Here is a 72,089-nt window from a genome sequence, read left to right as displayed (position 1 = left end):
ACTAACCTTGCTTTGTTTCGGACAACAATCCCACGGTCGTCCTTCTTGCACTTAAACACCCAACGAGTTCCGATCTTCTTGTAGTGGTCGGGCCTATCAACCAATTTCCATACGCCCAACTTCTCGAACTGCTGAAGTTCTTCTTGCATGGCTTCCACCCAGGAATCATCTTTCAATGCCTCCTTCCAAGATCTAGGCTCTTCTTGGCTAACATAGCAGGCGAAAGACCAATCATTTTGTTGTCCCGATTCTCGTATCTCAGCATACAAGCCAGCATTTTCGTTATTTCTGATTTGATTCCTTGTCCTTACACCACTGAGAACATCACCTATAATATTCTGCTGAGGATGAATGTTATGAATTCGGGTTTCAGGAACTAGAGGAATTTCAACATTGGTCCTCAAGTTATTGATATTTAAATTCCCGATATCATTCTGAAGCTGTTGAGTTGTAGAAGATGATGCATTTTCTTCTTGGACAATTGGCGCAGACACTGGATCCGTTGCTTCTGAAGTACCTTGAACCGGACGCAGTGTTTCACCATCATTTACATCAACATACTCCTCATCTTCCGATGACAAATTGTAATCGACAGCATCATTAAACACCTCATTTGAAACGAGATTGTTGACAGAAGAAGCTGCTTGAGAGTCAACAATGATTGGGCGAACTAACTGAGAGCCAGTCGCATTCTCGCTTTCAGACAACATTTGAGCAATTGCATTGTTATCATCAAATGTCGGCAGATTGAATGAGTCGAAAAGACCATCATAATCGAACATCCATGGATCTCCAGAAGGCTTCGGTGGATTAGAATATCTTTGAACTTTTACTTCACCCCACTCTTCAATCTTCTTGGTAGTCAGGTTCCATACTCGCAGATTAGGAGTAGCATACCCAAGGAAGTAACCTTCGATAGCTTTGGCACCAAACTTCCCGTCAGGCTCAATCATGGTACATGGTGCACCAAAAGGTTCTAGATATTCCAAGTCAGGAGTCTTCTTGTGTAGGAGTTCAAAGCACGTTTTGCCATGTCTTTTCACTGTGAGAACCCTGTTTAACATGTAGCAAGCCTAGGCAACAGCTTCAGTCCAGAATCGAACTGGAAGCTGAGACTCAACCAACATGGTTCTTGCAGTCTCAATTAAGGTTCTGTTCTTTCTTTCAGCGACTCCGTTTTGCTGTGGCGTGTACCGAGAGCTGTATTCATGAAGGATTCCTTTTGCAGTGCAAAATTCATCCATAACCCTGTTTTTGAACTCGGTTCCGTTGTCGCTTCGAATTCGCCTCACCTTTAGATTATAAAGATTTTCCAACAAGGTGATCAAATTCTTTAGAATTTCTGGAGTCTCGCTCTTGTGGACCATGAAAGCAACCCATGAAAATCTTGAATAGTCATCAGTGACTACTAAGCAGAAAACTTCCCCGTGCACACTCTTGTGTTTGACTGGGCCGAAAAGGTCCATATGCAGACGTTCGAGTGGCATGTTTACAGTGTTAACCTCTTTCAATGGATGTGATTTCTTGATCTGCTTCCCTTTCTAACACGGCACACAGACATCTTGAAGTTGAAAATTCTTCACATTGACACCTCTCACCAGATTGTTTTTGACAAGGTGATTCATTTTTCTGAGGTGAATATGACCCATCCGTCTGTGCCAAGAGATCGTCTCCTTTTCAGTGGCTTTTGAAATAAAGCAAGTAACTTGTTTGGACTTAGTTATTGCTTGGCTCATATCGAGGACATACAAATCATTAACTCTTGTGCTGATAAGAGAATCCATTCTTCGGGAATCTTGAATCCTGGCTTCAGCACATAACAACCGGCATCATCAAAATGCACGGTGAACTTCTTGTCGCAGATCTGAGAAACACTCAGGAGATTGTGATCCAACTGTTGCACATAATTGATTTTGTCGAAACTCACAACTCCATTTGAGATCATTCCCTCGCCGGTGATATACCCTCCTTTGTCTCCAGCAAACGCGACATAACCTCCTCTTATACTTCGCACATCGAAAAGAAGACGATAGTCGCCCGTCATGTGCCTGGAAGCCCCACTATCAACAATCCAATGACTATTAATAGTTCCTCCTGGAGCCGCCTGCACATGCAACTAACTTATCAGTTTGAGAGGGGGACCCAAGCCTTTGTGGACTTGGGGCGTCCTTGATCATCAAGGAAAGTGATTTCAATCACTTGATGATTAGGAAAAAGAACCTGTGGTGCTCCCCCTGATTGAATTACCTGCTTTTGCTTCCAAGCTGTTTGTCTTTTACCAGTATTTGAATTTATTGTTTTAGCATTTACTGGTTTTACAGTTTCAGGTTTTGCTTGTACAGGTTTTTCTTCATTGACCTCTGATTTTAAGGCCTTTTCAATTACCTTTTGATTCTTTTGCTTTAACTTCTTTTCCCTTTCTATCAAGACACGTGGGTCTTGTTTCGGGGAAACTGGTCGTTTTTGGTAATCGATTTCTTGGAGAGCACTCGTTTTTGACTTCAGCTTTTGCACGTGTGGGCAATATCTTACAATATGCCCAACTATGCCACATTCAAAACATGTTCTCCGCTCTACAAACTTCAGAGAAACATGTTGATGACCAGACGGAGAACCAGACAATGAACTTTGTGATCTAGACGTGCTTGGACCTAAATCACATCCGTTGGTGTGTTGGGTGTAATTTTTCTGATCATTTCGTTTTAAAATTCTAACTTGTTTTACAAAATCAACGTTAGATTTATCCTGAAATGTTTCAAGTTTGTCTGAACCCGTGGATCCAACAAAGTTCATTTTATGTTCTCGTTTCTTAACAGGAGCTCTTTTGTTTTGCTCCTTTTGTTGTTGAACCTTAGGTTGCTCAACCTTTGATTGTTGAATTTTAGGTTGTGCAGCCTTAGGTTGAGTAGCCTTTGACTGTTCAACTTTAGGTTGTTGAACCTTTGGTTGTTCAGTCTTAGGCTGCTGAACTTTAGGTGCTTGAACATTCTTGTTCTGAGCCTTCTTTCCCTGTACCTTACCCTTTCCGGAGTTGACTTGTTGTTTTCGCTCAATTGGTAGTTTTTGGTTTCCGTATTGTTTTCTAATTTGTTCACACGGAATTGGATCACATTGAGTGACGGTAACTTTGCCACTTTTGTTCCCCAAAAACTTATCAGTGCATCCTTCAAAAATTTGCTCAATTAAATCTTGATTTACATTTTTAATTGGAAAATCTTTGTTAGAGTAGATTTTGCTATCTCCTTTGAGCGTATACAACAAGTTATTCCCTTCAAGGCTAGATACAATGGACTCCATTGCTTTTGACATTTCAGTCTTACTCGGTTTCACTGGTGGATCACACAGGATGTGATTCTCGATTGGAATATCTGTTGTAACCGAGTTAGACTGTTGTTTCACAATTTCTTCAGATTCATCGTCCGAAGAATCAGCATCCTCAACAATGGGAGGACTCTGTTCCTTAACACACGATGAATCTGTCACATTCTCAGATTCTGATTGACCCGAGGATGATGTACCAGTTGTGAACCCGAGGCCTGCTGCAAAGTCATCTAGACCGAGTGGCACAGTAGGTTCAAAACGGGGCATATCCTCGTCATCAGGCAATTTGGAGTAATTGTGATTCATTGGGGGAGGACATGAGTTGAATCCAATACATTTTGTATCCCCCTTTTTCTTTTGAACGTCAATAATGTGATCCAATACATAGCGGGAATTGGAATAGGTTTCCAGTTTCTGCTTAATTGTCTCACATTCACATCGAGCTGTTGCTAACTCTACCATTTGCTTTTCAATTGTGTCAATAAGATTATTGTTAGCATGTTGTTTTCGCAAAACATCCTTTTGTAATTCTGAAACATCATGTCTTAATGACGCAATTGTTGCTTTAAATTCCTTTTCATTTCTGGTTAAAAACAAGTTAGCTTCGGTTGCTTTAGAAAGATCTACAATCAATTCTTGATTGTGTTTGTGTGTGATTTCAAACTGACTTTCCTTTTCTGCATATTTTAAACACTTTGCACATTCAATAGGAACAGAAATAGAGTCAGAATTAGTATCACATACCTGAGAAGTCTGACCTTCTACGTGCGCCATAAAGGCTGTATGAAAAGAAAAAGATCCATCTTCAGAGAAGAACTGAGCAAGCTTCTCGGAAGTTCCAGCAGATTTCTGGCAGAGAATAGATCTCCTCTTGCATAATGCTTCAGCTTCAGCCAAAAGCTCATCAACCTCCAAATCTAAAGCATCACTTGATAAATCACCAGCATCAAGTGATTCCCCATCCATGCTCCCACTATAACCCGAACTATCTTCATCTTCTGAAGATTCACCAGCAGACACGGGTTCTACTACCTTCTCAACCACTTTAGCATAACATGTTGTTCCACCATTTCCTCCTTCTCCAAGCTGAAGGTTCCAGTTTGTTGGTGCACTTGTGTCTGTACTTTGTCTGTATTTTGTTATGTATAAAACGATGTCTTTTGTTTGTCGTGTTTACGTCATTTGGTGTATTGTTTAAGTGTTGAGATGTAATGTTTGACCAAGTCAACCATCCTCCTGGTTTGACTTGGCCAAACAGTCAACACCTTTGTGTTTATTATGTATGCTTCGAAGGATGTCATCGAAGGATGGATTGTATCCTTCGATGACCTCGAAAGATGATCCTTCGTGGGATACTTATGGACCTCGAAGGATATATCATCCTTCAAGGTACATATGGATCCTTCGATATCTTTCAATGGATATTCTGGTCGATAGATGATCCTTCGACCAGAATGCCTTATCCTTCGTGCATGTAAACTGTTATGGGTATATATATCCCATGTGGGTTTCACTTCACAGAGAGTTGTTTGAAGTTCTTGGCAGACACTTAGAAAGATATTGAGAGCATTTGTGAGTGAACCCAAGGTCTTGCAAGAGAGCATTTCAGTTTGGTCAAGGTCTGTAACCGTGTCCACTGAAATACAAGAGAAAACTTTGATACTTTGCTTGTCTACTCTTTCTCTTTGTAATCTTTGCTTTCATCTAAACTACGGTTTGCACTCTAGCTTGGATTCCGCACTTGCTAGAGTGTTGAACATAACAAGGAATAGGTTTATCCTCAACCTCCGAGGGACCTACAAGTGGTATCAGAGCCGTGGCTCTTTTCCTTGTTAAAACCGGGTTTGTGCAAGACTTTGGTTGTGTTTGGACAAAAAATTTCTTGGTTTAGCACCCGTTTTTAGTGTGTTTCTTGCCTTTCTAACCATAAAAACGTGTTCTAAACTAACCGGGTGTGTTACGGGAAGGTTTGGGTAACTTAAAAATCTTGTTCAAAGAGGTTTGCTATTTTCCGGCCAAAATTCCGGCTAAACTCCGGTTGCTTGGTTGTGGATAAGAAACTTCCTTTTTGGGCTTATTTTTGAAAGTCAAATCTGCCTTGGTGAAAAGTTGGTGCAGAAACATCCCTTCTGCCGAAAGTTGGTTCACCAACCACATCACCTTTTCACCAACCAGTCGTCCTTTCTGTCAGTGTGTCAGACCAGTCGAAAGATACCTTTCGAGCTCGAAAGATCATCCTTCGATCAAGGAGATTCGATAGATAACCATCCTTCGAACATCTTTCGAAGTCAGTGTGTTGTCTTTCGAGTCAAGGAATCTTTTCCAAAGATACATCCTTCGAGTTACTGTTTCCCTTCGAAAGATAAGGATCCTTCGTGTAGGAGAATCTTTCGAAGTGATTGTTCGAAACTCAACAGTGATCCTTCGAACACTGTTGATCCTTCGAACAAGTGTCATCTTTCGAGCATCTTTCGAGTCTTATCTGTTTAGACTTAACAGTTTGTGATTTTCAGGTCCTTCGATCCTAGATCCTTCGACAGTTTGTTATCCTTCAATTTTTAACATAGTTTGTGAAAATCAATTTTTCTAAATTAATTTTCACCTAATATATTAAATATAAAATGGGAACAAACGGTCAATGGGATCCATCTGCGTGGACTACAACAACTTTGACTCCACAGTCATCATCTACGCAATCATCAACCACGCAATCTGCGCCAGAGTTCAACAAAACTGCATGGATGCAGGCTGTTGCCCCAACTCAAGCTGCAATGATAACTGCAAATCAATGGGCACTGGTCACAAATCAAAGCAGCAGCATTCAAGCAATGATGCAGAACGATAGTGAAACTGGTACAAGCACAAAACCGCCAAAACTAAATCACATCAATGATTGGGGATGGTGGAAAGAAAGGCTGAGAACTTATGTTCAGGGGCAAGGTCAAGATCTATGGATGTGTTTCTTTACTCCATTTGAAAACGAGTTGGAAGTTGCAGGATCAAATCCAGAAACTTACAGCACAATGTCTGATGATGATAAGAAGAAATTTGAGTTGGAAAAGAAAGCATTCATGATTCTCACGCAAGCTCTTCACAGAGATATATACCACCAGTTTGTTTACTGTACAACAACTAAAAGCTTGTGGGATATGCTTACATTGAGATGTGAAGGAAATGCTCAATCAAGGAAGATCAAGCAGGAGCTGCTAAAGAAAGAGTTTGAAGGTTTTACCTGCATGGAGAATGAAGGTCTAGCAGAGTTGTCTACAAGATTTCACCATCTGTTGAGTGAAATGTTTGCCTTCAGAGTCACTGCCACTCCACAAGAAATGGTGAAGAGATTTGCTGATGGCTTACCAGCAAAGTGGAGCAGTTATCTTGAGATTCTCAAGGAAAACGGTGTTCTGGATACAATTACCGTTTATGAGCTAATTCAGAAGTTGGAAAACAAAGATGTTGAAGAAAAGCTCAAGGCGAAAAGAACAATCACTCCTCAGAATCCAGAGATGTATTTTGGGATTGCAGGTGGTATTACTAGAGAAAAGCCAGCTTCTCAGCATGCTAAGCTTCAAACAACATTCATCTCCAACACCGGACCTTCAACAGATAATCAGTTTGATCCTTCAGCATACACAATGATGTATTCAAGACCAGATTCTTCTTCTCAACAACAACAACAACAGACAGCTCAACAATTCACGCCACCGCCTTTCCTGGATCCTAACAGAGCTCAACAGCAACAACCACAACAGCAGGGATTTTATGGAAGTTCTTCAAGCTTTCAAGCTACTTCCAATCCGAACACTGTCCGATTGGATACTTCCAATTTTTCAAAAGTCAGTGTTGAGATAGCCAAGGAACATATGGAGATGTTGAACACCTTGGTTAGCGCCTACTGTGGGTTAGTTGCGGGTCAGATTGGAAATATCAACCTAACCAACGAAGATTATCAGCAGGTTGATAAAGAAGAGTTTGAGATGATGGACATAAAGTGGGCTCTTTCTAGTGCTATCCGTAGAGCTAAAGAGTTTATGGAGAGAACGGGGAGAACCAACTTGGAAAGCAACAACAACACCAAGTATGGTTTTGATAAGAATGCTGTCACCTGCTTTAACTGTGGTGAAAAGGGTCATTTCAAGCGGGAATGTCAGAAGCCACCCAAGCAAGGCAATCAGAATCCTTTCAGGAATCAAAGACAGCCTCAGCAACAACAGAACAATTCTGACAGACAAATAGTTCCCGTGGGAGGAAATACATCTGGAACCACAAACTCTAATCCCCACAGAGGATTAGTTGTTCAAGCTGATGAGATTTGCAACTGGAATCTTCAGCTTGGTGAAGGAGGAAATGGTGGAACAGCATGTTATGCTAAGGTGGTTGAAAAGGTTGAAGAACCCGTGTCTGCTGGTGAATCTTCAGAAGATGAAGATAGCTCGGGTTACAGTGGAAGTATGGATGGGGAATCACTTGATGCTGGTGATTTATCAAGTGAGGCTTTAGATCTGGAGGTTGATGAGCTATTGGCTGATGCTGAAGCTTTATGCAAGAGGAGATCTATTCTTTGCCAGAAAGCTGCTGGAACTTCTGAGAAGCTTTCTCAATTTTTCTCTGAAGATGGATCTTTTTCTTTTCATACAGCCTTCATGGCTCATGTTGAAGGACAAACCTCTCAGGTATGTGATTCTAAACCTGACTCTATTTCTGCTGCTGTTGAATGTGCTAAATGTCTTGAATATGCAGAAAAGGAAAGTCTTTTTGAAATCACACACAAACACAATCAAGAATTGATTGTTGATCTTTCTAAAGCAACTGAGGTTAACTTGTTTTTAACAAGAAATGAAAAAGAGTTTAAAGCAACAATTGCGTCATTAAAACATGATGTTTCTGAACTTCAAAAGGCTGTTTTGAGAAAACAACATGCTAATAATAATTTGATTGACACAATTGAAAAACAAATGGTAGAATTAGCTACAGCTAGATGTGAATGTGAAACAATCAAGCAGAAATTGGAAAGCTATTCCAATTCCCGCTATGTTTTGGATCACATTATTGATGTCCAAAGGAAAAAGGGGGATGCAAAATGTATTGGTTACAAATCATGCCCTCCCCCGATGAATCACAATTATTCCAAATTGCCTAATGACGAGGATATGCCCCGTTTTAAACCTACTGTGCCACTCGGTCTAGATGACTTTGCAGCAGGCCTCGGGTTCACAACTGGTACATCATCCTCGGGGCAATCTGAATCTGAGAATGTGAAAAATTCATCGTCTGTTAAGGAACAGAGTTCTCCGATTATTGAGGATGCTGATTCTTCGGACGATGAATCTGAAGAAAATGAGAAACCACAGTCTAACTCGGTTACACCTGACATTCCAATTGAGAATCACATCCTGTGTGATCCACCAGTGAAACCGAGTAAGGCTGAAACACCAAAGGAAATGAAGCCCAGTGTACCTAGCATTGAAAAGAATAACTTGTTGTATACGCTCAAGGGAGACAGCAAAATTTATTCTGACAGAGATTTTCCAATCAAAAACGTAAATCAAGATTTAATTGAGAAAATTTTTGAAGGACGAACTGATAAGTTTTTGGGAAACAAAGGTAACAAAGTGACGGTCACTCAATGTGAACCAATTCCGTGTGAGCTAATTAGAAAACAATACGGAAACCAAAAACTGCCAGTTGAGCGAAAACAACAAGTGAATTCTGGAAAGGGTAAGGGCCAGGTACAGGAAAAGAGGGCTCAAAACAAGAATGCTCAAGCACCAAAGGCTCAGCAGCCTAAGACTGAACAACCAAGGGTTCAACAACCTAAAGTTGAGCAGTCTAAGGCTCCTCAACCTAAGGCTGCACAACCTAAAATTCAACAATCTAAGGTTGAGCAACCTAAGGTTCAAAGGGTGCAAAACAAAAGAGCTCCAGCTAAGAAAAGAGAACAGAAAGTGAACTTTGTTGGATCAAAGGGTACGGACAAACTTGAAACATTTCAAAATAAATCTAACATTGATTTTGTAAAACAAGTTAGAATTCTAAAGAGAAATGATGAGAACAATTATACCCAACACACCAATGGATGTGACTTAGGTCCAAGCACATCTAGATCACAAAGTTCAGTATCTGGTTTTTCGTCTGGTCATCAACACGTTTCTCCGAGGTTTGTAGAGCAGAGAATGTGTTTTGAATGTGGAACAGTTGGGCACATTGTAAGATATTGCCCATACTTGCAAAAATTGAAGGGAAAAACAAGTGCTCCCCAAGAAACCAATTACCAAAAACAACCGGTTTCCCCGAAACAAGACCCACGTGTCTTGAAAGAAAGGGAAAAGAAGGTAAAACAAAAGAACAAAAAGGTAATTGAGAAGGCCTTAAAATCAGAGGTCAAGGATGAAAAACCTGTACAAGCCAAACCTACAAGTGTAAAACCAGTAAATGCAAAAACAATTAAATCAAATACTGGTAAGGGACAACAAGCTTGGAAACAAAAACAGGTAATTCAGTCAGGGGGAGCACCAGAGGTTTTATTTCCTAATCATCAAGTGATTGAGATCACTTTCCTTGATGATCAAGGACGACCCAAGTCAACAAAGGCTTGGGTCCCCCTCTCAAACTGATGTGTTAATTGCATGTGCAGGCGGCTCCAGGAGGAACTATTAATAGTCTTTGGATTGTTGATAGTGGGGCTTCCAGGCACATGACTGGCGACTATCGTCTTCTTTTCGATGTGCGAAGTATAAGAGGAGGATATGTTGCGTTTGCTGGAGACAAAGGAGGGTATATCACCGGCGAGGGAATGATCTCAAATGGAATTGTGAGTTTCGACAAAATCAATTATGTGCAACAGTTGGATCACAATCTCCTGAGTGTTTCTCAAATCTGCGACAAGAAGTTCACCGTACATTTTGATGATGCCGGTTGTTATGTGCTGAAGCCAGGATTCAAGATTCCCGCAGAATGGATTCTCTTATCAGCACCAAGAGTTAATGATTTGTATGTCCTTGATATGAGCCAAGCAATAACTCAGTCAAAACAAGTTACTTGCTTTATTTCAAAAGCCACTGAAAAGGAGACGATCTCTTGGCACAGACGAATGGGTCATATTCACCTCAGAAAAATGAATCACCTAGTCAAAAACAATCTGGTGAGAGGTGTTAATGTGAAAAATTTTCAACTTCAAGATGTCTGTGTGCCATGTCAGAAGGGGAAGCAGACCAAGAAATCTCATCCATTGAAGAAGGTTAACACTGTCAACATGCCACTCGAGCGTTTGCATATGGATCTTTTCGGCCCAGTCAAACACAAGAGTGTGCACGGAGAAGTTTTCTGCTTGGTAGTTACTGATGACTACTCAAGATTTTCATGGGTTGACTTCATGGTCCACAAGAGCGAGACTCCAGAAATTCTGAAGAATTTGATCACCTTGTTGGAAAATCTGTATAATCTAAAGGTGAGGCGAATTCGAAGCGACAACGGTACCGAGTTCAAAAACAGGGTTATGGATGAGTTTTGCACTGCAAAAGGAATCCTTCATGAATACAGCTCTCGGTACACGCCACAACAAAATGGAGTCGCTGAAAGAAAGAACAGAACCTTAATTGAGACTGCAAGAACCATGTTGGTTGAGTCTCAGCTTCCAGTTCGATTCTGGACTGAAGCTGTTGCCTCGGCTTGCTACACGTTAAACAGGGTTCTAACAGTGAAAAGACATGGAAAAACGTGCTTCGAACTCCTACACAAGAAGACTCCTGACTTGGAATATCTAGAACCTTTTGGTGCACCATGTACCATGATTGAGCCTGACGGGAAGTTTGGTGCCAAAGCTATCGAAGGTTACTTTCTTGGGTATGCTACTCCTAATCTGCGAGTATGGAACCTGACTACCAAAAGGATTGAAGAATGGGGTGAAGTAAGAGTTCAAAGATATTCTAATCCTCCGAAGCCTTCTGGAGATCCATGGATGTTTGATTATGATGGTCTTTTCGACTCATTTAATCTGCCGACATTTGATGATGACAATGCAATTGCTCAAATGTTGTCTGAAAGTGAGAATGCGACTGGCTCTCAGTTAGCTCGTCCAATCATTGTTGACTCACAAGCATCTTCTTCTGTCAACAATCTCGCTTCAAATGAGGTGTTTAATGATGCTGTCGATTACAATTTGTCATCGGAAGATGAGGAGTATGTTGATGCAAATGATGGTGAAGCACTGCGTCCGGTTCAAGGTACTTCAGAAGCAACGGATCCAGTGTCTGCGCCAATTATCCAAGAAGAAAATGCATCATCTTCTACAACTCACCAGCTTCAGAATGATATCGGGAATTTAAATATCAATAACTTGAGGTCAAATGTTGAAGTTCCTCCAGTTACTGAAACCCGAATTCATAATATTCATCCTCAGCAGAATATTATAGGTGATGTTCTCAGTGGTGTAAGGACAAGGAATCAAATCAGAAATAACGAAAATGATGGCTTGTATGCTGAGATACGAGAATCGGGACAACAAAATGATTGGTCTTTCGCCTGCTATGTTAGCCAAGAAGAGCCTAAATCTTGGAAGGAGGCATTGAAAGATGATTCCTGGGTGGAAGCCATGCAAGAAGAACTTCAGCAGTTTGAGAAGTTGGGCGTATGGAAATTGGTTGATAGGCCCGACAACTACAAGAAGATCGGAACTCGCTGGGTGTTTAAGTGCAAAAAGGACGACCGTGGGATTGTTGTCCGAAACAAAGCAAGGTTAGTGGTACAAGGTTTCAATCAGATTGAAGGTATTGACTACAATGAAGTGTATGCACCTGTTGCTCGTCTGGAGGCTATTAGAATCTTTCTAGCCTACGCATCCTTCAAGAAATTCAAGGTGTACCAGATGGATGTTAAAAGTGCTTTTCTACACGGAGTAGTCGAAGAGGAAGTATATGTCGAGCAACCACCGGGGTTTGAAGATCCATTACATCCTGACAGGGTTTTACTACTTAACAAGGCATTATATGGTCTTCATCAAGCACCTCGGGCTTGGTATGAAACGTTGTCTACCTATCTGCTCAGCAATGGTTTTCGACGAGGTTTGATCGACTGTACCCTCTTCATCAAAGAAAAAGGTGAAGATCTTCTGTTGGTACAAGTGTATGTCGATGATATTATCTTTGGTTCTACCGATGATAAGTTATGCAAGGAATTTGAAAAGGTGATGCAAGATCGATTCGAGATGAGTGCGATGGGTGAAATGACGTTCTTCTTGGGTTTGCAAGTTAATCAGTCCGAATCTGGAATTTTTATTCATCAAACCAAGTACGTCGGAGACATCTTGAGCCGGTTCCAGATGTCCGATACGAAGCCAATTTCTACTCCTCTTCCGCAGAATCACGGGATTACTCCGGATGAAGAAGGGGATGCTGTGGATTCTTCACTTTATCGTGCTATGATTGGATCCTTAATGTATCTCACCGCATCAAGACCCGACATTATGTATCCAACTTGTCTTCTCGCTAGGTATCAAGCGAATCCGAAGGTCTCTCACTATGCTGCTGTCAAGAGGATTTTTCGTTATCTGAAGAGTTACCCTGACACCGGGTTATGGTACCCTAAGGATGATAACTTTGATCTCAAAGCTTTCAGTGATTCTGATTTCGGCGGCTGCAAGAAAGATGGAAAATCAACTACAGCAGGATGTCAGTTCTTAGGCAATCGCCTAGTCACTTGGCAATGCAAGAAGCAGACATGTGTGGCTACGTCTACATGTGAAGCAGAATACATTGTTGCGTCTAGTTGCTGCTCCCAGGTTCTATGGATCCAACAACAGATGCGGGACTACGGTTTTGAATTCCTAACTACTCCTATTTATGTTGATAATGAGGCTGCCTTACAGATCACTAGAAATCCTGTACAGCACTCGAAAACGAAGCACATCGATATTAAATATCACTTCATACGTGATTGCTTTGAAAAGAGACTTATCGATGTGGTTCATATTCATACCGACCACCAACGTGCCGACCTTTTTACCAAAGCATTTGATAAATCAAGATTTGATTATTTACTTTTGGTAAACGGCATTAAGGTGAAGCAAGAGTAACCGACATTAGGAAATCGTTTTTGTAAATATTTTTCTAAAAAAAAAACCAAAAATCCAAAAATATTTTTCATTTTCTTTATTTTTGAATTTTAGGGGGAGAAAGTTTCAAGAAAAATATAAAAACATTGAAAAACCACAAAAATACAAAAATATGTCTTTAATTTATTTACTTTCTGCATTTAAGGGGGAGAAAATTCAGAAAAACACAAAAACAATAGAAAAACAAAAATGAGTTTCTTGGTAATATAAGAGAAAGTGATATTACATCAGAGGTCGGTTGAAACATGCTTCTAGAAATCAAAAGAAAAAGAAAATGATAAGTAGCTCTACTAATGATGTACCGGTAGACTCACGATCATTTTAAAGTATACAGGAGATATAAACATAACAAGACTGAAAACCGCGTGGGAACCGTTCATTGGCATATGGTCTTGGTACCGAAATTTCGTTTGATAGATTGCCGAGGTTCTGAGATATTCGGGGTTTATGATGTTTATCATCTGGGTATCATGGTTGTTTCTATAAAAATACAAAGTCTAAGTTCTTCCATGATACCATACATACGTGTACATATCTCATACTGCATTCGACCTCAATAAGTGATAAACAATCACATGTCCTTCAAAATAAGTGATAAAATATCACATCTATCCGGGAGTCAAGTTCGTCTCTCTGCTGTACGGAAGTACTGACCTGTTCACGGACTTGCTCCTGTGCCCTCATGCATCGAAAATCAAGTTCCTCATCAATAAGTGATTCTATCACATAGGGCTTGTTTTCAAACTCAAATAAGTGACTTGTTCACATTGTATATATATATACGTTAAAAAAAACGGATGATAAATGGTATACTCCCCAGTAAGATGAACTCTCGTGCATACCTTGATACGGGAATGTGTCGTGAGTGGATGAACACCGGTCGGTAAGTATAAATCATACCTTAAACGTATCTCATTGTATTATGATTACACTTGATTGTTGAGTTTAAGTGGATAACGATATCGGTAATTGTGGTAGAATACTTATCAACTTCTGTAAAAGAATTTTAAAAGGAAGTGTGTTTTTGACAAAAGACCGCAAGCTGATATGATTCTCTTCGCCAGAAACTCGCAAAAATATTGTTGTGTTTGTATATATCTATTTACTGCTTTATTTTTAAACAGTTTTTGTCGTTTGGTGCATATCAGCACGACATTAGCGGTGATGTCGTTTGATAACATTCAAAGGATTTTAAAATTGTTGCCTTTTATTTTATCAAACCACAAAATCCAAAAAGATTTTCAATTTAACATTATTTTTGATTAACTGATGTTGGTGCTCGATCCGATACCTGACAAGCCGAGATACTTCTTAAAACTAACCTTTGCAGAACTTCATAACGGACAACTTTTCAAAATGGTCACTTCTGAAAACCTCCAAAATTTGAAGTGTGTGAATTGGAAATTCCCAAAATCCAAAGTGTTGGTGGGAAATCTGATCCTTCGAGGAAGCAATGGCCCTCGAAAGATCAGATGGTCAAGAAAGTCAATGAAAGTCAACTGTTTCAGTCGAAAGATACTTTGGTCAACGAAGGATTTGACCAATTGATCCTTCGAGTTGACCCGACTCTTTGAAAGATGGTTTAGATCGAAAGATACCTTTCGAAGGATGTCAAAAATATCTGGTATCCTTCGATCCAGATCTTTCAAATATCTGGATCCTTCGAGCCAAATAGGGATCCTTCGAGATCAAGATCATCCTTCGAGACAAATGTTCATCTTTCGAATGGTCTTGAGTCCTTCGAGTCTCTCGAGACGGTTAGACTTTCGAGGTCAGGGTATATAAGGCATCTTCTTCTTCATTCATCACTAATCAGTTTCAAAAATCTCTCAAAAACCTCTCACCCTCTCGAACCTCTGCCGAAATTTTTAAAATCAGTTAAAAGTATCAGGATTCAATAACAACACTCGGTAGGATAATCATCATCGTCTTAACATACAATGGCTTAATAATCAACATGATCATGTGTTTCCTTTTTCTCAAATTTCTGATATGATAAATATGAAACATTAATATGTTGTAAATGAATCAATGTTTAGTTTTAGATGATCATTTGATGTTCTGTTATGTGTTTGTTCGTGTTCAGAATGCTTGGTTTTGAATCTTAAATACAGGGGTGTTTGGGTTGGGTTAAACAAGGAAGTGTCTAGGGCTTTGGATTGAATAATCAGAGCATGGTTGATTTTGGGGTGTAGTTCTTATCCGGGTTGGTTTAATGATCAGATTGATCTAAAATGTTGAGGTTCAAATGGTTTAGTGTTGTTGTTGTCTTTATTGTTCAAAACATTCATGAAAAACCTCTTAAAACATCACCGAAAACACTAGAACCCCACCGGAAAAACTCGCCGTTGAACAGTTCCGGAGCGAAGGATGATGATGACTCATCACCTCGATAGATGTGCTGAACAACATCCTTCGAGGTGATTCTCGAAAGATGTTAGATTTCACGAAGGATCATCCTTCGATTTGATCAACCTTCGAAGGATCAAGACATCTTTCAAATTTCTTGATTCTTCGAAAGATGATCTTTCGATATGGTTGTTATCCTTCGGGGAAAGTGACATCCTTCGAACCATCTGTCATCTTTCAAACAGATTGCCATCTTTCGTGCTTTGATTAAATCCTTCGATGGATATTTGGATCCTTCGAAGAGTTCAACACTTAGAATTTTTCAAGAAATTGAAAATTTTCTAAGTGTGGAATTCCAATGTTGACTGTTTGACCTTTTTCTTATTACGTGTCAATGTGATGTGCAGAAATGGCACCGAAAGTGAAAAAGGAGCGGGCAAAGCCAACAAAGAAGGAGAAATCGGAAGTTGAGGCTATGTCTGAATCTAGACATAATATGGCTGCATATTTACAACCGGAAGGCAGTATCAGTCCGGAGTTTGCTGGCATCATGGAGTACCTTCACCGCTCGCGCATCAATTATGCTATCACAACGCAATACATTGCCTATCAGTCGCACATCAAGGCATTCTGGAGTTCTGCTGGGATTGAAACGGTAGATAATAAGGAAGTGATCAGGGCTACTGTTGCTGAAAAACCTGTGGTTATTACTGAAAACACTATCAGAGAACGTCTACAACTTGGAGATCAACCGGAAGATCCTACTTCTATAGATCTACAATGTCAACGGGGGTTACTGATGAGGATTAAGTACAGCGAAAATGTTTTGGCTAATCAAATCAACAAGAAGTATATGCCACTTCGGTATAAGTTCTTGCTACATATTCTGATTCATTGCCTGAGCAACAAGCGTTCTGGGTATGACTTGTCACCGATCGATTTGACTGGATTGTTTACGGCGTTGATCCTGAACAAGCCGTTAACATATCTCGCTATATCTTCGACAACCTAAAGGAAAACGCTCGAAGGCCACTTCCGTCTGCAACACAGCGAACATCCACCAAGTTCTGGTTATATCCCAGGTTTCTGCAGATGATGATAGATGATCAGATTCCTGATCTTGCTAAAGCCGAGGCAGATGTTCTTCCTGTGAATCCGATGATCGAACGCACTCTGCTGATATTCAAGTCTATGGCCGCCTATAAGGAATCGGACCCAATTAGGAAACTGATTGGTCATCTTAATATTCCTAACTATGAGGCACCGCAGCACCACAAATGGCGACATGACGCAAGTGATTCTGACGATGAAGAACCAAGGTTGATTGCTTTGGCTGACACTCAGCTTGGAGCTAAACATGGAATCAAGGCAACTAGAAGGTCTGCTGGTAGTTCTAGTGCTGCAGCACAAGTTGAGGTTGACGTAAATGTTGCTGCTGAAGAGGTTCAGGAAATGTCTGTAGTTCCTGATGTTCGTGTTAGTACTGGTGGTGATGGTGGTGCTGTAGTTGTTGAAACGGGTGGTAGTGCTGGTGGTGCTGGTGGTGTTGCTGGTCAGTCTGGTACTGTTGCGACTGACAAGGGTAAAGGCAAGATAGATGAGGCGAGGAAGATAGTTGATGAAAGCAGTTCATCTTCTGAAGAGGAAGGAGGTTCTGATGATGGTGGTTCTTCGTCTGAGGATGATAATCCTCCTCCTCCAGGGATGATGAAAGTCTTTGATAAACGCGGGAACCCTCGATTTGTGCGTATCAAGAAGACGGGTGATACTGGAGACTCTGACAGGGATGAGGATTATGTCCTTACTTCTCCGGGTTTTATCAGAAAGAGGAAAGCTAAACGACAAGGTACTCGTGCGTCAAAGAAAGCTGCTGGTGATTCCTCTGTTCCTGTCTCTGTCCAGCCTTCATCTGCTCCTGAGCAGCAGGTTCCTTCCTCTGGTGATCATTTTACTGAAAAAGAGACGCTGGAGTTAATGTCTTCTCCTCAGAGGTCTTCTGGGACACGACAGGTGACTGTTGATCAACAGCCACCTGAAACTCCCACCTCAGGTACACATGCTCGACCCCCTCTCACTATTACTGGTCCTACAGGTGCTTCGGGTCAGGCTGGTCAGTCTGGTTCTTCAAGACCTGAGCCTTCAAGGCCAACTCTGGCAGAAACCTTGTCTGGATTTTCTGAAGCTGACAAGATACAATTCCTGATTGAACAAGTCAGTGAATTGGGTGATAAAGTTGGTCGACACACAAGAACAATTGAAGAATATCGTGTCCTGCGAAAACAAGATGCAAGGGCACACAACCAGCTGTGTAAAATTGTTGAAGCTCAGAATATTAAGATCAAGGAACAGGCTGAGGAAATTGAAAGGTTAAAAGAGGCAAACAGGGCATGAGATAGGGAGGTGGAAATTATGAAGAGGCATAGTACTAACTTGGAGACTCAGGCGAAGGCGTTAAGGGAAAAGGTTAGTAGTCGTGATGATAGACTGATGGAAGCCTTCAAACCCATGTATACAAACTTCAATAAGGTTCATTCGATGGTTGGTACATTGTGGAATGAAAGGTGCAAAACCTTAGGGATAGTTCCCTCAAGGCGTGAGGATGATCAAGATGATGATGCAGCTAATCCAGATCAAACAACTGCCTCAGGCTCCGGTGCAACTGCATCCGGTGCTGCAGGTGGATCTGGTACAGCTCAGGATACTCCTTCTGCTCCTCCGACAGCTACCACTGGCCCAACAGAACAGACAGAGACACTGGAAACATCTACAGGGCCTGAACATATTAGTATTGAAGCAGAAACGTTTACAGATCTCCCTGAATCCTCAGGTGCTCAGAAGTTTCATCCAGTTACGGGTGAAATGTTAGAAGAGGGAGAATATATTTCTGAAATGTCGGATGAACAGATACTGGCTCTGAAGGAATTGGATGATATTGCAGTAAGCATGATTGATAACACTCCGTTAGTTCAGGATCAAACCGATTTCTCTTCAATAGATGAAATCTTCATCGGTTCGGATTCTGATCGTCCTGTATATGTTGGAAAGGACAATGCGGAGGTGAATGCCCTTGATGATGATTTTGTGGCTGAAAAGACTGCAGAGTTCGCCAATCTTTCTTCTGATTCGCCATCAGCTCAAGAAAACCGTGAGAAAACCGTGAATGAATGGCGAGCGGATTTCCTTGCTAGGAATCCTCCTCCGCTCGCTCCTTTGGAACAGGTTAACTATATGATGCTGGAGAAGAATCGGGCTCGGGGTCGCATTATTAGTTGGATGTTTGTCAAAGATCTTCACTGCATGGTCGTGAAAAGAGAAACGGGTCTTCAGTACTTCAGAACTCTCCTCAGTATTCTCACACTTCCATATTATGATGTTGCAGTGTTAGCCCAACTAGATGTCATCAATCGGAGCGAAGAAAAGATGGTGGATCTGTTCGCTAAGAAAATCAGGTTGGAAAGGAGATTGGGTTGGAAGGATCCTCTGTACAAGCCACAGTTTCCGAGATACGAGCAGATCAGGTTTACACTTGATCCAGAGACTAACACAGCTCGTTATCGTCTGGTATATGATCCTCCCAAAGTGATGAAGAAGATACCGTTGCTAAAGATGAAGACCGACTTTCTTGGAAACTTCCGCTGCTGGGTCTATGACGCGGATACTGGTGAAGCCGTGATCCTATTCAGAGATAATCAGGAGAACTTCAGGATAATAGATCCGATGTGGATTACAAATATGTCCAGATCGGATATTATTGTTCTGACGGATCATGAGATAAACTACTTAGTTCAGGATCGAGATCAAGCTATGAAGTTTCAAAGGATGGCCCGATACTGCTTCAATCTGCTGGTCAACGTAGGAAGTGCATGGTCATCACATCATCTGACAGTGGAAAGGACGTCCGAGACTTAAGACACGAAGACCGAGACAAAGCTACAGCCAAGGGGGAGTTTGTTGGTGCACTTGTGTCTGTACTTTGTCTGTATTTTGTTATGTATAAAACGATGTCTTTTGTTTGTCGTGTTTACGTCATTTGGTGTATTGTTTAAGTGTTGAGATGTAATGTTTGACCAAGTCAACCATCCTCCTGGTTTGACTTGGCCAAACAGTCAACACCTTTGTGTTTATTATGTATGCTTCGAAGGATGTCATCGAAGGATGGATTGTATCCTTCGATGACCTCGAAAGATGATCCTTCGTGGGATACTTATGGACCTCGAAGGATATATCATCCTTCGAGGTACATATGGATCCTTCGATATCTTTCGATGGATATTCTGGTCGATAGATGATCCTTCGACCAGAATGCCTTATCCTTCGTGCATGTAAACTGTTATGGGTATATATATCCCATGTGGGTTTCACTTCACAGAGAGTTGTTTGAAGTTCTTGGCAGACACTTAGAAAGATATTGAGAGCATTTGTGAGTGAACCCAAGGTCTTGCAAGAGAGCATTTCAGTTTGGTCAAGGTCTGTAACCGTGTCCACTGAAATACAAGAGAAAACTTTGATACTTTGCTTGTCTACTCTTTCTCTTTGTAATCTTTGCTTTCATCTAAACTACGGTTTGCACTCTAGCTTGGATTCCGCACTTGCTAGAGTGTTGAACATAACAAGGAATTGGTTTATCCTCAACCTCCGAGGGACCTACACAGTTGCAGATTTCATCAGCTTGAACAACCAATCCTCTGTAAGGATTAGTGTTTGTGGATCCAGATGCATTTCCTCCAACGGGAACTATTGATCTGACAGAATTGTTATTCGGTTGTTGTTGTGGCTGTCCTTGATTCCTGAAGGGATTCTGATTTCCTTGCTTAGGTGGCTTCTGACACTCCCGCTTGAAGTGACCCTTTTCACCACAATTGAAGCAAGTGACAGCATTCTTATCAAAACCATATTTAGTGTTGTTGTTGCTTTCCAAGTTGGTTCTCCTCGTCCTTTCCATAAACTCCTTTGCTCTTCGAATTGCACTAGCAAGAGCCCATTTGATATCCATCATTTCAAACTCTTCTCTATCCACTTGCTGATAATCTTCATTGGTTAGATTGATATTCCCAATCTGACCTGCGATCAATCCACAATAAGAACTAACCAAGGTGTTCAACATCTCCATATGCTCCTTGGCTATTTCGACACTGACTTTGGAAAAGTTGGAAGTGTCTAATCTGACTGTGTTCGGATTGGAAATGGCTTGAAAGTTTGAAGAGCTTCCATAAAACCCTTGCTGTTGCGGTTGTTGTTGCTGAGCTCTGCTTGGGTCTAAGAAAGGCGGTGGTGTGAATTACTGAGCTGTCGGTTGCACATACTGTTGTTGAGAAGAAGAATCTGGTCTTGAATACATCTTCGTGTATGCTGAAGGATCAAACTGATTTGTTGTGGAAAGTCCGGTGTTTGAGATGAAAGCTGTTTGAAGCTTCGCGTGTTGAGAGGCTGGTGTTTCTCCACTGATACCTCCTGCAATCCCATAGTACATCTCTGGATTTTGAGGAGTTAGTGTTCTTTTTGCCTTAAGCTTTTCTTCTACATCCTTGTTCTCCAATTTTTGAATTAACTCATAAACGGTGATTGTGTCTAGAACACCATTTTGTCTGAGAATTTCAAGAAAACTGCTCCACTTTGCTGGTAAGCTATCAGCGAATCTCTGCACCATTTCTTGTGGAGTGGTAGTGACTCTAAAGGCAAACATCTCGCTCAACAAGTGATGGAACCTTGTAGATAACTCTGCCAAAGTCTCATTCTCCATGCACGTGAATCCTTCAAACTCTTTCTTCAGTAAATCTTGCTTGATCTTTCTAGATTGAGCATTTCCTTCACATCGTAACGTGAGCATATCCCACAAGCTTTTAGTAGTAGTGCAGTAAACAAACTGGTGGTAAATGTCTCTGTGAAGAGCTTGTGTGAGAATCATGAATGCTCTCTTTTCTAACTCATATTTCTTCTTATCATCATCCGACATAGTGCTGTAAGTTGTTGGATTAGATCCTGCAACTTCCAAATCATTGTCAAATGCGGTGAAGAAGCACATCCATAGATCTTGACCTTGCCCCTGAACATAAGTTCTCAGCCTTTCTTTCCACCATCCCCAATCATTGATGTGATTTAGCTTTGGCGGTTTAGTGCTTGTACCAGTTTCACTGTCGTTCTGCATCATTGCTTGAATGCTGCTGCTTTAATTTGTGACCAATGCCCATTGATTTGCAGTTATCATAGCAGCTTGAGGTGGGGCAATAGCCCGCATCCATGCAGTTTTGTCAAAATCTGACGCAGATTGCGTAGCTGATGATTGTGGAGTCAAAGTTGTTGTAGTCCACGCGGTTGGATCCCACTGACCGTTTGTTCCCATTTTATAAAAATTAATATATTAAGTGAAAATTGATTTAAAATTTGAAAAACAAGTTTTCCCCTTTTAAAAATTTAATTTTCACAAACTATGTTAATATCTCGAATGAAAACAACCAGCCGAAGGATCCCTGATCGAAAGACCTGAAAAACACAAACTTGTTAAACTTAAACAGACTAGGATCGAAGGATCAATACTTGTTCGAAGGATCAACAGTGTTCGAAAGATCACTGTTGAATTTCGAGCAATGATTTCGAAAGATTCTCCAATCGAAGGATCCTTATCTTTCGAATAAGAACTGTAGATCGAAAGATATATCCTTCGAAAAGATTCCTTGGATCGAAGGATAAGTCACAAACTTCGAAGGATGTTCGAAGGATGATTATCTATCGAACCTCCTTTGATCGAAAGATGATCTTTCGACTTCGAAGGATATCCTTCGATCTGTACTGACACAGTTGACAAAAAGGTGACAGGTTGGTGAAAAGGTGATTGGTTGGTAGAAACTTTCGGCAGAAGGTATGTTCAAACCATACCTTTTACCAAACCAGGATTTGACCAATAAAATATTACTTAAAATGGAAGATCCTTATCCAGAAACTGGTCACCGGAGTAAGCCGGAATTTGGCCGGAAATTACCAAACTTCTTAAAAACAAATTTTTAAATTACCCAACCCGTCCTTTAACACACCCGGTTAGTTTAGAACACGTTTTTACGTCTAGAAATGCGAGAAAAACACTAAAAACGGGTGCTAAACCATGTGAGTTTTGTCCAAACACTCCAAAGTCTTGTATAAACTCGGTTTTTAACAAGGAAAAGAGCCACGGCTCTGATACCACTTGTAGGTCCCTCGGAGGTTGAGGTTAAACCTTATCCTTGTTATGTTTAACACACTAGCAAGTGCGGAATCCAAGCTAGAATGTAAACCGGTAGTTTATATGAGAACACAAGCTACAAAGAGAAAGGTAGACACACAAGATATCAAAGTTTTCTCTTGTATTTCAGTGGACACGGTTACAGCCCTTGACCAAACTGAAAATACGCTCTCTACAAGACTAAGTTCACTCACATTAAGAAGTGAACACATTACATGACTATATATACCCATAACAGTTAGTCTGGTCGAAGGATTAGATAGACTGATCGAAACATCATCTATCGATCAGACACCTACCGAAGGATCCACATATACCTCGAAGGATGTATCCTTCGAGGTCCATATATATCCATCGAAAGTTTATCTTTCGAGCTCATCGAAGGATCTAAACAATCCTTCGATGACTCATCCTTCGACACAAAACATGTTACAAAATGTTCTAACTGTTTGGCCAAGTCAAACCAGGAGGATGGTTGACTTGGTCAAACTTACATCAAACATACCTATTAACAAACATAAGACGTAACCCAGACTAACAAAAGACATCGTTTTGTATCATGACATAATACAGACAAAGTACAGACACAAGTGCACCAACAGGTTCTTACTTGCTTCACCGGTTCGGACAGGAATCACCCAAGTCCGGCCGGTGAACTTTTCGGAACGGTAGTTCGGTGTTTAACCCGAAATCGGTGAACCTCGTAGGTAGACTCCGAATCTTGAACCATCTTGACTATTAGAATGAATAGTTAGTTGGTTCGAGCTCCGTTTCTTTCGGTTTTAAGGTTTTGAGTGTAAAAGAGTTGAAAGAAAGTTGGAAATCCTTCTTTCAATCCTTTTTACCATGAAAATGTTAAGACTTTTACAAATCTTAGTTTGTTTATGTGGAAATCGGTCACATCTAAGCTATTCACGGTTGAATGAGGCCAAAGTATGATGTTCTTCAAGAACGCCATGATGACATCACCCAAGAACACTTAGATCTTGATGATTTCACGGTTAGAAATCAAGTTTTGAAAGATAGAAAGGTGTAGAATCATGTAATGATAAAAAACGTACAAGAATTAGAGTGAAAACTTACCGGAGTTGAGAGAAATCTGAAAAAAGGTGAAGAACAAGGCTGGTTCGGTCAGAGCTTTCCAAAAGTGGAAAGAGTGACAATGACAGGGCTATTTATAGGCCTCCCAAAGAGGAAAGTGTCAACCGATCGGCCAGGATCTCCGATCGAATGGCCTGCTCGATCGGCCAGGAAAGTGCTAGCCGATCGGCTGGCCTGTTCGATCAGGATGCTTCCTGTTCGATCAGCAACTCTTTTCGAATGTTTTGCGACGATTTTCGATATTTCGATAGACGATGATACGAATACGATAGAGTTCCTAGTCAAATTACTTTCAGTCCCAACTACTATATCTAACATACAATCACCTATAAGTCACGTTCCGATGTCGATTTCGATTGAGTTTGATTGCCTTTCGAGTTTTGATTCGAGTTTCGATTGAATACCACACAGAACATAAAGTAAACATGCACAAGTAACACATAAGGCACACACACACGTAAGTATTACCACACCAGTTCCGCATAGTTCAAGTCTCGAGTTCGATTGATTGATTTGATTAACTTGATTATTGATTGATTAGCTTTATCGCATTGTTACTTCCTATTATTCACAGTCGTAAATCGGTCGCATTGATTAAACATTCGATCATTTTATTTAGACAACACTTACTCCACATAATACAAACAGCAAAAAGAAACGTTAACAGTCAAAGGGGTCAAAGTTGACTTGGACTTTGACTTTGACTTTGACATTCGAAAACACGGGGTGTTAGAGTTTTGTTTATTGATGAAATGGGGAAAAGGCTGCCCCGCTTCAGGTTTAACGAGGGGCCAAAGCGCTGCGCTATGGCCTAAGCGGGGCGCTTCGGGGCCAAAGATACTTATGCGCTTTTGGAAAAACTTGTTCACACGCGTTCATTAGCGCAAAATCCCTGTTTGTTAAAATCACGCGCGGTTCCATACATCCTACCAGCATAGACTTGATCCTCTGCAACACCCATAGGTAGTTCTCTGACTTCTCAGCGGAAATTACCGCACAAGCAGCCGTAAACGATTTGTTTGTCGACGTCATGCCTACGACCTGAACAAATGGCAGGTTGCACATGTTTGTTTTGTAGGTGGCGTCAATCATTAGCACATGCGGGAAGGCACACCACCTAGTGAATGATTTTTCGTGAACAAAGAAGACATCTTCAACTTCATTCGATATCTCATTCGTGCGCATGTAATAAGTGTAATCTTTTTCGAGAAGAATGTTTTCAAGTTTTTGCATCGGAGACTTACCGACATTTTTTTCGGCGTTGATCTTCTGAACAGCGTTGTGTATATCTTTCGGAATAAGCTTTCTAGCCGGATTGTTTTTTGTCAGCGTTCGCCAGATACTTTGGTTGGGAATATCTTGCTCTGCCAGCTCCTTAACCAGTTTTTTATCCTCCGAAGAAAGCCTTCTTGCATACGCGTGACCCTCTAAGTTTTCAATAGGAGTGTGGTTATGCTTCGCCTTCGTCACCTCGATCCTCCAAACACTTCCGGATGATTTCGAAAACCCGATCATCTTGAACGGGCAGCCTATTTTCTTGCTACCCGTTTTCCTCTGTGTAGCTATACTCTTATGCTCCCCACCAAAAGTACATTGAAACCAAATCTTGTAATTCTCTCCTCTTTTATTCGACCTCTTAATCACAATGAGGTAACCATTGTCTTTTGCCGTGTCTTGTACCCAACGCACCAACTCTTTACGTGACGAAAAGGTCTGCGTTGTATCAAACGAAAATGTAACCGGGTAACAGCCTTCCTCGTCAACAGACACATCCTCCGGCTCACCATCGTCACCGAGGTTCGAATAGACTTGATGTTCAAATCTCTGTTCACAACCGTAACTGTGGTTTGGATAACACTCCTGCTGTACAAAGCTTTGCTTGCCACCGTAACCGAAATTCGAATAACCTTGTAAGCTCTGTTGACAACCGTAACTATCGTTTGGAAAACACTCCTGCTGTACAAAGCTGTACTCGCCACCGTAACCGAAATTCGAATAACCTTGTTGTGCGTAAGGGTCCTCCACAGAGGTATTCAAATCCAGCTTCACCGTGTTATCACGATAACGAATGCTAGATACAACCTCTGCCTCCCTCAAGTTGGACGAGACCGGTTTCTCATACGAGTCAGAAATAGCGGTCCCCTCGTAAGAATCAGGAACAATTGACTCGTCAGAATATTGACCGAAAAGATAGTTGCTTAACCACGACATCGTTTTTTCAAGACATGTAACTAATAGAGCAAAGAAAATCGACAAACAACAAAATCACCGAATGGTGAATGTTGTGTCTAAGCAGGTTTATAAAGTGAAAATTTGGGGTCGAAGCGCCGCGCTTTGGCCATAGCGTGGCGCTTAGGGTTCACGAGACACCTGCAACCTCGTATCACCTTTATGTCTCTGCAACTTATGTCAGTCAAACTATCAAATCACCTTTTGTCGACCTAAGCGCCCCGCTATGGCCATAGCGCGGCGCTTAGGGGTGTGAAAATAATTTTCTGCGTGTGGGATTAGCATGACCCTTTAAAAGTTTACAACATCACTGGAAATTTGGTAAATGTCGACTTCGGTGATTTGACAGAGTAGACTTTGTTCCTAAACTTTATAGATATCTGAATATCAAAATATAGTGACATCGGTAAAATAAATTCTTAGGTTTTTTACTTTAAATTTCGGTTATTGTATATTTGAATATCAAAATATATTTTGCTTTAAATTTAATTACGTAGGGTAATCTATATATATTAATAAATAAGATGATGTGAGCTATGTGTCATTGAATGGTGAAGCCATTTTGATGATGTGGCAACCATTGGTTTAGTGGAGTTTGATTTTGGGAGGGAATTGATGTAATTCTCTAAAACCAAAACAAGTTTCACAAAACACAAACCAAAAAACCAAAGATACACGGGATCCGGATTTGAATGGGCCGGTTTTCGGGTTATCCAAATAACCCATATTGAATTTGGATCCTTTAAATTGATTTCACTCAATTATTTTGCATAACATTCTTCTTGAATCATCTTCTTTCTCTCTCTGTTCTCTCTCTTCTACCTACCATATTCGATTACAAACCCTAAATCAACATATCATCTCCGATCATCAAAATACTATAGCCGATCATCATCTTAGGTGACGAATCTTTCAAGAATTACAGGTAAATTTATTTCATCAAACCTATCAGTTCCACAAAACTCACATACCGACAATCATCTTCTATCACTTTAACCTAATGGTGTTCTTGATTCTTTGAAACATTCGACAGAGATCCAAGGTTGCAACTGTTTTTATATGTTATTTAGATGTTTCTGAATCTTTTTTTTATTCACTACTAATTATTTTGTTTTTAACTTCATCTACGATTATTTTCTTTCAGATCCGAACATAAAAATTGCAGGTATGTTGTTTATTCAGATGAGAGTACAAGATGTTGATTATTTTCTTAATCAAAACGAGATTTGTTCTATTACTCTTCATTCATTCTATTTCCTTTTTTCAAACAGAACCCTAATCTACCGCCACCATAGCCATCATCAACATGGTATTCTCCATTGTTCATTGATCCAGAATTCACCATCAATGGGTACGAATTAACTCTTTTAGTTTTGGTTTTTTGATTGTTAAAGTTTTGTAGGTGATAACGGAATCCTTTTTTTATTTCGATTCAATCTCATTTGGGAGGATTTTTTTGTTTCCTCGATTATACAAGGTATTACAGTTTTGATTGTTCTTTGTTTTAGATTTTAACTCGGTTTCTGTAATTAGACATTGTTTCTATAAACAGATTACGTTTTTTTTGTTAGTAATAAATTTTGTATTGTATTAATTACCAATCCATTAAAGATTTTGTTTATTTTATTTTATTATGGTCTGATATGTTTTTCCAGAATATTGATTTTGTTTCTATAAATAAATTGTTTCTATATTAGATTGTTATGTATTGTAAGTGTTTAATCCCGATTTTTGAAGATTTCTCTGTATTTTTTGTGTTGTTCTTTATGATATACATTATCCGATTTAATCACTGTTTTTTGCAAACAATATCAAGATCGAAGGTTTGTTATCATCATCTACATTCTCTGATTTATGTAATATCTATGAACGTTAATCATTTCTTGGGCATTTATCAAACTTACTGATTTTGGTTTATTTTGATTTTCATGTGAATCCCTAAATCTTGGATAACAATCGGACAAACGATCATTGAACAAACAACAGAGGTTAGTTGAATGTTATAGTTGTTTTCTCTTTTTTAAGTTTGTAATATTTGATTTTATCCTTCTTGTTCGGTTTTTTTTTTTCAAAAATTAATAATATATGTTCTGAATGATTTATGGTTTGTTTTTCTCATGGTGAACCCTCCATCTTTTGTGACAATCGAACTCTCGGAGTGTTCGTCAACCAAAACAAGTTAGTTCAATTTTCTTGGTGTTGTTTGTTTATTGATATCTATAGTCTTTGGTTTTAAGTTTTGTCTTTATGCTTTATTTTGAAGGTTTATGTGATTATGTTTTGAAGTTCATATGGTTTGTTTTATCAATTATATTTTTTTCTATTTAGTTAGTTGTTAATTCTTTAAGAATACCTTTAATTTATTTTTAAAGTTTTTTTTGTTTCTATAAACAAATTACTGTTTTAAGTTTAATTTTTTGTATTCGGAATTATTATTCGGTTTCTGTAAATAGACATTCTTTCTATAAATAGATTACCGTTATATTTTTTAAAAACATTGATTACTTCCTTTGTAGTTATGGATCCTAAAAACAACTCTTCTTCGTTGTTAAAGTTGATTGATACGATCTTATTAGTTGAACTTTATTTAACATTGTTACTAATGTGGACTTTTTATCTGTAGTCGAAACACAAGGAGAAGCCACAGACTACCGAAAGTCATGTTGAAGAAGGAGTTGTTGGGGATAGTGTTGGTCACTTTCAACTTCCAAATTTTGAGTCTTTTTTAATGTATGTAACTATGTTTTAATATATATTAACAAACTTTAACAGCCAGTACATTGTTGTATTCTTATATTTTTATATTTATAATGTCATTTTTTAGGATACTGACGACTACAAGTTTGATCGACATATAGCTGCTCTAATTGGGATGGAAGATGCTAAGAAGCTGGTAAGTGTATAGGTTCAAATTATTAACAGATCTTAGTTATATGATTAGTTAATTTTGTGAAGTCAACCCTTTTTATTTGATGAATATGATTAGTTATATGATTATACAGTTTCTCTTTTTATAAATTTGTATTTAGGTTAATTTGTTTTATCTAATTAAAAACTATACAGTTTCCTTAATTATGGTATTTTTAAAAACGATTTTTTGTGATTTGAATTTTTCATCATATATTACTAAAAATATTATCTTTTCTAATTTTATATAAAAAGATCATTTATTCTTCAATCATTATTCCATTTAAAAAAAACAACCTCTCTTTGGTTAATGTACATTGGATAGGTAAACTCTGTTTGTTTTTAAAGTCATATTATTTTGTTTTCCACAGTCTATTATTTTTTTTGTTGTCTTCATAGCTACAATTGAAAACCAAGGTGACATCACCTTGCTGAATGATATCGATGCTTTTAGTACAAACTACACTATCAAGGTGAAGATTGTTAGTTTGTGGAGAAAGAAGATGAGAGGTAATGAAAGAGAGACGTATCGTATTGATATGATACTGATGGATGAAATGGTAATTTTTTGATTTATTTCGTTTTGTTATTTGTATTATGTTTGTTACATATTTACAATACCATAAATCTTTTTTCATTTAATTATACTGATTGTGAGTTCATTTTAACATTTCCTTTGCGTGTTATTATTTATTTACCCTTAGGGTACCAAGATTCAAGCTTTTTGCTTACATAAGCTATTTCCAAAGTTTGAGAGACATTTAAATGTCGATGAATGCCTTATCATAAAACGGCCATCTCTTGCTGCGAACACTGCATCGTTCAAGATTGTTCCTAACAATCAGAAGCTATCTTTTTACTATCACACGTTTGTGGAAAAGTGTAGTAAATGGGAAGGTCCGCAGTACATTTTCAATTTTGTTGATTTCGATGATGTTGTTTCATAGAGAATCAAAGATGGTGCGACAGTAGGTGTGTTCATTTATATTTACAAAATTTATATACCACAATATTTTTTGACGTTTTATTTAGTTGTTTTTATGTTATTATATATGCTGACATCTTTTTTCTTTTATTCTTAGATTTCATTGGTTACGTTGTTGTTTGTTATAAGCTTGAGGACACTAACAAAAAGGATGGTAGTAAAGGGAAACGTCTCAATCTTAAGCTTCAAGATCTCGAGTAATATAGTTTTAAAATTTTAGTTTATTTGTTTTTGTCCATATTATGCTATATTTTTTTATAAAATTTTGTTAAACTTATGTTTTTTTTTTCTTATATGCTATTGTAGAGATGTTCAGATCGATTTAACTCTTTGAGATGATTACGCTATGGACATGTATTCTTACATGGTTAGTAAAAATCGTGAAGCACATGTTGTCGTTGCTATCCATTTTGGTGCTGTTAAGACATACAAAGGTATTTTATCAATTACACAATTTATACCATACAATATAGATAGATGTTCTTCCTTTATATATATCTGATTGATTGTTTAATATATTTTTACCTAAAAATAGGTAAATGGGGGATTTCTAATAATTTTGATGGTTCACGGCTTTTCATTAACGAGAATTTTGATGAGATGCTATCGTTCAAGGAAAAGTGAGTCTGGTTATTTATTTATATTTTTATAATTGTATCAACTTTACGTTTTGTTTGTATTTTTTTGTTAGTTACACATTTTGGTTTCTTCAAAAATTTTTATAGGTTTCTTTCAAAACTTGCTGCTTCAACCGAGTCAAGTAGCCATGCTGGGTCATATATGATGTGTTCTGTGGAAGATGAATTTTTAAACAATGATGTTTTTTCACCAATTGCTTATCTTGGCTCAATCATAGAGGTTTTACTTAACATTTGATGCTTTATATTTCAACTATTTTCAAAATTTTAATGAACTTTTATTTCTTTAATTCTTTAAACAGCCAAAGAAAGTGGTTATTGTTGGAACTATCGTAGCAATCGTTTCTGATAAGATGTGGTATTATGATGGGTGTAACCATTGCAAGTCCAAACTTGAGCAAAAGTTTGAAACTTATGATAAGGAAGATGGAACAAGTGATGTTAGAGATGAGAAGGTGTATCAATGTTCCAACAAGGATTCTCAAGGAAAAGAATTTTTCCCGCTGTCCAGGTAAAGTGTTTGTTATTCATAATTCTATTATTGTTGATTCAACAATATACGTCGTTTATATTATCTATTCGTCTATGTTTTTTAATTATTTAAATACGCTTTTAAGGTTTAAAATACCAATTCGGGTTCAAGATTCAACCGGTACGGTGACACTTACATTGTTGACCATGAGGCATTGAAGTTTGTTGGGAAAACTGCAAAGGAACTTATAGAAATTCAGGACGAGGTTCTATTTAGTTCTACTTTATATTTAATTCAATTAGATTTTTATATATACATTCTAACCACACATGAGATTTTTTTAATATAGTTACTCACGACAAATGAGCTTCCAAGAAAATACCCTGTTGAATTTGAAACGTTGGTTAACCTAAAGTGTGCTTTCGTGATCAAAGTAACAGACTTTAATATTATCAATGGTGTGGAGAATTATGGAATATCAGTTGTTACCACTGATGTTGACATCTTGGATGAGCTCAATAAAAAATGGAAAATTGACCAGGTAAGCGATTGTTTTATTAATATATTTGCACTTACAAAACCGTTTAAAAGATGTTTAAACAATTTGTCTGTTGCTTTCTATTTTTTTACAGCTTGATGTCTCTGATTCGTTTGGTATGAGTCTGTCTGAGTTCCAATATGCTGGTGGTGAATGCTCTAAGGTTTAACTTTGAAAATATACTGATATATACTTTTAATAGTTGTGTTATTATAAATTGTTTATTTTTTTAGGATAGTGATTCTTACGCTGGGGATAACTCCACACCTGTTTCAAAGGATTACGTGGGTGACTTGAAGCAATCATCTTCTGATTTGAAGCGTAACCTTGGTGATGTTTATGTGATTGAAGAGGGATTGGGGTCGGCAGCAAGTAAGCCTCGCATATGTGTTGAGAATAATGATCTTGACGAAGATTTAGGCAAGAATTGATAAACGAGATTTTGCAAATGGTGGTTACAATAAAAACAATTTATTTGTTATTGGACTATTGGAATTTTGTTTTGTGGTTTTTAATTTTTGATGTTTGAATACATTTTTATGGTTTTTCTATATATTATGATATTTTGACTTATTCTTTACTATTTTTGGTTGGAAATCATGTTTGGTTATGTTCCTTATTTTATAAGACTACATTTATTATTTATTGTAATCATCCGATTATATAAAAATAAGAAAATGAAAAATTACATTTTACTTTTGTCCTTAATGAATTACTTTTCATGAAATGAACATTAATCATTTGTTTAAATATTTATACAATTCAGTTACATTTCTATAGTTATTTTAAGAAATATCGTAATTATAGCAACTCGATTTTAGTGTTGACACATTCTCTTTAATTTCTCAAACTTATAAATATAATGTTGTTTCCATATTTCAGACCATTAATTTGATTGCAACTGATTTTAGTAATCTTTATTATTAATTACATAAATAAGTTATAGTTTATGTCTATAAATACAGATACTTTACACACTTTCAAACATCTTCAAGGTTCTTTGAATAGATATTGAACACTCACGGACAAGTATATGTGACGCTTTCAAGATTCAAAAGTATGGATGGCTTAAAGATGTTAATATTTAGACAGTGATGGGAACATTACTAATAAAATTACCAATGTAGTCTACAAAGAGATATTCTTAAATTTATACTTTCAGTATTTTAATAGTAATTTCCAACTTTTATTTTTCTTCATTGATTTTTTTATGGAATTCATCTTTACTGTTTACTTCAACATTTAAGGTTACATTAAATTGTTAGTAAATATGAGTTAGAACTTATATAATAAATGCAAATCACATATAAACAACCACATCTTAATTTGTAAATATATATATTTGAACATCGATAATCAACAAGCATTTATAGTCGATACCATTGTTAGCTATATTCAAAAATATGGTACCTGTCATGATAATATACCACTAATTGTTTTCAAGCTTAAACTACCAACGACGAAAATTGAACATGATAAGAAGAGAACGTGCATGTCCAAAAAAAGATACATAAAATCAGTAGCACAAAAGACTCATGATTTCGTCTTCACAAACACCTTCAACATTAGCTTATAAGATTACCTGTTAACCTGCATTAAATGCATCCACGTGTGATAAGATCAGGAGATTTCCTGAACTTACAAATGTGAAATGCATTGTGTCACCCGCACAAAGGCCATTCTCCTTCATGAACATCGACCAACCTTCGATTGCATACCTTACACCATCTCCATTCTTCTGACGCCTAAGATTCATATCGATGGTTTTTCCATTCATGTTCTTCACTTTCAACTCATGCACTTTATTTTTGAATCCGGCAATTCATACAACATCAACAGGCATTCTCTGCATGTATACGAGAATTAACAGCTAAATCAGGCTTATGATTGTTATACTTTTACTCTTAATGAATGATTAGTGTAAAAAAGCATACCATGCGGTATTTTCCATTCTTTTTGAATTCATAATTATCAGTTTTTTCAACATTATTTGTCCTTGCAACACGTTTTGGTTCAACATCCAATATCTTCAATGCATTAGCATATCTCTTTCCATTTTCGTTAACCTTATTATTACAGATACACATTATATTTAGAGTAGTATATTTTATCCATTAATGTATAACAAATATTTATAAGTAAATGTTGTTAACTTTTTCTATACATACCAACCGACTGCGAGTTCTCCGTCTAAATGTTGAGACGTTTGGCATTTCCACTTCTGTTCCGCATATCAACCGCTTATTATCGTCTGGATTACAATATGCCGCAATCTGTTTCCCTTTCTTTTTAAACTGGTAATACAATGATTAAAGTTAAATAACATTAACCCACAATCATTAACTAAATATGTCTACATATATGAATGAAATTACTGATCTATTATTATGTTTGAAATATTACATTTTCTTTTCTTGGGTTGTTTCTCTCTTCCATCATCAAACTCTTTCTTCCTATTATATGTAACATTTTATTGTTAGATATATATATGTATACCATTTAGTTGACAAGTATAACAAAATAAATATTGAATCAAACATGTTAGTATACTTACTATTATCTTTACAACTCCGTAACGGTTTACTGTCACAAATGATTAATCACTTATGTTTTCTACGAAACAATCGATTTCAATATTTTTATCTTCGATTATCCTTAACAGCAAGAACATCCTCTTTGTCAACTCAAGATCCCTTACGACATTATCCCATCCGTCAGTGATAACGGATTCCCCGCTTACACTTCTCAACGATACTTGCCAACTTTTTTGACTTTGATGATGTATCATTACTTTTGTCCTTTGCCAATAATCTCCATATACATTCTTCACAAAGTCAAGTGGCAGCACCTGCAGTTATTTTTATTTGTTACATGTTCTCTAATATAAGATATATATAATTTTTTAAGCATTATAGCATACCAGTTTTAACGATGATGGCTCTTCTAACACACAGAGACATGATGGACTCATTTTTTTATACCTGTAATATACCAACATTTGTTATTAACATGTACTATTGAACTTGAATGAATACATATATGTTCATAATGATAAAAAAAATATGTGTTAAGGACCATTAGACGAACACCTTTTGTGAATATGCCTTTATCATTCTTATATTTTGAAAACTTATACTGATATAATGTCGATATTATTTCCATTATTCCTAATCCTAATTCATAATCTACATCAAATATGTTGTATACATACTTTCAATAACACAACAGGCAACATCCATATATACAATACTAAATGAACCGTTTTCATATCATCTTATTTGAGTACAACTAAAAAAAATTCGTTTTAATCATTGAATTTATAATAACATATATGTTTTCCTTCCTTTATGATTCATTACAAAATCCGAATATACCGTTTTCATTAAATATATAATCCACAATGTAAATCACACGAAATATCTACATTAGATGACAAACATACCAAATTTATCAAAGCTTCAAGATGATTAAACCCTAAAATTCAATTTCATGTCTAACACCGATTTAGTCTCATATAAAACACTGTATCTTCTGCATATACTAACTAAAACATGTTTAGTTGCTGAATTTCACAAAAAAAAAAAAAAAGAATCGACCTTTAGCTAATCGGATTTTGGAAGGAAATTTACCGGAATCCAAACGACGGTGAAGGGAGACTTTTTTTCTTGCAATAGAGATGATGAAGATTGGTGAGTTGATGGATGTGTTGATAAATGTAGATTGTAATGATGAAATATCTATTACCTATAAAGTTAACATTCATTTATTTATTTTATAATCTTCTAATACAAACGGTTGCATTTTTTTGTTGATTTTTAATTATAGTAATTATTTACATTTACTTATTAACTAGGTTAGTTACCCGTGTGATACACGGGCTAATATAATCTCTTATGTTAATATACATTTTGAATAAACTATGACATATTGATTAAAAGAATACAGACTTGTAATTAAAATTAATACTTACAAATATAACAAATGCAATAATAATTCATAAATCTCTAAACACTTCTTTGTATACCACATTTGTTGTTTTATTCGTGACACGACCATCTTCATCTAATATAAGCACTTTAACTCCATCTCTGCTTTTAACTCTTGATAACGCCACATACAATTGTCCATGCGTGAAAACCGGATCTTTTAGAAACAACCCAATTCGAGATAATGATTGTCCCTGGCTTTTATTAATAGTCATCGCAAAACATACTGATAATGGAAATTGTCTTCTCTGGAACTTGAAAGGAATCCTTCTGTCCGAAGGTATCAAACTAATTCTTGGAATGAAAGCCCGAGTTCCAATATTACCTCCAGATATGATTTTAGCTTCTATAACCCGCTTGTGAAGTGATAGTATTTGTAGTCTCGTCCCATTACACAAACCACTTCTTTGGTCAATATTTCTTAACAGCATTACAGGAACACCGACCTTCAAAACTAACCTATGGTTTGGCAATCCGGATATTTTAAGACCGTTGAGAACATCAGGAGAGTATAAGCGTTCTTGTAATGGATCATTAATATGTTCGGTCTGTAAAATACTATCTGAGCTTAGGTATTCTCTTTCTTCGCCAGGAAACATTGAAAGCAAGCGATCATTGATTTCTTGAACAACTTCATTTTTCGGCGCCAAAATTGCTCGTTCACGAAAGTTATAACAACCCTCGGTAAAACCGACATCCTCATAATATTTCTGATACCCTAATATATCTATGTGTCTTTATATGTACCCCGTATGTGAAAACCGAGCCCTCGAAATAGACTATACAATATAAAATAAATAAAAACAATAAAAGTTAAGTTGAGGCGGGCCGCATGGACCTCACCTCAAACTTAACGCGGGCCGCGCGAGTGGGTAACCAGACCTCGCCAAAACCTTAAGCTCAAGCGGGCCGCGTACATGTTCGGTTAAGTCGAAGCGGGCCGCGAGTGTCCGGATTTGTGGCATGACCCGGTGATGACACGTGTCCAACTCGTGTCGAAGCTATACGCTGACCGGACCAAGCTACGCGTTGACCGCCTGTTGACGCGGGCCGCGTAGACTTGGCCCAAACTTCACGCGGGCCGCGTGGAAACTCGATTTCAGCCCTATAAAAGGAGGCAACGGGCCTTCAGTTCATTTCGCTCAAAATCTTTTCTGTCTCTCTAAATTTTCAATAGCGGGCATTATACCCCCTAAAATAGCGAGGTTCTGCTACGATGTAAGTATTATAACCCCTGGAGACGTATTAGATACGCTGCCCGATTGATCTAGGGTTCCGTAACGGCTGTCGTGGTTCTGCCCGACGTAGTCGTTGGAATGCCGTCTCGGGGAGGGTATTACTAATGTTAAAATGGGTTATTATACTAACACACGTGCATTTGTGTAATTTATAGATTATCTCCAGGAAACCCTTACGAAAAACCTAAAACAGCAATGTGAGTTAATCCTATTTTTATGTACTCATTTTTGTGAGTAATCTCCTTTTTATTAATTGTTTTTACAAAACCTTAAATACCTTTTCATGCAAATGACAGTTATTGAGTATTTGTAAAGAATACAATTATAGTGGGTATGTTGGGGTTTTGTATACAAAATTGGTTACTGGCGTGGTAACATCCCATATGTTGAGTATGACCGTACCACTGATGTTAATTGTGATGTCTTGGATACAAATGTAATTGCGGATGTGCCCTCAATACTGTAAATTGGTTTTTACTCAAACTTGATTAAACTGGGATTCACTCACCAGTATTTCCCACTGACAAAATGTTTTTAAAACGCGTTTCAGGTAACAAAATGTGAAAGCCAAATAGAAGCCAGCTGGACAGCACTGAAGGCTTGGAAAAGTGGCAATAAAGTTACCTAAGAATAAAATGGATGTTTTTATTCAAATAAATAGGATGTATTCCTATGAAACGTGTGTATTGAAAACTTGGGTTTTTACCCATATGTTTAATGTTATAAACATGGTGGTTTACTCTGATTAAAATATTTCCTAACTACGATCCTGATGAAAATTTCCGCTGCCAAAATTGAATAAATAAATGTGATACCACCGAAACTGGCTCACGGCCGCCCGTTCCCGGGAGATAGGGATCGGGGGCTGTGACAGAAGGTGGTATCAGAGCTATGCCACTGATTCAACCACAGAAGTGTTCTGCTGACATCAAAATTCAAAGTGTTAGGAAATAAATTATGGAAATACGTGTATAATTGTATTTCTTGCTATGTGTTATCTGACTATTTGTTAGTTTACAGTATGAGTGACCAAGGACCTTCTGACGCCTATCGTCAACTGTCTGGTTCGCCTAGGAGCGAAGGCACCTCCTCTTCTCAGCCTGCCCTCTCAGGGTATTCTGCTGACACAGAAGAAGGGATCTTTGTGTTTAAGGCTCAGTCTGAAGAGCCATTTCCTCAGAAAAAGAGGGGATGGTTCAGTAGGGGAGCGCACGAGCGTAGGAAAAGAATGAAAAAGTTGCAGGAACAGCGAGTGTTAGCCGCAGCAAAAAGAGAAACTGATGCTTATAATCAGGATATGCTCAATAGGGGTATCGCTAATATCCATATTTTAGCAACCACTGCTGCTGACCCAAACCTGGAACAAATGCTAGCACCCCAACCACAAAATCCTGATCAACCCATGGAAATAGAAAACCAGATAGAAATGCCTGATTTCAACCCGGAGGAGATACCTAGGGTACCTGCACCTGATCCTTTAGACCCAAACAACTACGACCCCTGGTGGGACGATGTTAGGGACTACGTGCAACAAAACCCAATACAGGAAAATGTGCCAATGCCCAACTTAGGAGCTTACCCAGGATTAGATCCTCAAGATCCCTACAACATTAGTGATGCATATGTTAGGGAAATTTTAGAAAATCCATACCCGTACCAAGCCCCTATGCCTCCGTATCAGGAACCCGTACCTCAGTTTCCAAACCCAGTCCTAGAACCTGCACCCCCAATGAGTGCAGAAAATGTCCAGGAACTTAGGACTTTTGGGGAAGAAATTTTAGAAAGCAGTGATCGTATGCGACAGGTGGGAGAACGCCTCGTATGGAAATACGATGAGCGTAATATGGATTTTTGGATGAATCCATATCAGTGAAGATGATGGTAGAAACAGTAATAATAATAAAATAATATATGTGTGTATGTGTTAGAAAAAAAAAAACTACGGATGCATACTATTAGTATTGTAGCTTTACATTTCAGTCGGTACTGTAATTTTTATTTCTGTACTGGTATGTATTGATGCATACTATATAAATAGAGTAAAAGTCGCAATGCTCGACGTTTTTGGGTAAACGTGCGTGTTATGTGATTGGATATATTCAAATATTAATTGTGATATTAATATTTGGTAAATGTCTAAAATTCAGATGGCCGACGCGGGAAATCAAGAAAATCTGAATAACGATAACCAGAGTAACATTAACGTGGTTAATGAGAATTCGGACAATAATAACAACGGAAACCAAATGGATAATAGTGTCGTTCAGCATATTGTGGCACAAGGAATTATAGATGCGATGCCATTTATTATTCAAACAGTTCAGGAAGCGAATAATAAAAGTAAGCATAGCAGTAAGCGACCAACTGAACCAGAAAACAGCGTGAACAATGGACCCATACTTCAAGCGCCCGTTCCCAAAAGAAGAAGAACCATGCCACATGGTTGTTCTTACAAGGAATTCTGGTCCTGTAAACCAATAGAATTCTCGGGCAATGAAGGACCCATTGCAGCTTTACGCTGGATAGAGAAAACTGAGGCAGTTCTGAAAATAAGCAAGTGTGCTGAAGAAGATAAAATAATGTTTGCTTCAAATCTGTTTAAAAATGCAGCCTTAGAATGGTGAAACACTATCCTCCAATCCAGAGGAAGTGATAGGATTTATAATATGGAATGGGAAGAATTCAAGAACATGGTAGAAAGGAAATTCTGCCCTCCCAATGAAAAAGAACAGATAGCAAATAAGTTTCTGAATCTAAGAATGACCGGGGTAGATAGTAAGGGTTACACTACCACATTCTTTGAATATGCTAGGATAGTACCTACCCTTGCATCACCTGAACCAGTGTTAATCTCCCGTTACATCTGGGGATTAATTGGAGAAATTAGACATGTAGTCAAGGCAGCTAGACCCCAAACTATAGAAGAAGCTGTAGAACTAGCTAATACCTTGACAGATGAGTTAATCCGTACTAGAGAAGAAGACCAGAGGAGAAACCTAACCCAAAGGCTTACTCAAGAATTCCGTTCTGGGAATTCCAATCGTAGGAATGTAGGTTCTACCTCTGCACCCTACTGCAAAGCCTGCAGAAAGAAGCATTCTGGAAGATGCTCTACTTACTGTAATTTTTGCAAGGCCCCAGGACACAAGGAAGAGAATTGCAAGAAGAAATCCAGTAATGGAATGTGTTTCAATTGTGGGGAAAAAGGTCACATTAGGACAAACTGTCCGAAATTGGCTCCAGCTGCAACCAACAAAAATCCTAAAAATGCCAGAGCATTCGTGCTAACTACAGAGGAAGCCAGGATGATTCCAGACGTCATTGCTGGTACGTTCTTAGTTAATGATATTTTTGCTAAAGTATTATTTGACTCTGGTGCAAACCAAAGTTTTATTAATACTTCATTTTGCAAACTCCTAAATCAATCATTAACTAAACTACCACAAGAATGTCTAGTGGAAACCGCAAATGGAGAAACTGTTAAGATTTCTGAAATCTTGCAGGGAGCAAGAATAGAAATTTTTAATCAAAAATTTATGGCAAACCTTTACCCAATGAATCTGGTTGGATTTGATGTAGTGTTAGGAATGGATTGGTTAATAGCCAATAAAGCCAGTATTTTATGTGATCAAAAGACAATTCAATTAAAATCACCAAGAGGTGAAAAGATCTCAATTAAAGGAGATAAACCTTTTAGATCCACTAAATTCATCTCTGTGATGAAAACTGCAAGTTGTATAAGAAAAGGATCCATAGTGTATTTGATTTCTATAATCACTAACACTAAAGGAAAAGAAGTAAAAGATATCCCAGTGGTATCCCAATTTTCAGATGTCTTTCCAGAAGAATTGCCAGGACTACCGCCAGACAGGGAAGTTGAATTCAGAATTCAGCTGTTACCCGGAACCGCACCAATTGCCAAAGCACCTTACCGTGTAGCACCCGCTGAAATGCAAGAACTGAAGAAACAACTAGACGAGTTGTTGGAAAAGGGATTCATACAGCCAAGCTCATCGCCATGGGGAGCGCCGATTTTATTTGTTAAAAAGAAGGACGGATCAATGCGTATGTGCATTGACTACCGGGAATTGAACAAAGTCACGATTAAGAATCGGTACCCATTACCAAGGATCGATGATTTGTTTGATCAACTTCAAGGAGCTCGATTTTTCTCTAAAATCGATTTAAGATCAGGATATCATCAATTAAAGGTACAGGAAGAGGATATTCCTAAAACCGCATTCAGAACAAGGTATGGTCATTATGAATTTACTGTCATGCCATTTGGTTTAACCAATGCCCCAGCCGCATTTATGGACATGATGAACCGAATATGTAAGCCATATTTGGATAAATTCATAATTGTCTTCATAGATGATATTCTAATTTACTCTAAAAGTAAAGATGAGCATGCAAAGCACTTGCACTTACTTTTAAGTTTATTGAGAAAAGAGAAGCTTTATGCTAAATTTTCAAAGTGTGAATTTTGGTTAGAACAAGTGCAATTTCTCGGACATTTGGTGAATCATGAAGGAATTCATGTAGATCCAACGAAAATCGAGGCAATTACCAAATGGAAAACCCCAGAGTCACCAACTGAAGTTAGAAGTTTCTTAGGATTGGCCGGTTATTATAGAAGATTTATTCGAGATTTTTCTAGAATAGCCATTCCTTTAACTAAACTAACCTGTAAATCTGTTAAGTTTGAATGGGGACCAAAACAAGAAGAAGCCTTTAGAATTCTTAAGCAAAGATTAACCCATGCACCTATATTAGCATTACCAGAAGGAAATGAAGACTTTGTAATTTATTGTGATGCTTCTAAATTAGGTTATGGATGCGTATTGATGCAACGTCAAAAGGTTATAGCTTATGCCTCTAGACAACTTAAGAATCATGAAGAAAATTATTCAACCCATGATTTGGAATTAGGAGCTATAATTTTTGCCCTTAAGATTTGGAGACATTATCTTTATGGCAGTAAGTTTACCATATTCACAGATCATAAGAGTTTAAGATATGTCTTCGGGCAAAAAGAGTTGAATATGAGACAGAGACGCTGGATGGAATTGCTTAGTGATTATGATTGTGATATCCAGTATCATGCAGGAAAAGCAAATGTGGTGGCTGATGCTTTAAGTCGAAAATATCACGAAAAACCAAAAAGGGTACGTTCTCTTAAATTAAATCTACAAGTAGATTTAAACAATCAAATTAGAAAAGCACAAGAATCAGTAATCAAGGAAGATACTGAGAAGTTAAAGGGAATGATTAAGGAATTAGAACAAGGAACGGATGGAATTTGGAGATTCCATAAAAAGAGAATGTGGATACCTAAATTAGGAAACTTACGTCACCGTATATTAGAAGAAGCCCATAAGTCTAAATATACGATGCATCCAGGAAGTGATAAAATGTACCAGGATTTAAGGAAAAATTTCTGGTGGATAAGGATGAAAAAGGATGTAGCAGCTTATGTTTCTAAATGTTTAACTTGCTTACAAGTTAAGGCTGAACATCAGAAACCCTTAGGTTTATTACAACAATTAGAAATACCAGTTTGGAAATGGGAATTAATAACAATGGATTTTGTTACCAAATTGCCTAAAACAAGGAAAGGTAATGATACAATCTGGGTGATTGTAGATAGGTTAACCAAGTCAGCTCATTTCTTACCAATGAAGGAAACCTTTAGTATGGAACAATTAGCCAAATTATATGTAAATAAAATTGTTTCATTACATGGCATTCCTTTATCAATTGTTTCTGATAGAGATAGCCGTTTTACTTCTCATTTTTGGTCAAGTTTCCAAAGAGCAATGGGAACCAGGCTAAATCTAAGCACCGCGTATCATCCTCAAACAGACGGACAAAGTGAAAGGACAATTCAGACAATGGAGGACATGCTTAGAACTTGTGTAATTGATTTTGGAGGTAATTGGGACGAACACTTACCTTTAATAGAATTTTCTTATAATAACAGTTATCACACAAGTATCAATGCTGCACCATTCGAAGCACTTTATGGACGAAAGTGCAGAACCCCAGTCTGTTGGGCAGAAATTGGGGAAAAACAATTATCTGGACCTGAAATAGTACAAGAAACAACTGATAAAATCATTCAAGTCAAGGAACGACTGAAAACAGCACGAGATCGCCAAAAGAGCTATGCTGATAACAGACGCAAACCATTAGAATTTCAAGTGGGAGATAAAGTGTTATTGAAAGTCTCTCCCTGGAAAGGAGTGGTAAGATTCATCAAAAGAGGAAAGCTAAGTCCCAGGTATATTGGACCTTTCGAAATTATCAGAAGAATAGGACCTGTAGCCTATCAGCTACAACTGCCAGAGGAGATGGCAGGAATACATGATGTGTTTCATGTATCCAATCTTAAAAAGTGTCTAGCTGACAAATCACTCATAGTACCTCTTAAGGATATAGAGGTTAATGAGCAACTCAAGTTTGTGGAGAAGCCTCTACAAATTGAAGATAGGAAAGTTAAAAATCTCAAGCATAAGAGATTGGTTCTGGTCAAAGTGAAGTGGGACTCCAAAAGAGGACCCGAGTATACATGGGAGCTTGAGTCAGAAATGAAAAAGAAATATCCACACTTGTTCCAGTAGATCTCGAGGACGAGCTCTAAAACAAGGTGGGGAGGATATAACAACCCTCGGTAAAACCGACATCCTCATAATATTTCTGATACCCTAATATATCTATGTGTCTTTATATGTACCCCGTATGTGAAAACCGAGCCCTCGAAATAGACTATACAATATAAAATAAATAAAAACAATAAAAGTTAAGTTGAGGCGGGCCGCATGGACCTCACCTCAAACTTAACGCGGGCCGCGCGAGTGGGTAACCAGACCTCGCCAAAACCTTAAGCTCAAGCGGGCCGCGTACATGTTCGGTTAAGTCGAAGCGGGCCGCGAGTGTCCGGATTTGTGGCATGACCCGGTGATGACACGTGTCCAACTCGTGTCGAAGCTATACGCTGACCGGACCAAGCTACGCGTTGACCGCCTGTTGACGCGGGCCGCGTAGACTTGGCCCAAACTTCACGCGGGCCGCGTGGAAACTCGATTTCAGCCCTATAAAAGGAGGCAACGGGCCTTCAGTTCATTTCGCTCAAAATCTTTTCTGTCTCTCTAAATTTTCAATAGCGGGCATTATACCCCCTAAAATAGCGAGGTTCTGCTACGATGTAAGTATTATAACCCCTGGAGACGTATTAGATACGCTGCCCGATTGATCTAGGGTTCCGTAACGGCTGTCGTGGTTCTGCCCGACGTAGTCGTTGGAATGCCGTCTCGGGGAGGGTATTACTAATGTTAAAATGGGTTATTATACTAACACACGTGCATTTGTGTAATTTATAGATTATCTCCAGGAAACCCTTACGAAAAACCTAAAACAGCAATGTGAGTTAATCCTATTTTTATGTACTCATTTTTGTGAGTAATCTCCTTTTTATTAATTGTTTTTACAAAACCTTAAATACCTTTTCATGCAAATGACAGTTATTGAGTATTTGTAAAGAATACAATTATAGTGGGTATGTTGGGGTTTTGTATACAAAATTGGTTACTGGCGTGGTAACATCCCATATGTTGAGTATGACCGTACCACTGATGTTAATTGTGATGTCTTGGATACAAATGTAATTGCGGATGTGCCCTCAATACTGTAAATTGGTTTTTACTCAAACTTGATTAAACTGGGATTCACTCACCAGTATTTCCCACTGACAAAATGTTTTTAAAACGCGTTTCAGGTAACAAAATGTGAAAGCCAAATAGAAGCCAGCTGGACAGCACTGAAGGCTTGGAAAAGTGGCAATAAAGTTACCTAAGAATAAAATGGATGTTTTTATTCAAATAAATAGGATGTATTCCTATGAAACGTGTGTATTGAAAACTTGGGTTTTTACCCATATGTTTAATGTTATAAACATGGTGGTTTACTCTGATTAAAATATTTCCTAACTACGATCCTGATGAAAATTTCCGCTGCCAAAATTGAATAAATAAATGTGATACCACCGAAACTGGCTCACGGCCGCCCGTTCCCGGGAGATAGGGATCGGGGGCTGTGACAAAAGTAGTCTGGATTTTCATAATCTTGAAGAACCGAGGGATATACAAAGTCAATTAAACTTTTGATAGGATCAGATGAGTCCTTGATTAGAAGATCGTCCGGTATCTCTATACATGCATCACCATCATTTGTATCACCAACTTTTCCCTCACCCAAATCCAAAAGCCAATGAGCAAAATTTTTTGTTTGTTCCGTATCAGATGTCTGGCTTCCTACGGTTAGCCTCATGTTCTTTGTTAATTTAAGCAACTTGCATTTTCTCCAGAGGTAAGAAGAGCTTAGAGAAGCATTAACAATTTCTTGTCTACTACCATTGGGGATAACAGGAAGAATTTGTCGAAAATCACCACCAAAAACAATAACTTTACCTCCGAAAGGTATTTCTTCATTGATAGAAGTACCCGAACTAAAAATGTCTTTCATGGTTCTATCCAAAGCTTCAAATGCATGTTTATGAACCATTGGCGCCTCATCCCATATAATCAACTTTGTTTCCTTTAATAAATGTGCAACATCACCACCCGGTTTTATATGACAAAGAGAATCCTCGTTAAGATTGATTGGAATTAGAAATCTAGAGTGAGCTGTCCTACCTCCGGTCAATAACAATGATGCTATTCCGCTTGATGCTACATTTAAAACTATCTCACCTTTTGATCTGATAGATGCTGATAATGTCTTCCAAAGAAATGTCTTACCAGTTCCACCGTAACCATAAACAAAAAAAACTCCACCTGTGTTGCCGTCAACGGCTGTAATGATTTCATCAAAAACCATTCGTTGTTCATCTGTTAACGAATTTAACAAACAATCAAACTCAGTTTGTAGATTTGTTATGTCATAAGACAGCTCCTCGCTAATTAGAAGATTGTTTGCAGAAGACAAAGCCTCGTGATCAGGATAAGGCATAGTCGTAAATCTTCGTAAGGAGGAATTATTACGAAGCAAGAATTTCTCAATTTCATATAAGGCCAAGTTTTTAATTCATGCATCAGGAACTGAAACCCCTGCAAAAACATATAAAGAATTAAAAATAATTACCATATCCAATTTTTTTGAATTAAGATATTAACAGATAAGATAATAAAAAATAAACAATTTAAAAAAAGTAAGATGAATAATGTGCTAATTATTTAATTATTTACAACTTAATATGAACATATAATACCTCGAAATATCTTTGCTTGTCTGTAAACAATGTCATCTGATAAGTATTTCCATGTGTTTTCCCACACAAAATCTGGTCTAGAAAGAGTATTTGATAGTAACATTGTGGCAAATAAAGCGCGGACATAAAAACCGGAACCATCAAAACTTGCTTCTTTAATCGCCTCGATATACTCCGCATCATCATCTAGCAGACCAAGCGCGTAACATGCATCTCTAAACGTAGGAAACACTTCTCTATTTACGGTTCTGATGTCTTCAAATGATTTCGGCCCCCTAACTTTGTTTAAAAGAATCCTTAGAAAATAGGCTTCACCAAGAGAATGAGGAGCTGAATGAATTCTACCAATTGAAACTCCTTTTATACGTGGTTTCCAACATCTTTTTTCAAGTTTCCAGACAAACTTTGAAGGGAATTCAACATAAGTAAGCTTGCGTGCTCCTGGTACATCCTTTTGGTTACACTCCATCCAGGATAAAAACATGGAAGAACCAACTGTTGGTTTATTGAGGATAATATCAATATCATCGTCTGCACCATATATGACTTGTTGCTGACCAGGAAGATGGAAAGAAAGCCTCATAATAGAAGGATACCTATAATGGATGTCATATGCAAATATCCTCCAAGATGCTTCGCATGCTGAAAGATATCTACAATCATAATATTCTTTGATTTCATCTTTTGGCTTATCTTGATCTTGTAATCTGTTACTATGTATCACAGCAAAAGTAGCTTTGTCAGCACCTTTGTTAATTTATTTAAATAAATATTTTATAGACGAAGCCTGACAGCACCATTCAACATTAATATGCGCCTGGTATCTTTTCAAAAGTTTTTTATTGTAAGGAACCACGCTTCGATTGTCTAACTTAACACCGGACTTTTCAATAAAACTTCCAGAATCTCTTCTTCTATACAAAGGGAAACCATTTGCATCAAGAGACGTGTAATCAGAGAATTTCTTAGGAAAGTTCTTTGAACACTTTTTGTCGATCATGCATGGACAGTTCATATTATAACTGCCACAAGGTCCGTGAATCATGAACTCGCGTACAAGTGAATACAACTCATGATCTTCATCTTTGTTTGGAATTTCAGCAGATATAAATGGATCAACATGCTCAACCGTATGAAGCTTGTCATTAAGGTTCATGAATAAACATATATGAGCATGAGGCAAACCACGCTTTTGAAATTCCACTGTATAAACAACTACACAAAATAAGAAAATTTAATCAGTCACAATGCCTTTTTACATAAAACATGCATTAAATAATAAGGTATTAAAATAAAAAGATCAACATACCTGCATCAACCTTGCCAAATAATGAATTATCCTTTATGTCCTTGATTATTGCATCAAGCTTGATTTTAAATAGTCTACATAGTATATCAGGTCTGTCTACAGGGTTAACTGTGGTGTCTTTGAGAAATCTACTAACTTCGGGCCACTTTGGATTACATGTTATAGTTATGAAAAAGTCCGGGTATCCATAACATTTACATAGAGACATTGCATCTAAGTAGTTCTGCGTCATGTACCGAGAACCACCAGTAAAAGAAGAAGGTAATATCACACGTTGTCCATTTTTAGCCATATTTGTATCTTCAACATCTTGCAAGTTAGAAAGATTATCGTATGTGTCAGCTCTAAGCACCTTTTGCTGAGAACGTATGAAGTTGAGTCTCTCACTTTCAATCATGGTATATGCATCAACCAAGAATTGTTGAAAAAGCCTCCTTGAGTTTAAAATCAATGAGAAGTAATTTTGACGGTCTTGAATTCTATACGCAAAGAATTCTCTCATTGTGCACGTTGGTCTCTTACTTTTTTCTACCGAAATAACATCTCTATGAAGAATGTCAACCCTGTAACCGTCATCACCATACGGAAAAAGAAGCGGATATTGAAGAGGAAGGTACGAAGCATGTAGTTCACTTATACGTTTTAGTCGTCCTGTTTTAGTTTCTACAATAATATCTCTCTTTTCAAAATCCTTATCAATGTCACCAACAATCAGGGCAGCAACTTCAGGAGCAGTTGGTAGATTGAATGTCCTACCATCTTTATCTCTTTTCCCAATAAGTCGTAGTTTAATCTGAACGTGAGTATTTTCCTTAAAACAATCTCTAACCATCCTGTATGATTTGACATAAGCGTTGTCTGAGTCTAACATGGACTTGAGATGGTTTATAATTTCACGATCAAGAACATCAGAATTTGATGACGACGAAGAGTTTGATCCACTGATAAGAATGTATGTATTTCATAAGAAATATTTCAAAGAAACATGTATACCTTAAAAAAATAATAAAAAATAATTTACAGCTTTAAGGACATACCTAAACAAATTTTTTCTGTTTTCAACTTCATTTTCGGTATCATAAATGTATAGTTGTGAGAATTTAGGTTCGTCTCCGTCCTCAGGTAGAAGACTTCCCATGCTATGATAATTTTGACCACTTAGTCTGTACACATACGGTGCGTTACCTCGATTTATCTTGTTATCAACCTTGCCACCCATTGAAGTAAAAGAGAACATTGAGTTGAAACGACGTATGTTCTTCAAAAAGTATTTACTTTTAGAATCAGCAGACAAAAATAGACTTTTATAGTTGGCTCTTGCATCCTTATAAGGGGGGAGCTCAACTTTGCCATAAGCACAACACTGCAAATATGTTGTTTTTCCATGCATGTCTTGACTCCTAGAAGCTTTATGTTCCCATAATTTTGCGTTACACATTTCACATGTAACAGTTTGATCACCGTGATCCAAGTAATCTGTTGAATTAGTTGGCACTCAATTACGTTTATTGGTTAAAATACATTTTAAAAATGCATGTTGTATCTAAAGTAGTAATGTAAGAGTTTTTACATGCAATACCTTTAGAGATGCCTTTTGAGGGGTCTTCAATAATTTCTTGAATAGAAAATTGTCCATCTAATGTCAAGTCAAACATTGGTATAGGAGATGTTATTCGTGAATTGGTGACCGACTTACGTTTCCGTGATGGTAATCGTCGTAAAGAAAAATCTTCTGTTAACGTCGAATCACTGGTGGATGCGACTCGATTTGAAGATATAGAAGTTTGTCTATTATCGGATGATGGAGTTGTAAGGTTAAGTGACGAATTCAAATTTAGATTTGATGATGGTGAAATCGTATTAGATCTTCTACTATCCAAGTGTAGCTTTCTTAATTTACGCATATGAGCAGGTTCAATGTTTGAAGTGCTGGGAATTGCCACTGTAAAACAATTATTACTGAATCAAAGTAATATAAAAATGCATTTGAAAAGACAATATACTAAGATCTAATACGTTACTTACCATTTGTAATGTTAGAGAGCGGCGTTCTTAGCACGGGGGCTATAGAATGAAAAAATAAAAATTTGTTAAAACTTTAATTTACTTATTTTAAAGTTTGAAACATAAAATATGTTTTAAAAGATATTATAAAAAGCATACCATTTGAAACGCAAGATACCGGAGATATTAGCACGTCACCTGCAAAAAGGATAATAAAACATAAATTAATTACCGGTGAGTTAACTATTTTAAAATGTAAAAACAGAAAGGTTTTTCAAAAGCTTACGTATTGCGTTGTTGGTTGAACGTACAGACGCAGAAGGAACACAATATCGTTGATTATTGGATGATTGAGTTGCATATTGAGTTGATGAGTTCGTTGGATCTTTCAAAAGCGCTGATGTGGTATTTTTTCTTTTATTATCCAAATACAACTTTCTTAATTTACGTCTATAAGTAGCCTCCATTTTAATAGTGTTGGGATTCAAATCTAGAAAACAGTATAAATATAAGCAGTTGTGTTTTTTAAAACCCAAGTAATATATAAAAGTATAGAAAAAGTTTATTTGCATAAAGAAGTTAATATAAGTTACATACAGTTTGAAATGTTAGCTAACGGATATCCTCGCTCAGTACCTACAAAGGATAAGGACATTATAGCTAGATGAATTGTGAATTTTATGTGAAACGTGAAAATAAATAATATAATTTTTGTGAAGCTTACCATTTGATTTTTTGGTATCCAAATATTGCTTCCTTAATTTACGCCTATGAGCCGCCTCTACTGACTTGGTGTTTAGAACTGAAGCTGAAAATAATACAAATTCAAGTAATAAAGAATGACAATGGTCTTGAAATACTGTTTTGGATATTTAAGGTAAAAAGATACATACCATTTGAAACGTCATATAACGGATATCTCTGAATGTGATCTACAAAAGATAAAAAATGAGAGTACCTAGACTAATTATTTTGGAATTTTAAACCTATAGATACATAATATATAAGGATAACAGCTTACTATTTGCATTATATATGATGGTAGGAGCATTATTGGAAGTTGAACGTTGACCTTTTGATCTTTTGGACATACTTTCGGTTTTTTTGTACATCAATGTATTCAGTAATTTTTCCTTTGGTCAACAATAGAAGTCACAATAGAACAAATCTGAAACGGAAAACTAATCCAACTCAATTTTATTATACAAGGCTATGTATCTACATTCAATTGTCTACATGATTTAGCAAACATTAAATAAACATGGTGATTGATAAAACATAAGAAGATACAAAAATAATGTTCTTTATCCATCATAAAGCCATCTAATTTTTGCTATGGAACTTAGAAGAATATAAAAAAGAATTATTAATCGATAAAATATTTACCTTGAACCGGAGCTCCGTCGACACTGGCGAAGCTTGGACTGAATTGGCAAAGCAATATAACTTGAATGTGTGCGACGGCGGCGGCAAAAAAACTGGCGGGCTATTCGAGTGTTCAATAGAAAGGTAGGTGGTGTGTGGTAGTAAACCGTAAGGATATAAAATATTTATAGACAAAAAACGCTGTATAAAAAAGTGGAAAGTCGCTTGATTTCGGCCGGATGATTGAAGACAATTTGGAAAGATTTAATAGTTACAACACATGATTGTGATTGAAGACAAAAATGGAAAGATTTAATTGTTAGTTGAAGATTAAAGTTTGTTTAGTAAGTTTTGGGTGATTAGAATCAATTAATTATGGAATTATGCAAAAACTAATAATTCTTGATTGATATTAAATAAAAAAATTATCTTTTTTATATTCCTGTAAGTTCCATAGGAAAAAAAAACGTGAGTTTTCATTTTAACATGTTTCTTTTGGTATTTAATTTATTAGTAGTAGCCATTTCAATTGAGCACCTTTCATTTTTTCTATTTGCAATTTCCCTGTAAGCATAGATATGAAAAATTGTTCCCGAACCGTGTTCTGGCTATAGAGGATTTGAATTTTATGATTATGAATGAAGGCTCCCATTTCTTTTAAAAAATAATATAAAGTATACTGCTTTTTTGATTGTTGATGTAATTGGTCAATTGTTATGAATTCGTTTAATTATATTCAGCATTATCAAGTTGAATCTAAACTTAGACTTGAGAAAATAAGCAACAATCTCAAGATTTAGCTATCTACATACACAACAAAAGGTAATTAAGAAAAACACAAAAGGATATTCTAACGTAATTAAACACGAACGTGAGAGATTAAAACTCGAAAGGACATTTTATTTAAACGTAACAAACGTCACAAGCCACAAATAAACTGGTAATACATAACTGAAAATAAAAGATAGTCTCAAACCAATCAAAATAAAAACAGTTTTTAAATAATTCGGAAATCAAATTCATCCTTTCGAGTTGAAACACCGATTGAGCTACTTCTCGACTTTGGGTATCAAAAGCTTCTCTTTCTCATTGTTGTTATCTTGATCTTTATCAACACCGCCACGAATTTTTAAGGAAGACTGACACGCGCTATCGTTGTCATAAACATAACCTAAATTACGTTTAAGACTGTTACTTGGAGATACCTCATTGTCTTCATCCATTTCCAACGTGTGACCCTTGCCGGCAGAAGAAATTGGCGTTACATTATCACCGACGCAAGAGATCGAAATCTGTGAGAGATTTAACCGTTAACAATTAATAATTGTAATTAAACATGGTTTTTTATGTGTTGTATTTTAATGTATTTATTATATCAAATAGTTCAAACCTTTTTGCCAACTGAAGAGGTGACTTCGTTTTCAACTGAAATAGTTTCAGTAACCTAAATTGTTGACATTAATCGGAATTAATACATTCGTTTTTAAGCATAAAAGATGGAATACATGTAGAGTCGGATTTTTTTGTAGCAAAGATCATACCTGTCCGACATCAAACTTCTTTTCAAGAGCTGCAAGAATTTCTGGATCTTCGGTCATTTTAGTGATGGAATAAAGATCATTCTTGTTTTTCAAGTTATATTGTCTAACTGAAATCATGAATGCGAACTTTTTGTCCTTCAAAGCGTTTAATTCCAGTGGAAACAATTCAGCTTTTCCCTGTAAAACAAAATTGTTGACCCATACTTAATCGCCATCAATTATATTATTCATCAATTAATTAATTAAATAATAAAATAATCATACATCCAAGACGCTCTCAACCAAATCATAGCATGATTTTTTAATAACTTTGTATGCCTCCCGCTCAAACATAGTAAGAGACATTGTTCCAGTGATATCCATAACTTTGATCGGAATTTTGTACCTAGAACAACATTTTGTATGTGAAAAGTAAAATGTATAAAAAATAAAAAAAGGTTAAAAAGTAGACAGTTAAGTTAATACCTGGGTACTGCAGTTATCTCTTGGTCCTTACATATCTCACTTTGACACTCATAGACCTTCTTCTCTTCAACATCACCGGTTTCATTTAAAATTACTTTTGGGAAAACCTTACAATTGCATTTCTTGCATCCAGTGTAATACCACTCCATATCAGCCTTAACACCAACTACCGTAGCAAGAATGATAACCTTGGTTATCTATAAACAATCAACATATGATAGTAAATAGATGTAAAGAAATGTAATTAAATTATTTTAGAGTAAGTAGTTTAAAATAGTACCTCAGTTATTAGACTAACATCAGAGATGAACGTGAATGGATGATGTTTCAGAAATTCATCATCCAAAGAACCTGATATGAAAGAACCAATTCCACGAAGACTGGAGGACGTTTCACTTAGTGGTTTAGAAGACCAACTGTTGATAAAAATATAAGGCTCTTTTAACTATGGTTGATGTGACAGGAATTATATGGAATATGATAAAAACAAATTAATTTACAATACCTTTTCTTAAAACTTGCAACATCATCGATGTCCTCATCAATGAAAAGCCTAGCAACTTCATAGCAATTGGAAACCGAAATGGAATCTGAATATGTTGAAGTAACAATGAATATTATGTATATAATCAGTTTTATAAACCATATCCAACGGTAAATATAAAAATACAACAGCTTATACTTACCCCCATACGTCTTGACTTTTGCAAACTGAAGAATGATAACTACACCTGCACGATCAGCATTTTTTTGCCTGAAATGTGGCCATCTGTTCAGCATATGCATCCCATAAAGTAACATCCAAATAATGGCCACTGCATATAAAAGTATATTCAAAAGGTTAATCAATACATTAAACAATATTTGGATTTATATTTCATGCTAAATACAAATGTATACTGAAATATAAGAGTTCTCACTTTAGGTCTTGTAGTTTGAGGTTGATTCGTTTAGATAACTTGCCATTAGCCAAGGTCTCTACCACCATCTTGTGTATGCCATCAATCATTCCGATGATATCTAGCCCAAAAAAAACAGATTTTGTTAACTATTTATATTTAATCACATAAATATAAAAACATGGTTAGACAAATTAGAATCAAACTGTGTAAATAAAAAGAATTAGAAACAAACCAATTGTATGAGTTAAATCAATTGTCCTCTCCAAGATAGCCTGAAATGCAGCAAAAGAAAATCCATACCGTGACCCAGCAAAGTTGTTACACCTTCTGACAGTAGTGTTTTGATTCAAAGAGACCTTATGTGCATTGATCACATACTTATATTTGGCCTTGTTCTCAACAAAGGTTGGATTATCAATGAAAATGCACTGGTTTTCATGAAGAAGATGTGAAAATTTTCCATAATTTTTATACAAAACATTACATTGAACTTTGTTGCCCTACATATACAACACATAACCAAGTTAATTATATTCAATTTAAATGTTAAAGAGATTTAAATAAAAATTATATGGAGTATAAACTTTAAAATACCGCCTCATCCATGATGATCATCTCTTTCGAATAGAATCCTTTGGTGCTGTTGAACAATGGTCTGGTCCACAGCCTTATGATGCGGACCTTTAAGGTCACATTGTCCATCATAACATTCAAGTCGTTCAACAAAGTGACATTTGCCTGCTCCATTTGCTGTAGAAGAAAGTGGGTGAGAATGTTATGCACGGTGAGAGTGTATTGTGTTCTAATGAAAGATTAGCTATTTATACTTAAATTACAAAGTGGTTATATAGAAAGAACAATCATTTCCGATATTTAAAAAGTTTGATTGATTGGAAATTTAAAAAGTTTCTAAATATAATTAGTTTGACCGTAATTAACAAAATGATTGATTGGAATTTAAGAAGATTCTAAATACAAATAAATATAAATAGTTTAACCGAAATTTTAAAAATGATTGATTGGAAATTTAAAAAGATTCTAAAAATAACTGTTGTTTACATTTAAAAGGTTAATCAATTGTTTACTTATCGTTGCACAAATATAAAGGATTTATTATTATCATAATAATAAGATTGATTGAAATTTAGAAGGTCCTAAAGATAACAGATTTTTTAAGTTTTTGTGGTAAGAAAATTGTTCATATCATAATATTATTTCTTAAATTCTTAAATTTTTAAATATATCGAAATATATATATTTTAAAACGACCAGGTCCTAAAGACCAGGTCCATCACGTGTTTAAACGTTTTAAAGCTTCCTAGTATAAACAAAAATCAATTATTTTAAAACGATAATTAACTTTTTGAATTAATTATTAATAAGCTTGTTTCTTCATGAGATTGTAATTGATGTAATATCTATAACATAATAAATCATAGTAATTTATGTGATTATTTCACTACCATCTAAGTTAACATATATTATAAGAAAAAAGCCACATACCCTTTCCATTCTTCAATCTGTCCGTCTTTCAACTTCTTCCCGAAAGCAACCATCTCTCACTGCACAAAAACGTAACACAATTCACAAGAGAAAATGACGAGAAAATGCTAGCTTTTCAGAATTCACTTTTAATAATGCTTTAGGCATGTCTGTAAGATCCTTGAATGTTAATGAGTCATAATTAAATGTAAACAATGCGACTTAAAATAGTTGAGCAACATCTTGCAGTTCATCCTTGCTTACAATTGCCTCAACCTACACAGTATGCAATTATGAGTATGTATACTTGCTTGTGAAAATAGCAATCAAAACAATGGTGACCATTCTGATCATTTATATTTAGTTGTGGTAATACTGATTTTGTAATCATAATCAATGCATTATAACTTTTTAAAAATATAACGAAAATAGAAAAAAGAAAGTTTTATAGGCCATATCCGACCCTAGAGGTGCACAAATGGGTTTTTCAAGAACCGGGAACCGGGCTTAGATTTCTTCGAAGCCATTTAGGTGTAAATGAATTATCCCTGGATCCAGGAACATCATCAAATTGTTATTATATAAAGTGGAAACTCATATCGTAATATCGTAGGAGTAAAAACAAACCCTTTACCATTAAGATCTTGCAGATTTTTCTTCTCTATATGCCAATAATACCCGTTGAAATACATAAAACACTAATTATTTCAGGCCGTAAAGATAAATAATGAGGAAAAAATTAGTGGGGGGTGTTCTTACGGTATTGAAGAAACATATTGCAATTTCATCATATGGACTGTTGATATTTGAACCTTTAACATCTTGCTTCTTGCTAACCATATAAACAAAAAAAATCCTTGTTTTGTCCATGAAACTGCAACAACTTCCATTTTAGAACATGAAGGTAAAACAACAATTTCCTGTCAAATATAAAAAAAATTATGCAAAAATAGCTTCAATCAAAGACCGAAACATGTATACTAACCCGAAATTTGACCGTCGATTAACAAATCTGCGATTGGATCGGTCACGAGACGAAACATTGTATCTTCGATGCCCATATCTGCGAGTAGATCATTCTCTATAATATCTATATCTGCTTTTAGATAGAGTTTAATTCATATCGGAGGCCGGCGGATGAAGGTAGCAGCGGCGGCTGAAGGAAGGAGATCGGCCGTTTGGGAGGATTTTCTCTATTCACTCTCAAAAGAAAAAAACCCTAGGAGAGAGACGCATACAATGTTAGTGTATAAGATGACACGTGTAAAAAAATCCTAGATGGCATCATTAGGTTAATTTAGTAAGAGGAAAATTAAAAAGGATGGGATAAAATAATGCCAAGTGTAAAATCATTTTTATTTATAAGTATAGAGATGATAATTGCATCATAGATTTGTATCTCTATATATAAAGAAATTTGTTAAATATGTGTAATAAAAGTTTAACAATTTTCATTATATATGGAAAATAGAATAACCATGTTTTTACATATTATTTGTCTTTAAATAACTTTTTCTTATAAATATAAATAATACCTAAAGCATCTTCATCCAATTCAAAGTTTTATTATCAGTGAAGATGCTTAACTGTTTTTTACGTTTTCTATCAAACAACAAGATGAATTCTTGGGTATGTTGATATTATAATTATTTTTATTTCTTTATCATATGTTTGTATTAATTCTTACTTTGCATATAGATTTTACCGAGGAGTTACCACAACTGGGTAGCTGATTTCAAGTTAGCTACTGATGGTATGGTTCAAATCATTACACTTGATGAAAGAATTTTTAATGTCAAAATTAGAAAAGCAGGTTCTTCATACTTTTTTCATGACGGATGGTTCAATATGATTCAGTCACTACTATTACCAAAGAATTCATTGCTTATGTTTCAGTACGAAGGTAGTCTAACTTTTAGATTGATATACTTCTATCAAGATTTTGCACTTGCTCAAGGTGATTTCTTACATTGCCAAACATCACAATTCTCTGAACATAAAGATCATTTGGTAATTATTTTATTTTTTTATGTTTGTACTATAGTGGTATTTGACAAATTTTACAAAACTTTCTTTAATATAAAATATTTTTTTTTGTACTTGCAGCTTATCGATAGATTTTTTGTTCATCATAAGTTGAAGAATATACTACCTACGAAACATGTTACTATAACCTCTTTTCCTAACCGTACATGGTTGGATGTTATGGAAAAACATGGTGACAATTTTTATATGACTACGGATGGGATCGCATTAAAGAAGACATGAAAATTGAAGATGAACACTTTATTATCTTCGATATGATTTCTGAGTCAAAATTTGATATGATGGTTTTTAGAGGGACAGAAGCTTTGGTCCGTATTCCTGAACGACATCTTGGACGTGTTAAAGTAGAAGTTAAAAAAGAAGTTAATGAAGAAGGTGTTGCTTAAATTGTTTAGTGTTCTTTATGCTATGATTATGAACGAATAAAAGAGAAGTTTGTTGTTCTCAGTATTACATTTTATTAATTTTTACTCATATAGACGTTCTTATCATTTATTCATCCACCTTATTCATCATGCAAATTTTCATTTATTAATATATATGTATGTATTATTTTTTTTTTTACAAAGATAGATTAACAACCCGTGAGTATTCACGGGTTATAACCTAGTCTATACTATATAATAAAAGAAACCTGATTTTGGACACGTGTCATTCATTGAAGATGTCTACATTTGTAATTTCCTACCTTTTCATACTTAATATTATTATTTACCAAATTGACACTTTTTTATTTCGTTTACCCTTATCTCATATTTTATGAAAAAACAATATCGATTATTCCATCTCTTCCACAATACTTTATTCGCTTCCATCTATCTACTATAATAAAAGAAACCAAGTTTTGGACACGTGTCATTCATTGAATCCATCTATTTTTATAGATAAATAATATCAATTAAAAGATAACTATACAATTAAATTTAATATAAATTTAAACAATTCATATAGGAGATAATATATATAATATTTTAAAATAGAGTAAATTACAAAAATCGTCCTTTATGTATGTCACTTATTGCAAACTGTGTCCTTTGTCTTCAATAATTACAGAAAACGTACTCCATGTTTGCAAACCCTTGCAAGTTATGTCCTTTAGCCCTAACTCAGTTAATTTAAATGATTTATTTATTTTATTAAACTAAAATAGTTAAGGGTAGAACCTATTTCAAAAATGTTTAAAAGGTGTTTATTGGTTCTATACATATATTTTCGTGTTCAATTCTCAACTCAAATACGGTAATCACTATGTTTACGTGATATTTATAAGAACAATCACCGCAATCACCCCATCCATCGTATATCGAGTATATCCGTTAGTTTTTTTTAAGATATAATTTTTTATTAGATTCATTCAACCCGTGTAATAAACGAGGTTTTTTAAAGATATAACATTTTTCTTTTTTACTATACAAAATTACATTTATGCAACTCGTGTAATACTCGGGGTTTTAAAAATATAACTTTTTTTATTATGTAGTATATAAAATTAGATTTATTCAATACATATAGTACATAGGATTTATAAAGATATAACTTTTTATTGTTTGATATATAAAATTACATGTGTTCAACCCGTATAACACAGCCTCCCGCTTTAGTCTCCCTAACGGTCGAACTTAGTCTCGCTCCTCAGCTCGACGAGGTTCTTAAAAATGTAACTTTTTATTATTTAATATATAAAATTAAATTTACTCAACCCATACAATATACGGGGTTCTTAAAGATATAACTTTTTTTATTATTTAATATATAAAATTACATTTATTCAACCAATGTAATAAACGAGATTTTTAATTATATATTGTTTTATTATCTAACTTATAATAAAAGACTCCAAATAATGACACATGTCATTCTCTCCTTCAACCTCATAAATTTTATTATATTTATTTATGTAACGCCCCAAAAATGTTAGCAAGAAAATAAATATACAAAGTAAATAAAGAATGAAACTTGGTTAATGAAACATGACCAAATGGTAACTAATTAGGTGATAAAGTCTAACTTAAAACATATTATCAAAGTAGGAGGACTAAAGTGCAAATATTAAACAAATAGGGGTTTAATTAGTGAAGGAAAAGAAAAACACCATATCTGGTGTTGGGATCGATCGAACAAGGGCAGGGAGAGGGTGAATAACCCTAAACTCAAGAAAATAAGAATTGAAGCTAAAATCTCAAGGGAAATTCGATGCATGAGCCCTCCTTTGCGAAAATCTAACCCTAAGTATTGAAGTGGTAAGTCTAATTTGCTGAATTTGTGAATTATTGAAAAAGGGGTAAAACCCAATCTCGATTCCTTGTGTAAATTGTGATGAATCTGAGTTAAAACTTGCTTTTAGAACAAGAATCATGCTTGAATTTAGGATTGTATGAAAAATGTAGTGAAAACCCACTTTGTAAAGATTATGTTACTAGTAGGAGGTTCATAAGGAATATGATCATGTTTTAGTTGATATGTGAAATTGTTGTGATGCTTGAATGCTAGATAAACTGAATTTAGAATGGGAATTATGTGAATTTAGAGGAAGGTGATTTTGTGTGGTGATAAGCTAGTAAGAACATGCTTAATAGACTTGTACCTTGAATCTTGAATGTGATGCCTACCAAGTGTTTGATGAAATGCATAAAAGATGAGTGTATACGAAAATAGTAGAAAGAATTGATAAACTAAGTGAAAGAATGAATGTTCTAATGTAGGCGTGAAAGAAGAAGGTACAAGCACTAAGCAAGCGGAAGGAGCACAAGATCGAGGTATGCTTCGTGTCATACGAGTCTTTATTATATTTCCTATTTATATAAAAATTTCGTTGTAAAAGTTATCCTTGTATAACGAGTTTGACAATGTAGTAAGTAAACGACAAATCCCTTGTGGATTTGGGTATGTTAATGAAAATAGTGTTGAGTTATGCTAAACCCAATTTCACGGGTTGAATGTGTATGCTTAGCTCTCTACGAGAGTGTTTATGCTAAACCCAATTTCACGGGTTGAATGTGTATGCTTAGCTCTCTACGAGAGTGTTTATGCTAAACCCAATTTCACGGGTCGAATGCGTATGCTTAGCTCTCTACGAGAGTGTTTATGCTAAACCCAATTACACGGGTCGAATGCGTATGTCAAACTCTCTACGAGAGTGGTTATGCTTAGCCCAATTATTGGGTTGTTGTATGCTTAAGAGTAAGAATGTTTTATGTGGATAAAGCTAAAACGAAAGGTTATGATTTTCTATGGAAATAACTAACTTATTAAATTGTGAATGTTAATGTAGGTAAAGCACCTCTATAGGCGATTTGGAGTTATGGGACGAGCACATGTTCAAGCCTTGTAATACCAAGCGCTTCCGCAACTTATATGCATACTTTTGGGTCCATGTTTTGTTACTTTGTTAAACTTTGTTGAAATGTTTTAGACTTAAAAATTCATTACTTTTGTTGGAATGGTTTTATGTAAACGTTGAATGTTATGTTAAAAACAGGGGGTATGTCCGTTTTACGAACGGGTCATGCCCAATTTTTGTAAAAATTTCTATTAAGTGTCAAAGTTGCATTTCGATGTTCCGAAAAATCTTGTTTATGTAGTTAATCTATTATTTTCGAAAAGCGGTCCTTACAAGTTGGTATCAGAGCCATGGTTTGAGGGATTCGAGCTTTTAACGCGATGCTTGAACTCAAACCAATGGCTCGTTCGAAAGTGTGCTCGCTCCCGGATCGCCAATGAGGTAATAATGTATGATTTCGATAAATGCTAGTATATGTTATGAGTTTAAGATGTAAGGTTAGGTTAAATATGTGAAGTAACAATTATGGGCATCAAAACAAGTAATTCCGGAACCCGGGCAGCTGGTACGGACCTGGAAATGGGTTAAAACACAAAAAAATAAAGTTGCAGCGAAATGATCAGGGGAAGGCCGTCGCCGACGCCCTGTAGGTCCGTCGCCGACGCCTTATTTTGGCCGACGGCCTAAGTTCCTGTCTACGGACCTTTTTACCCGACGCCCATTTTTAAGAGCCGTCGCCGACGGGCTACCCTGCCGTCGCCGACGGCTAGCGTGGGATTGGTTCGCTGATTTGCCTTGTTTTACCCATTCTAAGTTCCCGTATCGATTGAAAGCCTACTAAATTGTGATGAAAAGTCCATGTGGGACTTCATAAGTATGGGGAACCATAAATAGAAATTATGAAGTGATGAACTCGAAATAATCGGAGGTGACGAGTCGAATAATATGAACGAATAGTAAAAATTAAAAAGGCAAGTAAAATTCAACTAAGGGAAGGTGAATGAAATAAACTTGGAGTAATGAACTATGACGTAATGAAAGCTTGTTAGTTGTGTTAAATGTAAATGTGATGTTGTGTAGATGGCCGATGCAAGAAATATCAATGATGATAATGATGATAACAATGATGCGGTTAGACAAGAAGCATTCGAGAACAGAGTTACAGAAGTAGCGGAAGGGGTTATACAAGCCAATCTTCCACGGTTGGCTCAAGAAGTAGAAAGCCGAGTTCTAGGGGTTGTGGATGCTATGATGACTAATAAGTTCGAAGAGTTGAAGGAATTAATCGAAGGATCCAAGAGTAAAGGTAAGGAACGAAGGTGCACTTACAAGGATTTTATGGCATGCCATCCGATGACGTATGACGGTAAAATTGACCCAGTCGAATGTCAAAGATGGGTCTCGAATATAGAGGCGGTGTTTATACGAAGCCGGTGCGATAAGGAGGACCAAGTGATGTTCGCTACCGGTTTACTAACCCATCAAGCGAAAGATTGGTGGGATGCGCACAGCAAGGAAATAGGCGAAGATAGGCTGCAAGCTATGACTTGGCAAGAGTTCAAGGGGCCCTTCATGAGATATCATTGTCCTCAGTCGGCGATCGACAAGATTCAGGAGGATTTCTTACGCCTCCGGCAGAAAAACGAATCAGTGAATGAAATAGCAAACAATTTTATGGATAAGATGAAGTTCTATGGAGAATTGGTAACAACCGAGAGGATGAAGATAAGTCGCTTCTATGGCGTGTTAAAAGCAGAAGTTAGAGAGTTCATCACTCCCTCAAAATGTGAAACTCTTGAAGAGCTCATTGATTTAGCGCGGGATAGAGAGATCGAAATTAAAAGGCAAGAGGAGCGAGGTGAAAAGAGGCCGAGTGAAAAAGGGGCAAGTTTTAGTCCATCCAAAAAGGGGAAGTTTCAGGATCAAGGAAGAAAGGGTAAGTCGAAAGGTGGGATTACGCCATGCAAGACGTGTGGAAAGCTCCATACCGGAGAGTGTTTGCTAGGTAAGAAGGGGTGCTTTAAATGCGGTAAGGAGGGGCATTCGTCCTATCAATGCCCGGACAACCCAAAGACTTGTTTCAACTGTTTCGAAAAAGGGCATATCAAGTCGGAATGTCCAAAGCTTCAACAAGGGTCAAAGAAAGAAGATAAGAAGCAAGAGGGTTCTAGGGCAAAGGGGAGAATGTATCAGATCACGTCTGAAGAAGCCAAGTCCCAACCAAATGTGGTTTCAGGTATTTTTCTAATAAATTCTACACCGGTTTACGTTTTGTTTGACACCGGAGCTACCATGTCGTTTATCTCTAGTGAACTTGTTCAACGTCCATCCTTTAAGATTGAACGAATGTCGATGCCCTTAGAAGTAGAGATAGCAGATAGCAAAAGTTTCTTGTTGCACGAAATATGTAAAAATTGTAAATTGACCATTGAGGATGAGGAGTTTGCTATTGATCTTATTCCCATGATCTTGGGGGAATTCAAAGTAATAGTGGGTATGGATTGGATGTCTCAAAACCACGCGGAGATAAATTGTGAAACCAAAACCATACATCTCCGAGCCCCAAGTGGAAGACGATTAAATGTACAAGGCGAAAGAAAGATAGAAGCGAAGCTATGTACTCTCGTTCAAGCCACTAAGTACGTGCTCAATGGGAGTAGAGCATACTTAGCTTACGTAGTAAATACTCAACAAAGCTCCCCAAAGCTTGAAGATGTTGAAGTTGTGAACGAATTTCCGGATGTATTCCCGGAGGAATTGCCGGGACTCCCTCCCGAGCGAGAAGTGGAGTTCAATATCGAATTGAATCCGGATGCGAAACCAGTCGCGAAGGCTCCCTATAGATTAGCTCCCACGGAAATGCGGGAATTAATGACACAAATACAAGACCTCCTAGACAAAGGCTTTATACGCCCAAGTGTGTCGCCTTGGGGAGCGCCCGTCTTATTTGTTAAGAAGAAAGACGGGTCGATGCGCATGTGCATCGACTATAGGGAGTTAAATAAGCTAACCATAAAGAACCGCTACCCTTTACCTAGAATTGACGACCTTTTCGATCAGTTACAAGGGGCGAGTTGGTTCTCCAAGATAGATCTGCGATCGGGGTACCATCAGGTTAGAGTACGAGGAGAAGACATTCCAAAGACCGCATTTAGAACCCGTTACGGACATTATGAATTTTTAGTTATGTCCTTCGGGTTAACAAATGCGCCGGCGGCATTTATGGACCTTATGAACCGTGTATGCCGACCCATGTTGGATAGATCGGTAATTGTATTCATAGATGACATTTTGGTTTATTCACGAAGCAAAGACGAACATGCTGTACATTTGCGTGAAGTACTTGAAACTCTCCGTAAGGAGAAGCTCTACGCAAAATTTCCAAAGTGTGCCTTTTGGCTTAGGGAGGTACAGTTTCTGGGGCATGTGATAAATGCGGAGGGTGTTATGGTTGATCCTTCAAAGATCGATGCTGTAATGAAGTGGGTTCCTCCGAAAAATCCAACAGAGATAAGAAGTTTTCTGGGTCTTGCTGGATACTACCGAAGGTTCATACAAGATTTTTCCAAGATAGCCTTACCCTTAACAAAATTGACAAGAAAGAAAGAGAAGTTTGTATGGGAAAAAGAACAGGAGGAGGCTTTTCGAATGTTGAAAGAAAAACTATCAAGTCCTCCGATCCTAACGTTACCAGACGGAACCGAAGACCTGGTGGTCTATTCAGACGCTTCACACCAGGGATTGGGCTGTGTTCTAATGCAAAGAGGGAGAGTTATCGCTTATGCTTCGCGACAATTGAAGCCTCATGAGGTGAATTACCCCACACACGACTTGGAATTAGCGGCGGTAGTGTTTGCATTAAAGATTTGGAGGCATTATCTATATGGGGCAAAATGCACCATTTACTCGGACCACAAAAGCCTTAAATATTTCTTTGAACAAAGAGACCTAAATATGAGGCAGCGGAGGTGGCTGGAACTTATCAAAGATTATGATTGTGATATCCTCTACCATCCGGGGAAGGCAAATGTAGTAGCCGACGCATTAAGCCGTAAAGAGTATCCACCTCCCGTAAGAGTGAAATCCATGAAGATGATAGTTACGCCACGATTACTCGAGGCGATACGCGAATCCCAGATAAAGTCGCTCGGAGCGGAAGACCTGAAGAGGGAACGACTAAAAGGTGTGATCGATAATCTAGAAGAAAATTCGACCGGGCTTAAGACGCGGTTCGGCCGAATTTGGATTCCGTGATTCTGCGAAGTCAAAGCTGCCTTGCTCGACGAGGCACATAAGTCTCGATATTCGGTCCATCCCGGGGCTACAAAGATGTATCGAGACTTGAAAACCAACTATTGGTGGCCGGGTATGAAGCGTGACATAGTTAAATACGTCGCGAAATGCTTAACATGCTCCCAAGTCAAAGTAGAACATCAAAAGCCATATGGGAAATTACAACCTCTGGAGATACCAGTATGGAAGTGGGAGGAGCTAACGATGGATTTGATAACCAAACTTCCTAAAACAAAGAAAGGGCACGATACAATATGGGTAATCGTAGACCGACTTACAAAAAGCGCTCACTTTTTACCCATCAAAGAAACTTACTCTTCCGAGAAAATGGCAGAAATTTATATGAACGAGATCATATCCCGTCATGGAGTGCCCGTGTCGATTGTCTCGGATCGGGACACTAGATTTACTTCTCGCTACTGGCGGAAGTTTCACGAGAGTGTGGGTACGAAGTTGCACTTAAGTACCGCCTACCACCCTCAAACTGACGGCCAGTCAGAAAGAACCATTCAAACGCTCGTTGATATGTTGAGGGCGTGTGCCTTAGATTTTGGGGGAAATTGGGACGACCAATTGCCACTGGTCGAATTTTCTTATAATAACAGTTACCATAGTGGTATTCAAATGGCACCTTACGAACTATTATACGGGAGAAAATGTAGGACTCCCGTATGTTGGGGCGAAGTGGGACAAAGGGAGCTTGCACCAAGTGATTTAATAGCAGTAACGAATGAAAAGATCGAAATGGTTAGAACAAGGTTAAAAGCAGCTCAAGATCGGCAAAAAGCTTATGCAGACAAGAGGAGGCGTCCTATCGAGTTTCAAGTTGGAGATTTTGTCTTGCTAAAGGTGTCCCCATGGAAGGGTATAATCCGTTTTCGCAAACGGGGAAAGTTAGGTCCTCGTTACATCGGGCCGTTTAAAATCTTAGCTCGGGTTGGAAGGGTTGCGTATCAACTAGAATTACCGCCTGCTTTAGACGGGATTCACCCTACCTTCCACGTGTCACAATTGAGAAAGTGCCTTGCGGATGAGACATCACTAGTACCTCTTGATGATATTGAGTTGGACGAAGGGTTAAATTATGTCGAAAGGCCCATAGCCATTAAGGATTTCAAGGTGAAGAATCTCCGCAACAAAGCTGTTAGACAAGTGTTGGTACAATGGCAGCACCGGAAGGGTTCGGATCTTACGTGGGAAGCAGAAGACGAGATGAGGAGGCACTATCCTTTTCTTTTCGGTATGTCAATATTTAAATTATGATCAGGTTTCGGGGACGAAACCTCCTTTAAGGGGGGTAGACTTGTAACGCCCCAAAAATGTTAGCAAGAAAATAAATATACAAAGTAAATAAAGAATGAAACTTGGTTAATGAAACATGACCAAATGGTAACTAATTAGGTGATAAAGTCTAACTTAAAACATATTATCAAAGTAGGAGGACTAAAGTGCAAATATTAAACAAATAGGGGTTTAATTAGTGAAGGAAAAGAAAAACACCATATCTGGTGTTGGGATCGATCGAACAAGGGCAGGGAGAGGGTGAATAACCCTAAACTCAAGAAAACAAGAATTGAAGCTAAAATCTCAAGGGAAATTCGATGCATGAGCCCTCCTTTGCGAAAATCTAACCCTAAGTATTGAAGTGGTAAGTCTAATTTGCTGAATTTGTGAATTATTGAAAAAGGGGTAAAACCCAATCTCGATTCCTTGTGTAAATTGTGATGAATCTGAGTTAAAACTTGCTTTTAGAACAAGAATCATGCTTGAATTTAGGATTGTATGAAAAATGTAGTGAAAACCCACTTTGTAAAGATTATGTTACTAGTAGGAGGTTCATAAGGAATATGATCATGTTTTAGTTGATATGTGAAATTGTTGTGATGCTTGAATGCTAGATAAACTAAATTTAGAATGGGAATTATGTGAATTTAGAGGAAGGTGATTTTGTGTGGTGATAAGCTAGTAAGAACATGCTTAATAGACTTGTACCTTGAATCTTGAATGTGATGCCTACCAAGTGTTTGATGAAATGCATAAAAGATGAGTGTATACGAAAATAGTAGAAAGAATTGATAAACTAAGTGAAAGAATGAATGTTCTAATGTAGGCGTGAAAGAAGAAGGTACAAGCACTAAGCAAGCGGAAGGAGCACAAGATCGAGGTATGCTTCGTGTCATACGAGTCTTTATTATATTTCCTATTTATATAAAAATTTCGTTGTAAAAGTTATCCTTGTATAACGAGTTTGACAATGTAGTAAGTAAACGACAAATCCCTTGTGGATTTGGGTATGTTAATGAAAATAGTGTTGAGTTATGCTAAACCCAATTTCACGGGTTGAATGTGTATGCTTAGCTCTCTACGAGAGTGTTTATGCTAAACCCAATTTCACGGGTTGAATGTGTATGCTTAGCTCTCTACGAGAGTGTTTATGCTAAACCCAATTTCACGGGTCGAATGCGTATGCTTAGCTCTCTACGAGAGTGTTAATGCTAAACCCAATTACACGGGTCGAATGCGTATGTCAAACTCTCTACGAGAGTGGTTATGCTTAGCCCAATTATTGGGTTGTTGTATGCTTAAGAGTAAGAATGTTTTATGTGGATAAAGCTAAAACGAAAGGTTATGATTTTCTATGGAAATAACTAACTTATTAAATTGTGAATGTTAATGTAGGTAAAGCACCTCTATAGGCGATTTGGAGTTATGGGACGAGCACATGTTCAAGCCTTGCAATACCAAGCGCTTCCGCAACTTATATGCATACTTTTGGGTCCATGTTTTGTTACTTTGTTAAACTTTGTTGAAATGTTTTAGACTTAAAAATTCATTACTTTTGTTGGAATGGTTTTATGTAAACGTTGAATGTTATGTTAAAAACAGGGGGTATGTCCGTTTTACGAACGGGTCATGCCCAATTTTTGTAAAAATTTCTATTAAGTGTCAAAGTTGCATTTCGATGTTCCGAAAAATCTTGTTTATGTAGTTAATCTATTATTTTCGAAAAGCGGTCCTTACAATTTAATAAATTTTCTTTTAATATTAATATTAATTAATAATAACCAATATATAGATAACATTTATTTTTATCCTTATCTTTATCTAAAATTAAGAAATAATTTCAATTTTGCAATTTAGACCCTTTCTTTTTTTACTTTTAACCCAAAGTTTTTTATTTTTTTCAATTTAATCCCAACTCTTTTTTATTTTCAATTTTGGTCCACCATAGTTTCCATCTTTCCCAAGTTTTTCATTTCGTTCTAAATTTTGTGAGTTAACGCACCGCAACGTGCGTGCGTGTGGGGTTCAACATTTTTCGTATATTTTTTCCCATTTGACTGGCCCCTCGCGTCACATCTATTTGTCTGCGTTTGACAAGTTCGTCCATCACGCGGGTCCTGGATGGACTTAGTTATTTTTTTCTATGTTTTACGTTTCGGTTTAATTTCTCAGCAACGAGCGTGCGTGATTCAAAGATTTTACGTCTGCTTTTCGCTCGGTGTTATTTTTTTCCCGTTTTTATTTATTTTGTTTTTACGAGCTTTTCCGGTGTTGTTGGTCGCTGACAATGGTATAGTATTGCTACTACTTAACACAGTTTTATGACAACCGCTGCAACGCAAGGGCTTAATACTAGTTTGGTATATAAAATGACATTTATTCAACCCATATAATAAACGAGATTTTTAAAGATATATTTTTTTATTATTTGATATATAAAATTGTATTTATTCAACCCGTGTAATACACGGGGTTCTAACCTAGTATTTATATTAAAATAATTGTTTCGTGTAATTATTATTATTGATACATCATTATTTATAGAACCATCATTATTTACATATAAATATTTACATATTTATAGAATCATTATTGATCTATATCTTATTTTTATATTGCATTTTTTTTTTTAATTTAGTTTGTACTTATCTTTTCCGTTCAAATGGGACAAAAGTAAAATTATTGGGTTTCACATTTGTAATTAGTTATTTTTTTTATTAAGATGCTATCATTCTATTTGCTCATGTTCAAAATGATCAGAAAAAAAAAACTCAGTTATTTTTGTTTCTAGGAAATCATAATCCTTTTATTTGATTCAATCATTCTAGAAGTTTTAAAACTAAAATATAATCTATCATAATCAAATTCACATTTCAAAACCCTTAAAATTCAACCATTCAATAATCACAATTACTCACACGTATAAGCCCATATATAATCTAACCTACTTTTAATAAAGGATTCCAATTAATTCTACGTGAAATTCATAAAGACTTTTTGTTGTACACTTAATTTCATATATAATCTAATCTAACTTTTAATAATGTATATATGTGTGGACGCTCGGAGGGTAAAAGTGAAATTGCATTAATTTCAACGTTATTTCACTAAATTTGTGAAAATAACGTTAAAAGCGGTGGACGGTTAATCATGCATCATCATCATGTGGTGGCGTTGATAGCAGAAAGACAAAAGGGAACATGCACTAATCGGTTTTTGTCCCGATTGATAAGTGTTATGTGCCTTATGTCCAAAGCTTGATGCAAAACTACTATCGAGTCGGGGGTCTTACTGAAAGCAACCTCTACATCTTACTCTCCTCAGACCCTACCTTAGCTTTGCAATTTGTGGGATTTACTGAGTATGATGATGATGATTTAGTATATATAATTAGATTTATTCAACCCGTATAATACACGGGGTTTATAAAGATATAATTTTTTTATTATTTAGTTTATAAAATTACATTTATCCAACCCGTGTAAAATACAAGGTTACAAAATTACATTTATTTAACCCGTGTAATACACAATGTTTTTAAAGATATAACTTTTTTATTATTTAGTATATATAATTAGATTTATTCAACCCGTACAATACACGGGTTTTTATTATTTGGTATATAAAATTACATTTATTCAGTACAATACATGAGGTTTTTAGAGATATAATTTTTTTATTATTTAATATATAAAATTACATTTGTTCAACCCATGTAATAAACGAGATTTTTAAAGAATAATTGTTTTAATTTAGTATATAAAATTACATTTATTCAACCCGTGTAATACACGGGGTTCTAACCTAGTTTCAGTTATATATAAACTAGGTTAAAACCCCGTGTAGTACACGGGGTGAAAAAAAATAATTATATATATGAAATAATAAAAAAATTATATCTTTAAAAACCTCATTTATTTATTTGTACTGGTTGAATAAATGTAATTTTATATACCAAATAATAAAAAAGTTATAAATTTAAAAACCATGTGTATTACACGAGTTGAATAGATGTAACTTTGTATACTAAATAATAGAAATATATATCTTTAAAAAACTTCATGTATTGTATGGGTTGAATAAATCTAATTTTATATACCAAATAATAAAAAAAAGTTATATACCTTATATATTACACGGGTCGAATAAATATAATTTAATATACCAAATAATTAAAGAAAAGTTATATCTTTGAAAACACTAAAGATATACTTGATATGCGATGGATAGGGTACTTGCGGAGATGGTTCTTGAAAAAAAAATACGTTATTTAAAAAGCAAATCAGCAGTCATTTAAGTGATAAAATGTTGGTGCAAATTCCAACAATTTAATCCGACTAATTTATAGATATTTAAATTAACCATTTTAATGTATGAGTGATAAAATAAAAATAAAAATGTAATTTAATAAAAAAATATATCTTTAAAAACCATGTGTGTTACACAGATTAAATAAATGTAATTTTGTATACTAAATACTAAAATGTCGTATCTTTAAAAAAACCCTTGTATAATCGAGTTGAATAAATCTACCAAATAATAAAAAATTACATCCTTAAAAACCTCGTATATTACACATGTTGAATAGATCTAAAAAGAGTTATTTCTTTAAAAACCATGTGTATTACACAACATAAATAGATGTAATTTTGTGTATTAAATACTAAAAACGCCGTATCTTTAAAAAACCCCGTGTAAACATATGTACCAAATTTTGAAAACATATTTTTATAACTTTTTATTTTTATTATTTTACGTATTCTAATGTGTGAACTTTGAAAACATATGTACCAATTTTTTTTTTTTCATAAACGTAGATGCGTGTATTATAAACACATTTGTAAAAAAAATTTCAAAAAGAAAATGTCGAGTGTGTAGTTTTGAGCACCACAAGTTTGTGTTTGCGGGTACCGTACGGTGTAGTTCTCACGGTTCTTACAACTCGAGGTGGTTCTCATTTTAGCGGTCCCCTAGCTCCAATAAATGATACGTATACCACATGTTTTTTTTATTATATAGTTTTTTTCTGTTTTTATCATTAATTAATCTACACTTATTAATATTAGTTATTATCATTATTATACTATATACCATTGGTTATTGGAGTATTTAGTAATTAAGTTAGTTAATGGGTCGGTTATAATATCAAACTACCCACCTGAGAGTTTGGGTGCACCACCAATTTTGTGGATAATGATTCAATGGATCATAACGTCAGGATCGATCAAAATTGATCCTTTATAATTTGAATTAATTTTGATTAAATATTATTATTATTATTATTATTATTATTATTATTAGTATTATTAATAATTTTAATCAATTAAATGAGAGAATGACAAGTGTCTCAAAATAGGTTTCTTTTATTATATAGTATAGATGAATTTTTTTAACTAATTATAAGTTTAACTGATTTTGTAATGCATTTGAATAATGTGACGGGCCCAAGGGCCAATCCTACCCACATGCCATAATATAAATCGGTTCAATTTAGAGTTTAGACCCGACAACTCTATTAACTATTTAACTTATTCTTTTAAAGCCCACTAGTCGTGTTTGCGGGTTGAAAAATAGAATATGACACGAATATGAAATTTAACATGATCCAAAAAATCGTGTCCGACACGTGAACTCAAACATGGCACACGTATTTATGCGTTGACACAAACATCACCCATTTAACCTGTGTTTTTACATTTACAAAATTAAAACAAAAAATACAAGTATGTATAGAACACCTACATTTAAACAATCAACCTTATGCC

At 36.4% G+C, this 72,089-nt stretch overlaps 4 protein-coding genes and 1 long non-coding RNA gene across 7 annotated transcripts; 2 read left to right on the top strand and 3 right to left on the bottom strand.

Annotated features, from left to right (window-relative positions):
* Nucleotides 1-35,855: 35,855 nt before the first annotated feature.
* On the bottom strand, nt 35,856-46,094 carry LOC110892486 (ATP-dependent DNA helicase RRM3-like). The gene is made up of 2 exons (XM_022139645.2): nt 45,245-46,094; nt 35,856-36,478 (listed from the first exon to the last, which is right to left on the bottom strand). The coding sequence occupies exons 1-2, from the start codon at nt 46,092-46,094 to the stop codon at nt 35,856-35,858; spliced, it is 1,473 nt and encodes a 490-aa protein (XP_021995337.2).
* A 75-nt stretch (nt 46,095-46,169) lies between these two features.
* LOC110892485 lies at nt 46,170-50,757 on the bottom strand. Its single transcript, XM_022139644.1, has 13 exons — nt 50,688-50,757; nt 50,560-50,598; nt 50,391-50,474; nt 50,264-50,302; nt 49,953-50,156; nt 49,826-49,864; nt 49,688-49,726; nt 49,242-49,604; nt 48,700-49,138; nt 47,663-48,603; nt 47,146-47,568; nt 46,354-47,100; nt 46,170-46,192 (listed from the first exon to the last, which is right to left on the bottom strand). Exons 1-13 carry the CDS (start codon nt 50,755-50,757, stop codon nt 46,170-46,172), a joined length of 3,450 nt encoding a protein of 1,149 aa, XP_021995336.1.
* A 1,148-nt stretch (nt 50,758-51,905) lies between these two features.
* On the bottom strand, nt 51,906-54,630 carry LOC110894191. Of its 2 annotated transcripts, XM_022141378.2 has the most exons (11): nt 54,534-54,625; nt 54,172-54,439; nt 53,958-54,057; nt 53,724-53,852; nt 53,543-53,627; nt 53,318-53,453; nt 53,038-53,234; nt 52,837-52,957; nt 52,573-52,749; nt 52,422-52,475; nt 51,909-52,323 (listed from the first exon to the last, which is right to left on the bottom strand). In XM_022141378.2, coding segments are annotated over exons 3-11 (1,143 nt in total). In that variant the 5' UTR covers nt 53,959-54,057; nt 54,172-54,439; nt 54,534-54,625; the 3' UTR covers nt 51,909-52,080. The 2 variants fall into 2 exon arrangements, with proteins under 2 accessions (XP_035836695.1, XP_021997070.1); XM_035980802.1 differs by having other exon boundaries at nt 51,906-52,323; nt 54,172-54,630.
* A 4,763-nt stretch (nt 54,631-59,393) lies between these two features.
* On the top strand, nt 59,394-61,020 carry LOC110896414. 2 transcript variants are annotated; one of them, XR_002567896.2, is made up of 3 exons: nt 59,394-59,707; nt 60,170-60,223; nt 60,739-61,020. It is a non-coding gene; the product is annotated as an uncharacterized LOC110896414 (long non-coding RNA). The 2 variants fall into 2 exon arrangements; XR_004874503.1 differs by lacking the exon at nt 59,394-59,707 and having other exon boundaries at nt 59,858-60,223.
* An 807-nt stretch (nt 61,021-61,827) lies between these two features.
* On the top strand, nt 61,828-68,001 carry LOC110892484. Its single transcript, XM_022139643.1, has 3 exons — nt 61,828-62,983; nt 67,151-67,204; nt 67,720-68,001. Exons 1-3 carry the CDS (start codon nt 61,828-61,830, stop codon nt 67,734-67,736), a joined length of 1,227 nt encoding a protein of 408 aa, XP_021995335.1. The 3' UTR covers nt 67,737-68,001.
* Nucleotides 68,002-72,089: the final 4,088 nt, after the last annotated feature.

The sequence above is a fragment of the Helianthus annuus genome, chromosome 12, assembly GCF_002127325.2.
Source record: "Helianthus annuus cultivar XRQ/B chromosome 12, HanXRQr2.0-SUNRISE, whole genome shotgun sequence".
NCBI lineage: Eukaryota > Viridiplantae > Streptophyta > Magnoliopsida > Asterales > Asteraceae > Helianthus > Helianthus annuus.
This window is presented reverse-complemented; position numbering and strand designations above follow the sequence as displayed.

Bases quoted from the DNA above. Each gene is read 5' to 3' on its own strand.
- LOC110892486 (XM_022139645.2), bottom strand. From the start codon at position 46,094: ATGCCTTATCCTGATCACGAGGCTTTGTCTTCTGCAAACAATCTTCTA. The intron at 36,479-45,244 runs GTTTAATTGACT...CGAAAAATGAAG, and splicing joins CTCATCTGATCCTATCAAAA to TTGTTCAAGAAATCAATGAT.
- LOC110892485 (XM_022139644.1), bottom strand. From the start codon at position 50,757: ATGTCCAAAAGATCAAAAGGTCAACGTTCAACTTCCAATAATGCTCCT. The intron at 49,865-49,952 runs GTAAGCTTTTGA...TCCTTTTTGCAG, and splicing joins TTCAACCAACAACGCAATAC to GTGACGTGCTAATATCTCCG. The intron at 48,604-48,699 runs GTATGTCCTTAA...CATTCTTATCAG, and splicing joins AACAGAAAAAATTTGTTTAG to TGGATCAAACTCTTCGTCGT.
- LOC110894191 (XM_035980802.1), bottom strand. The intron at 53,454-53,542 runs GTATTGTAAATT...TTTTATCAACAG, and splicing joins GTTGCAAGTTTTAAGAAAAG to TTGGTCTTCTAAACCACTAA. The intron at 52,750-52,836 runs GTATGATTATTT...TTTGTTTTACAG, and splicing joins TGGTTGAGAGCGTCTTGGAT to GGAAAAGCTGAATTGTTTCC.
- LOC110892484 (XM_022139643.1), top strand. From the start codon at position 61,828: ATGGCCGATGCAAGAAATATCAATGATGATAATGATGATAACAATGAT. The intron at 62,984-67,150 runs GTATTTTTCTAA...GTTCTAATGTAG, and splicing joins CCAACCAAATGTGGTTTCAG to GCGTGAAAGAAGAAGGTACA.